Here is a 54,438-nt window from a genome sequence, read left to right as displayed (position 1 = left end):
TGGGTATACTCTGATTTGGCAAACATTTTCCCTAACAGCCTGCACAACGAAGGAAAGGCACCCTGTGTGAAAATTCCTGTTTTTCTGTTATTTTTATTTTTCCTATATATTTTTCAGATTTGCATTCTCAAAATCAAACGTTTTGTTTTATAGAAAAACAATAAAAATGGCATGTTCTAAGTCCACAACAATGCTTAAACTACATCAGGAGACCATTTTGGAGGCCTGGGAAAAGGAGTATTTTTGTAATAATAATGTATTCTTTTTTTGTTTTTGCTCAATCTGATTGGGTGGTCCTGGCTCCTCAGAGGGTGGGCAAATGGGGAATGATGACTGAATTGTGCATCACAAATAACTAACCAAGACTTCGGACTAAACTTTTTCAATACCTGGTTTGCATACCCATTGTTGCCTTAGTTAGCATTTACTGGTAGATATCATAAGTTGAAACGCCTTTCCTACATACCTGATAATTATGGGTGTTTTACTCTGCTTGTCTCGGCTGGTCTCTGGAAGAAATTACGTGTCCTCACTGTCCGAGACCAAGTCAAGGCCGAATACAAATGTATCCGACACAAGACCGAGACACTCAAAATGTGGTCTCGATACAAGACTCCTACAACAGTGGTAACTACAATGTAGGTAGATCAGCTTCCATCAATGTAATTGTCTGCATCATTTCCAATCCCCCATATATTTTAGTAAATATATAAAATATATACAGTACTAGTTAAAAGTTTGGATACACCCACACATTCCAGGGTTTTTCTTTATTTGTACTATTTTCTACATGGTAGAATAATAGTGAAGACATCAACACTATGAAATAACACAAATGGAATCATGTAGTAACCAAAAAAGTGTTAAACAAATCAAAATATATTTTATATTGGAGATTCTTCAAAGTAGTCACCCTTTGCCTTGATGACAGCTTTGCATACTCTTGACATTCTCTCAACCAGCTTCATGAGGTAGTCATCTGGAATACATTTCAATTAACAGGTGTGCCTTGTTAAAAGTTAATTTGTGGAATTTCTTTCCTTCTTAATGTATTTGAGCCAATCAGTTGTGTTGTGACAAAGTAGGAGTGGTTTACAGAAGATAGCCTTATTTGGTAAAAGCCCAAGTCCATATTGTGGCAAAAAGAGCTCAAATAAGCAAAGAGAAATTACAGTCCATCATTACTTTAAGACATGAAGGTCAGTCAATAAAGAACATTTCAAGAACTTTGAAAGTTTCTTCAAATGCAGTCGAAAAACCATCAAGCGTTATAATGAAACTGGCTCTCATGAGGACTGCTACAGGAAAGGAAGACCCAGAGTTACCTCTACTGCAGAGGATAAGTTCATTAGAGTTACCAACCTCAGAAAATGCAGCACAAATAAATACTTCACAGAGTTCAAGTGACAGACACATCTCAACATCAACTGTTCAAAGGAGACTATGTGAATCAGGCAAAGAAACCACTACTAAAGGACACCAATAAAAAGAAGAGACTTGCTTAGGTCAAGAAACATGAACAATGGACATTAGACTAGTGGAAATCTGTCCTTTGGTCTGATGAGTCCAAATTTGCGATTTTTTGTTCCAACCGCTGTGTCTTTGTGAGACACAGATTAGGTCAAGATGATCTCCGCATGTGTGGTTCCCACCATAAAGCATGGATGAGGAGGTGTGATGTTGTAGGGGTGCTTTGCTGGTGACACTGTCTGTGATTTATTTAGAATTCATAGCACACTTAACCAGCATGGCTACCACAGAATTCTGCAGAGATACGCCATCCCATCTGGTTTGCGCTTAGTGGGACTATCATTTGTTTTCAACAGGACAATGACCCAACACAACTCCAGCTATTTGATCTAGAAGGAGAGTGATGGAGTGCTGCATCAGATGACCTGGCCTCCACAATCCCCCGACTTCAACCCAATTGAGATGGTTTGGGATGAGTTGGACCACAGAGAGAAGGAAAAGCAGCCAACAAGGGGTCAGCATATGTGGGAACACCTTCAAGACTGTTAGAAAAGCATTCCAGGAGAAGCTGGTTGAGAGAATGTGTGCAAAGCTGTCATCCAAGCCAATTTCTACTCCTGAACTTTTTAGCCTTAACATAAAAGGGGTTGAATACTTATTGACTCAAGACATTTGAGCTTTTCATTTTTAATTAATTTGTACAAAAAAAATCTACATTTAATACGTTTTAAATTCAGGCTGTAACACAACAGGATGTGGAAAAAGGGATGTTAACACTTTCTGAAGGCACTGTATATGTAAACATATGTGTTTATATACATCATTGGGTGAGACAGTGAATTCATATATCGTGTAAATATGGTTCATGAGAGCACTACAGAAAAGTTTGTTAAAGTCTGTAAGAGATTAAATGAAGTAATAATGGTTCATTCAACATTAAATGGAAATTTTAAGGAATGTCCACATGATAGTTAGAGGGGAAAGGAGTATTAGCATGTTGTACTGTTAATAAATGTATCCGGCCATAATCTGCTGTGTGTAACATGTACGCTGGGAGTCGGGAAGCAAGTACAGAGAGTGAATCATTTAATAAATAAACGAAACATGGAACAAAACAAGAAACACGAAAAACACACAGACAAGAAACAGAATCAATAACGACCGAGGAAAGAACCAAGGGGAGTGACAGATATAGGGGAGGTAATCAGGAAGGTGATGGAGTCCAGGTGAATCTCATGAGACCCAGGTGCGTGTAACGATGGTGGCAGGTGTGCGTAATAATCTGCCGACGTCAAGAGCCGGAGAGGGGGAGTGGGAGTACACGTGACACTGTGTTAGCATTCAGTAACATTCAGGCTACTGGCTTTGAGCTGAAGAAAGCAATAACAGTATGCAATTAAGTTCTCATCTGTTGGGGGAGGGGGTGTAAATAACATTCATTTAACTTTGTGAAGTCATACCATGAATTACCATTTACCTAGCAAATAATGCTAAAGTTCTCATCTATGGCGAAGCAATTGACATGCATTTCACTTTGTGTGGGTCTGGTGTTTGAGTTAGGCCTACAGACATGTTACTGTCTCACAGATCCAGAAGAACGAATTGCTGCATGTTTCATCATTCTAGCTCTGTAAGGGATCATTGAAGGTAGCAGGGTACAGTCCTCAGTTCCATGCATGTTATGTTATTAGGCTCTCCAAGCATCTAAAAACCGAAAAGCACACAATACAATCAGATTGTCAATGTTGCAACAATTCTGTAAAAGACACAAAAATAATTTTCTTACCTTATGGTCAGTGGTGTGCCGTCCACCCATGTCATGGTCGATTCCATTTCTATGTCAGACAGACCAATCCAGTACCTCATCTTTTGGAATCCATGGATAAATTCCTAGCATATTGGCAGAAAAAAATATATTGGCATACTGGCATCAACAGTCCCACACTAGTTTCCCTCCTTTCTTTCTCTCACCTGTTCCTCTGCTGTTTATGATCACCAGGTCTGCTCCTCTCCCCTTGCAGTCCTTTCTACTCTCCTCCCAGGATTTAGTTTCAGTAGAGATGTAATACCAACTGGAGCCTAAAAACCTCCATCCCCATCTTAACATCCCTGTTGAAAATCAGCATAGTAGAGCAGTAGAAAAGTAGCACCCATGTCCATATTGACACAAAAACCTCTTAGTGAATTATCCATTTATATATATATAAATATTATGGTTGTTTAAGGATTCCAAGATGGTGAATCAATGACTGTTTACTCTCTCGCTCTCCTTTTTCAGATAAAGTACAACTCACCTAGCACACAGTTGAAACTGATCTCTCACTTTAGTCATGGTATCATAATTTGTCTTCATCAGGTCTATAGCTTTAATTAACTGGTCTCTCTCGTTAGACATGGCAGTGAAAGTGGTCTCTAGTTGGTTTCTCTCTTTTAAAGTGACATTGAAAAGGGTCCGTAGCTGGTCAGTCTCTTCAGTTAGGTTATTGTAACTGGTCTGTAACCAGTGTATCAGTGCAGAGTTGGCTCTAAGAAGAGAAGCTAGGGTTTAGATGGCAGAAATAGCCTATGATTCATGAGCTGTTTGTTATTTTCAGCATTATATGTACAACTCCTTTATCTTTGAAAAACATGCAGTTTAAGATTCAGTTACAAGCATGTCATTACTGTAGTTTGTATAATTTTCCTGATTTTGCTGTCTAACTATATTTCAAAGCTATTTTGTCAGAAATAATTTCACTCACAGAAGAGGTGCAGGGAGACATTGAGTGTTAATTGTACAACGCACAGCAGACCAAAGCTCACAGCGACCAGTCTGTAGACTCTTCTCCCTGGCCCTGTATTCTCAGCTCCTGAGACGGTTAGGAAACAGCAGAGGAAGGCACTGAATAACGCCTGCCTACTTCTTGACAATGACATTGACTGCACAACTAGCAAGGTAGTAACCTAGTTTGTGTGGTCCCTAAAAACAAAACGCATCCTCATCATGACACATTATAACAGGTTATAACATCCATTTGTCCATGGAAGAGGAATTTAGCCTGACAGGATGTTAGGATGTTGGTTTGAATCCAACATCCTAACATTTGTACTCTGCATTTAACAGAGTACAATGCAATTTGGATAAGCTCTCTTACACGTTTTTGCTGCCTCCTCTGAATCATTTGCCGCAGTCTTCATGTGTATATCCTTTGTATCCTCAGAAAGGTTTCCATAGTTCACATTGATTTCAGAATTTCCTGCTCTGACAATGTCTTCCATCTCTCGTGATGAAGTATGCGTGGTGACAGTGTGGTTCTCCACAATGGACAAGCTCTGTGATTGAGGAACTTATTTAAGCCAATTGAAAACAGGAAGCTGGTATATCAGGGACAACACTTAAATGTTTTTCTTATCATTATTCTTCCTCCTATATATTGCCCTACCTTTCAGGTCTCAACTTTTGTCAAAGTTTTCATGTGGTTTTGGCACAGAGGAAAAGATAGACAGTGACCTTGTTCGTATTGTTATTGATTGATATCCTGGAAAAGTGGTTGCCTCTCCATTGATGTTGTACTTTATTGGTACCATTGCTTCCCAGCATGATCATTATAAGTGTCAAAAAACCTGTCATTCAAAGTAGTAGTAGACAGGAATAGAAAAATGATGTTGGGCTACTACAGTGTTAAATTGTTTTAAATCCATGAGTGATGATTCATTGGAAGATGGTATTTACAAAATTAAACCCTTTACACCAAAAGCTGTCACAAGTGCTTTAGTAGGACCTAACCTGGCCTGGACTCCAAAAGTACAAGCGGAAACACAGTGGCAAGGAAAACTCCCTAGAAGGAAGAAACCTCAAGAGGACCCATAATCAAACATACAGTGCATTCTGAAAAAAGTCAGACCCCTTCCCTTTTTCACATTTTGTTACATTACAGCCTTATTCTAAAATAGATTAAATAAAAACATCCTCATCGGTCTACACACAATACCCCATAATGACAAAGCAAAAACAGGTTTAGATTTTTTTGGGGGAAAAAATAATAATTCTGAAATACCTTATTTACATAAGTATTCAGACCCTTTGCTATTAGACTCGAAATTGAGCTCAGGTGCATCTTGCTTCCATTGATTATCTTTGAGCTGTTTCTACAACTTCATTGGAGTCCACCTGTGGTAAAATTAAATTGATTGGACATGATTTGGAAAGGCACACACCTGTCTATATAAGATCCCACAGTGGCATCCATCATTTTTAAATGGAAGAAGTTTGGAACCACCAAGACTCTTCCTAGAGCTAGCCGCCTGGCCAAACTGAGCAATCGGGGGAGAAGGGCTTGGTCATGAATGTGAAAAAATAGCACATTTTTCACCTCCCACAATCCCGTGGCATAAGTGGAAACATGAATAATTGATGATGTGGACGATAAAAATGTATGCAACTTCTGTTAAGCACTTAAGCACTACCACTTTTGCACATTTTAAGGCCAGGATCAGCAGTAACCCACGTTAACCGATAAACACATAGCTTATCATTGCTTTTGTTTAGGCAGTGTCGGAGATGTAACTGAGTTGGAGCTGTCAAATCGGGGATCATCTGCTTTTATGGTCATTGTCACTGAAACCACACCCATCCTAATATCCCACCCCATTAGAAGTTCAAAACGAGAAAGTGTAGGCTATATATACACTGAACAAAAATAAATGTAAAATGTTGGTCCCATGTTTCATGAGCTGAAATAAGATCCCAGAAATTTTCCAAACTCATAAAGCTTATTTTTCTCAAATTTGGGGAACAAATCTGTTTACATCCCTGTTAGTGAGCATTTCTCCTTTGCCAAGATAATCCATCCACCTGATAGGTGTGGCATATCAAGAAGCTGATTAAACAGCATGGTCATTACACAGGTGCACCTTGTGCTGGGGACAATAAAAGGCCTGTGGTAATGAACACAACAAAATCCACATTTTTAACACACAGGGTATCTTTTGTCTGGCAGCAAACATTTACTACAGGCTGTGGTGTATCCACTACCATATCTTCAAGAGCATCACTTGTTTTCTCAATTATTTTAATCACCTCCTTATAGGAGATTCGATTGACCGCTCTAACATTTGCCACCTCAATTTCCTTCACCCTTACCGTTCTTCAGTATACCGTTCTTCAGTATACTCTGTTCGTCTGCACACACTTGAAACATGGCCAAATCCTTTACAATTCTTACACTGCAGTGGTTTGGGGACGAAAAGCTCTTACGGCGTATCTTACATAACCAAACTTCACATGCGTAGGTATTTGCTCTTTATCAAAAAACAACAGGACCGACAGACTTTCTTTTTTCTCTCCATTCACCCAGCTGGTCAGTCGCCGGGCCCCAACCACACCAGGAATTATCTTCAGGTATTCAACCTGAACATCCGTTGTCACCCCTGAGATGACTCCTTTGACGGGTGCTCTACTGCGAAGTTCAGAACACACAAGTTCTGTTGTCCAGATTATTTTGAGGCCACTGCAATCTTCCTCTGATCTTCAGAAATACAATGAATCAAAATAAGGCCACTCCGGGTCACTCTGACAGACCACTTTTCCAAGTGCATACTTCACCATTTTTGACACCTCAAACGGGTTTCCCAAATATGCATCCTTACTCAACAAACACATCCCAACAAGAAGCGATTCATTATCATTTACACATGTATCCTCCACTAAAAGGTTTGACAATTTCCTTTTTGTTCCAGTTTTTGATACTACTGTTGTCCATTCAGAACATTCGTCTTCACCAAATTTACTCGATGCGCTGCTTAATTCAAACTCAGCATCCACTTCCGCCATCTTTCAGGGACCTGCGATGTCCACTTCCCACCCCTCCCTCAAAACTTGAGAAATCTGTGGCATTTTGTTGTGTGACAAAACAACACATTTTAGAATGGCCTTTTATTGTCCCCAGCACAAGATACACCTGTGTAATGATCACGCTGTTTAATAATTTTCTTAATATGTCACATCTGTTAAGTGGATTGATTATCTTGGCAAAGGAGAAATGCTCACTAACAGGGATGTAAACAACTTTGTGTACAACATTTTTGAGAAATATGCTTTTTGTGCAGATGGAAAATGCCTGTGATCTTATATTTCAACTCATGAAACATGGGACCAACACTTGCATTTCTATTTTTTTAGTATATGTTGGTCTACTACAGTGTTTAATTGTATGAAATCCATGAGTGATGATTCACTGGAAAATTGTCTTTACAAAACCCTTTACACAAATAGTTGTCACAGGTGCTTCCGTAGGGCCTAACCCCAAAAGAGCAAGCAGATGACACAACTTTTAGCCGCCCCAGACACCACACTACACCTCCCACAATCCCTTAGGTTGGAGTTTGCGCATTACACAAGTTACGGGGCAGGGTTTGGTTTGTTGTTGCAGGAAAAAAGAGGTGAAGAGATTATTTAAGTGGAGCTGTCGTATGAGGTAGGCCATATTGACTAAATAATCGATTATCTGGCTTGTTTTTGATCCAATTAGCTAAATCATCTAAAGTCGTTGTTAGCTAGCGAGCCAGTTGCCGGTCATGTTAGCTTGCACCGTTTGAATTTGGACGATTTGCCTAGGTAGCTATAATTATATGTTTGTTTTGACACCTAATGTAGCTAGCTAATGTTACTACTGAACGTCTGTTATATTATACAACGTTGGTTGTATAATGTTCTTGTAGCTAGCTAACGTTTCAGTGTTGTCTGTCCCAAGACGCAGGGACCCTTGGGGTTCCTAGAATTGAGGCAAAACAACGTTTCAATCATAACTGGCTAACAACAGATGGCTAGTTAGCTAGATAACGGTGTCTCTAACATCACTTGATCATGTAACTGGCTATTCAACATAAGAATGCCATGCACATACATTTATACTGACTCTACACACACTCACATACATGTTGAGGCTACCCTGTTTATCTTATATCCTGTTGTTTAGTCAACTTACCCCTATACATATCTACCTCCATCACTCCAGTATCCCTGCACATTGTAAATATGGTATTGGAACTGACCCTGTATATAGTATGCTTGCTTAATTCTTATTTGTTTTTTTCTAGTATTACATTGTTGGGTTTTGAGTTTGCAAGAAAGGCATTTCACTGTAGGTGTGTTACATTAACCGGAAACCTTTAACAGCCAATGTGAACAAGGGATTTGCAGACACTAAGTCCCTCGATCTAGGCCTACACATGAGGTGTCCACATGCTCAAATGTGGCATGGATTTGGTGCTTGCATATAGATGTTGTTAGCTGCAAAGTGAGAGTGATAGATCTATACTTGTTCAGAAATATGCTATAACCATTTTAGAAAATTGTTTGAATAATAGTATAGGCCATATACAATGACATGCTCTTTCTAACATTAATGTTATAAGCAAAGCAAACCTGATGCTCTCTAAATCAGGGCTCTCCAACCCTGTTCTTGGAGAGCTACTGTCCAGTAGTTTTTCACTCCAACCCTATTTTATATAGTGCACCTGATTCTAATAATTAGCTGGTTGATAAACTGACTCAGGTTAGTTACAACTGGGATTGGATTGGAAATGTACAGGAGGGTAGCTCCAGGAACAGGGTTGGATAACTAGCAGATTGTAACAGGCTAACGTGATGCTCCATTTGCCATAAACAGCCAGTAGCAGCAGTGTAAAAATAAATAGGGGGGGGTGGTGTCAATGTAAATAGTCCGGGTGGCCATGTGATGAATTGATCAGCAGTCTTATGGCTTGGGGGTAGAAGCTGTTAAGGAGCCTTTTGGTCCTAGACTTGGCACTCCAGTACCACTTGCTGTGTGGTAGCAGAGAGAACTGTCTATGACTTGGATGACTGGAGTCTTTGACAATTTTTGGGGCTTTCTTCTGACACCGCATAGTATATAGGTCCTGGACGGCAGGAAGCTTGGCCCCAGTGATGGGCCGTACACGCTACCCTCTGTAGCGCCTTACGATCAGATACCGAGCAGTTACTATGCCAGGCGGTGATGCCAACCGGTCAGGATGCTCTCAATGGTGCAGCTGTATAACTTTTTGAGGATCTGGGGACCCATGCCAAATCTTTTCAGTCTCCTGAGGGGGAAAAGGTGTTGTCGTGCCCTCTTCACGACTGTCTTGGTGTGTTTGGACCATGATAGTTCGTTGGTGATGTGGACACCAAGGAACTTGAAACTCTTGACCCGCTCCACTACAGCTCCGTCGATGTTAATTGGGGCCTGTTCGGACCGCCTTTTCCTGTAGTCCACGATCAGCTCCATTGTCTTGCTCACTTTGAAGGTGGGCTTGATGTCCTGGCACCACACTGCCAGGTCTCTGACCTCCCTATAGGGCCTATAGTATAGGCTCTCTCTTTGTTGTCGGTAATCAGCCCTACCACTGTTGTCGTCAGAAAACTTAATGATGGTGTTGGAGTCGTTTGGCCATGCAGTCATGGGTGAACAGGGAGTACAGGAAGGCACTAAGCACGCACCCCTGAGGGGTCCCAGTGTTGAGGATCAGAGTGGCAGACGTGTTGTAGCCTACCCTTACCACCTTGGGGTGGCCCGTTAGGATGTCCAGGATCCAGTTGCAGAGGGAGGTGATTAGTCCCAGGGTCCTTAGCTTAGTGATGAGCTTCGTGGGCACTGTGGTGTTGAACGCTGGGCTGTAGTCAATGAACAGCATTCTCACATAGGTGTGCCTTTTGTCCAGGTTGGAAAGGTCAGTGTGGAGTGCGAATGAGATTGCATCATCTGTGGATCTGTTTGGTCGGTATGTAAATTGGAGTGGGTCTAGGATATCCGGTATGATGCTGTTGATGTGAGCCATGGCCAGCCTTAAAAAGCACTTCATGGCTGCTGACGTGGGGGCTACGGGTAATCATTTAGGCAGGTTACATTCGCTTCCTTGGGCACAGGGACTATGGTGGTCTGCTTGAAACATGTAGGCATTACAGACTCGGCCAGGGAGAGGTTGAAAATGTCAGTGAAGACACTTGCCCGGTTGGTCCGTGCATGCTTTGCGTACACGTCCTGATAATCCGACTGGCCCCGCTGCTTTGTGAATGTTGACCTGTTTAAAGGTCTTGCTCAAATCGGCTACCGAGAGCATTATCACACAGTCATCCAGAACAGCTGGTGCTCTCATGCATGCTTCAGTGTTGCTTGCCTCGAAGCGAGCATAAAAGACATTTAGCTCATCTGGTAGGTTCGTGTCACTGGGCAGCTCGTGGCTGGGTTTCCCTTTGTAGTCCGTAATAGTTTTCAAGCCATGCCACATCCAACGAGCGTCTGAATCCTACTACACGGGCTCTATCTTAATTGATGAAGCTGGTGACAGGTGGTATACTCCTCAATGCCATTGGATGATTACCGGAACATATTCCAGTCTGTGCTAGCAAAACAGTTCTGTAGTGTAGCATCTGCGACATCTGACCACTTCTGTATTGAGCGAGTCACTGGTACTTCCTGCTTTAGTTTTTGCTTGTAAGCAGGAATCAGGAGGATAGAATTATGGCCAGGTTTGCCAAATGGAGGGTGAGGGAGAGCTTTGTATGCATCTCTGTGTGTGGAGTAAAGGTGGTCTGGAGTTTGTATTCTCTCTGGTTGCAAATGTGACATGCTGGTAGAAATTAGGTTAAACAGATTTAAGTTTGCCTCTATTAAAGTCCCCGGACACTAGGAGCGCCGCTTCTGGATGAGCATTTTCTTGTTTGCTTTTGGCCTTATACAGCTTGTTGAGTGCGATGTTAGTGCCAGCATCGGTTTGTGGTGGTAAATAGACGGCTACGAATAATATAGATGAGAACTCTCTTGGTGGATTGTGTGGTCTACAGCTTATCATAAAGTACTCTACCTCAGGTGAGCAATACCTCGAGACTTCTTTAATACTAGATATCGCATAGCTGTTAGTGACAAATAGACACACACACCCGCACCTCGTCTTACCAGACGTAGCTTCTCTGTCCTGCCGATGCATGGGAAATCTCGCCAGCTCTATATTATCCGTGTCGTCGTTCAGCCACGACTCGGTGAAACATAAGATATTCGTTTTTAATGACACATTGGTAGGATAGTCTTGATCGTTTATCATCCATTTTGTTTTCCAATGATTGCACGTTTGTCAATAGAACAGATGGTAGTGGAGTTTCTCACTCGCCTACGAATTCTCAGAAGGCAGCTCGGCCTCCACCCCCTTTTTCTCAGTTTTTTCTTCACGCAAATGACAGGGATTTGGGCGCGTTCCTGAGAAAGCAGTATAGCCTTCGCGGCGGACTCGTTAACCTCTACGGGATCGGTGTGTCCCCCGCGGGACGGTTGCGTTAACGTGCGCTAATGTGATTAGCATGACGTAAGTTAGAAGATTTCCCAGGACTTAGACATGTCTTTATATGGGCAGAAAGCTTAAATTCTTCTTAATCTAGCTGGACTGTCCAATTTACAGTAGCTATAACAGTGAACAAATACCATGCTATTGTTTGAGAGTGCACAACAAGAAACGTATCATGGCAACTGGTTTGATACATTCACCTCTGAAGTTAAATAATGTACTTACATTCAGTAATCTTGCTCTGATTTGTCATCCTGAGGGTCCCAGAGATAAAATGTAGCATAGTTCTGTTTGATAAAATACATTTCTATATTCACATGTGGGGAACTGGTTTCTTCAGTTTGAACCCCTGCTTTGTCTGGACAAAAAAAACGAAAAAATAGGTCAAATCATGACTGCGGTGATCTTCAAGTCAGAAAGTAGGAGCTCTAGAAAGATGCCTGAGTTTCTTAGTTGAATAACCGTTCAAAACCATTTTCCTCCATCGAAGTTCATTTTTTCCCGCCTGAGTTCCCAGTTGTCTTCTAGGAACATACATCTCTGTATGTTCCTAGGTTGTCTTGAACGCACTGAAGTCGGAAGTCCGAGATTTCCGAGTTCCCAGTTGTCTAGAACGCAGCATAGGGGTTGGAGAGCCCTTTTCTAAATATTTAACTGTGTGATGTGACTGGTGATGTCACTGGTTGCTTGGTCTGCTCCTCTTTGCCATGAATAATAACTTCCCTAAATAGAGGCTGTATAACGTGCTCTTTAACATGAGACTTGGAGCAAAGTGCCCCTGCTGCTCTCTGTAACTGTTCTCCTGTGTGGTGTGATGTCACAGGTTGCTAGGTGTACCCCTCCCTGCGATGAGAGTTGACCAGGTCCTCAGCACACCCTCCTGCAGTTGATGGATCTGCAGCTGGTCTGGAGATGACAGACAGTGTCAGGGCCTTCCTCCGTAATGTTGCGACGGTCAGACAGCAACCCAACACACCCCGTCTGTTCACACACAAGTGATAGGCCGACACATGGGGTTAAAGGAGGGTACAGCTATCATGAGTCTGAATCATGAGCTAGCAAGCTCTGTTTAGATCCATTGGGAATTATGTTCTAGTTCAATTGATGCCATCCACTCGGCCCATTAGACATTTCGTCTAATAAGTTAGTATGTTTTTACACTAGACAAATTAAACATGTTAATAAAGTTTAAGCTTTTTCTTTTGTGTTTTTTCCTGTTTGCTTTAGAGCAAACGTTGCTTTCAGGCAAAACCATAGTGGCCTACATTTAATGGCTTAACCAAATGTTTACCCTTGTGTTGTTTACCTTGAACCTCATCACCTTACTTCCAGATGATGATTTCCTCAACAAAAGCAGCACAAAGATTAGCCTTGTTTTTTTGGTTTAGTTCAGGTGTTTTTATTTCAACTGCTACTAGGTAAGCAAGTGAATTTAAGCACAAGTTACCTGACTTCAATGATATTAAGATACATTTTGTGTTTGCAACACTGCTTTGATTTAAAAGGAACTTTTCCACCCATGTACGTATACACATACCAAGTCTAACATACAGTGTAGTGTACAACATTAGAAGAATGTGCTGTGTTGATTTACTTTAAAAGGCGTTTACCCCAGTCTCACTTTGAATTTTCTGTGTGTCCTACAGGGGATTAAGGACTCCATTTTGGGGATCGGAACTATCTCCAAGCTGGATGCCCGCATCCAGCAGAAAAGGGAGGAGCAGCGAAAGAGGAGAGCCAGCGGGGCCCTGGCTCAGAGACGGACCCAGAGTGAGGAACGCAAACAGGAGAGGTAGACACTGGCAATTACGACTTTAATACCCTATTCACACTGCCAAGCTGGACTGGTTTTAAAACCCCAAATTTTTGGAACCGTGCTGGAAAGGTTGGTGTGGAAGAAAAAATTCAGAGACAGCACACTTCTGTTTTGGTTGGCACGATATTGTGGGTATAAAAAGGGTATATGTGTTTTCTCCCTCAGCCCGAGGAGCTATTTGATACATATCATAAAAGGGTATTATTAACATTCCTCCGTATCTAACCTGATATGTTCTTTCTAGTTGTTACAGGTTCATATTAAAAAACTTTAATATGGATCGTTGTGTGCTGTCCAGTGTTAACAGTAGGCTTAGGCCTATACCTTTTTTGTGCTTATTAATGACAATGGTGGGTGATAATGTGTAGTCATACTCTCTCTTTCAGTGAACCCAAATTAGCCAGTAGGATTTTTCAGTGCTGTGCGTGGAATGGGGGAGTGTTCTGGGTAAGAAACATACTTTTCTATATTTTAAAACTGTTTGAAAAATGCATATCATGCAAATACTGATTTTTCTATGAGAGGGGCAGAGAAGTAATACTACAACGACATTGTTCATGTTAGTAATCCCTCCAAATATTTTTGCAGCTCAGTCTGTTCCTCTTCTATCGGGTGTTTATTCCACTGCTGCAGACTCTGACAGCAAGAATTATCGGTATGCCTGCCTGGAACTGTGGGGCGGGTTCACTCCATTATCACATGCTTCATAGTGATTTGTTAATAACAGTGGTAAATCCTGTCACTCAAAGAGCCATTTCCTGACAGGTGACCCCTCACTCCATGGTAACGTGTGGTCCTGGCTGGAGTTCATATTGACCTCCGTGTTCAGTGCTCTCTGGGTGCTCCCTCTGTTTGTGCTCAGCAAGATAGTCAACGCCATTTGGTTCCAGGTGAGGCCTCTGTTAGTACACAGGTGATGACGTAGATGTTTTGTGGTTGTCGTTGTAACAAGGGTGGGATATAGCTGGTCAAGGACAACTGTTGCTCAGTTGGCACCGGAGAGCACTAGTCGTACAGTGGCTTGCGAAAGTATTCACCCCCTTTGGCATTTTTCCTATTTTGTTGCCTTACAACCTGGAATTAAAATGGATTTCTTTGGGGTTTGTATAATTTGATGTACACAACATGCCTACCAATTTAAAGATGCAAAATATTTGTTGTGAAACAAACAAGAAATAAGACAAAAAAGAACTTGAACTTGAGCGTGCATAACAATTACCCCAAGAGACTTGCAGCTGTATGTCTCAAAAGCTTGGCACACCTAGCCACTGGGATTTTTGCCAATTCTTCAAGGCAAAACTGCTCCAGCTCCTTCAAGTTGACATTTAAATGTTTCCCCTTAAACCACTCGAGTGTTGCTTTAGCAGTATGCTTAGGGTCATTGTCCTGCTGGAAGGTGAACCTCTGTCCCAGTCTCAAATCTCTGGAAGACTGAAACAGGTTTCCCTCAAGAATTTCCCTGTATTTAGCGCCATCCATCATTCCTTCAATTCTGACCAGTTTCCCAGTCCCTGTCGATGAAACACATCCCCACAGCATGATGCTGCCACCACCATGCTTCAGTGTAGGAATGATGTTCTCGGGGTGTTGGGTTTGCGCCATAGCGTTTTCCTTGATGGCCAAAAAGCTCAATTTTAGTCACATCTGACCAGAGTACCTTATTCCATGTGTTTGGGGAGTCTCCCACATGCCTTTTGGCGAATACCAAACGTGTTTGCTTATTTTTTTCTTTAAGCAATGGCTTTTTTCTGGCCACTCTTCCGTAAAGCCCAGCTGTGTGAAGTGTACGGTTTAAAGTGGTCCTATGGACAGATACTCCCATCTCCGCTGTGGAGCTTTGCAACTCCTTCAGGGTTATCTTTGGTCTCATTGTTGCCTCTCTGATTAATGCCCTCCTTGACTGGTCCGTGAGTTTTGGTGGGCGGCCCTCTCTTGGCAGGTTTGTTGCGCTGCCATATTCTTTATATTTTTTAATAATGGATTTAATGGTGCTCCGTGGGATGTTCAAAGTTTCGGATATTTTTTTATAACCCAACGCTTATCTGTACTTCTCCACAACTTTGTCCCTGACCTGTTTGGAGAGCTCCTTGGTCTTCATGGTGCCGCTTGCTTGGTGGTGCCCCTTGCTTAGTGGTGTTGCAGACTCTGGGGCCTTTCAGAACAGGTGTATATATATACTGAGATCAAGTGACAGACAATGTGACACATAGATTGCACATAATTAATTATGTGACTTCTAAAGGTAATTGGTTGCACCAGATCTTATTTAGGGGCTTCATAGCAAAGGGGGTGAATACATATGTATGCACCAATTTTCCATGTTTTATTTTCTATAATTTTTTCACTTCACCAATTTGGACTATTTTGTGTATTTCCATTATATGAAATCCAAATAAAAATATTTTTAAATTATAGGTTGTAATGCAACAAAATAGGAAAAACTCCAAGGGGGATGAATACTTTTGCAAGGCACTGTATATACATAGTTTTATCATAAACCAATTACGGTCTCTATTGACAATGTTTATAGCTTTCCAGCAATGTTCAGGCGATGGAGTAGTGGCTTTAATACAGTTGAATGAATGCTTGGCTATGCTTTCCTTTTGTCTCGCAGCAGTAACGGATTTCCAATGTGTTATTGCTATGCTATCTATATTCCCTTCCAGTGTTTTTACACCGTTATTGCCCGAGGATCTTTTGAGATGATAACATATGTCACACAGTGAAACAGGAGGTTAACATGCCCTCTGGTTGTCTACTGTAGGACATAGCTGACTTGGCGTTTGAGGTGTCTGGTCGGAAAGCCCAGCCCTTCCCCAGCGTCAGTAAGATTATCGCTGACATGCTCTTCAACCTCCTCCTCCAGGCCCTCTTCCTCATTCAGGTAGTACAGCAATCGACGTTCCCATGTGTCTTCAAGTTCACAAAGAAGGGTTCACTAAGGTTATGTTGGAATGAAAACATACAGGGATCTTTGGGATCAACGCTGAGAGCTCTAATTCATTACATCCATTGGTTGAAGTTAATAGTCAATCTATCAGCTCATCATCTTGTCTTTGTTGTGGTCCACTAGGGTATGGTTGTGAGTCTCTTCCCCATCGATGCCATTGGACAGATGGTCAGCCTTCTTCACATGTCTTTGCTCTACTCCCTCTACTGCTTTGAGTATCGCTGGTTCAACCATGGTGTGCCTCCTTTCTACTCAGATGTATTTCTTCTCAAAGTATTTTGCTCATTTTAGGTAATAGGAACTGAGCAGAATCTCAACCCATTTGTAACCGTTTCATCCAAGGCATTGAGATGCACCAACGGCTATCCAACATTGAGAGGAACTGGCCCTACTACTTTGGCTTTGGTCTCCCCATGGCTCTATTGACTGCCCTCCCCTCTTCATATATTATAAGGTAACGCCACTTGTATCCCCTCTTTCAATCCAAGCACGAGACTCTTCCAATATGCAGACTTTCAGTTCTACTGATATACCAAATCATTTGAATGATCCACTCAAATGATATATCTTTCTGCTTTAGTGGCTGTCTGTTCTCCATCCTCTTCCCTCTGTTCATCATCAGCGCTAACGAGGCCAAGACCCCAACAAAGTTATAGTGAGTATGGTGCACTGCAAGCCCTAACAATGACCAGTGATCAAACAGATTCACTTGTGTAAAAAGAACCAGTGAAATCCTCTTCCCTGCTCACTCACTCTCTTTCCCCCCGTGTCTTTTCCACACAGTCACTTCCAGCTGCGCCTCTTCTCTCTGGTTGTGCTGATTAGCAACAAGCTGTTCCACAAAACGGTCCACCTACAGTCGTCCTTGACTTTGTCCACCTCCACCGAGAAGCTGCCCCCCTCTCCCCACGCCTCACCTGGCCGCCAGAGACCCCTACCCTCCCAGTGATGGCCACCAGGGGGCGACAAAGGAGCAGCTCAGCAACTGCTTAATAAACAAATAGAGGAGCAGTTGATTCTTTCTGTGGACAGGAAGAGGAATGATGTTTGTTTGGTTAAAGGTTTTTATGTGATTTTAATGATTCTACCAATAGCCCTTCATATTATTTTGGAGCACCTGCAAGGTGTGTTTTTAATGTGAATGACGAATGAGATTTGACTGCCCTGTCCCTCACACTCAAACACACAGGTTATTATATATTTTTCTCATTTATTTTGTTTAATAGTTTTAGTTTTTTTTATGTATGATGTGCCATTTGAGAGCTTTAAATACAGCACCAGCTGTCATATACATTTTGTTTTCTGCTCTTTTCAATTCCAACTCCAATGTTTGCTATCTATCTATTGTTTAATCTGTTTATCACCCAGTGACTGATCCCATACTGATTTGTATAAAACACTGGATGTGGAAGAGAAAAAGGAAGAGGTTACATTTTTGTCAGGACTGATGTTATCAATAATTGACTTCTATTGAAATACGTGCCGTGCCTGTGTTCATTTTGGGTGACGGTACTGTTTTGGTCCAGGAGCTCCACAATACTTATGAGATAATATTTTATAAGAGAAACAGGAGTAGAAAATTTGTGTGACCCAAAGAAGCCTGTTCTGCTTTTCCATTGAAGGGGGTGACATGTTTGCGATGTTCAAAAGTAAAGCACAAGTGTAATTTTTTTCTGTGTTGCAAGTGACATTCCTTTCACCCTGATAGGTTGCTGTCTTGTTCATGAATAGCTGTTTCGCTATAAACCCAGGGTGACACTGCTACTCCTCTGGCCCAGGAATAAGCTTGTGTTGTGAAAACAAAGGGACACTTTATTTATTCCTATAAGGGCTTTATTTAGAGGAATCTTAATTTTTACGCTTTCAGTATAGGAGCTGGGCCTGTATCCATGTAGGCTGCAAAATACCAATTAGTGGAAAAAAGATCAGAATTGGGTTGCCTGTGTAAACAAAGTGTCGCTGATCTAGGATCTGTCCATACAATCTTATATTCATTATGATCTAAAAGTCCAAACTGATGCTAGATCAGCACTCCTGTTCTGCAACGCTTTGTGGATACAGGCCCTGATCTAAACATCACACTACCAAGGAAGAGTATCCTTACCTAAAAAATCTAAATATGAAATCACTGGTTGTTGTGTGGTGATAAGTGAAGTTAGCTGTTTTAAGGAAGTGGTTTTCTATAGGGGTATATTAGGCTACGTTTACACAGGCAGCCCAATTCTGATATTTTTTTCACTAATTGGTATTTTGACCATCTCTGAAAAAGAGTTGATGTGATTGGTCAAAAGACCAATTAGTGGGGAAAAGATCAGAATTGGGCTGCCTGTGTAAATGCAGCATTAGACAGACAGGTGAAGCTGTCTGTCTGCTGCTGGGTCAGATCAGATGAAACTGCCAAACTTCTTTACTACTCTGTTTGACTCATTTCTGCTTCGAATCAATTGCACACCAAGGACTGTAGTGTAGGAACTAGGAATATGTCACTGAGCTGAACTTCTGACAGATTTTCTCTTGGAGTTACAGACAGGGGAGAAACCCTCTGTGTTTATGTTCCCCCTTGAGTAGTGGCAAATACAAACAGCCTTTAGGGGCTTCTTGTTTTACATGATGTCACTTGGCTCTAATGTTCAACCAAAACCTCACCAAGGGGATTACCATCATCTAGCTTTCACCTAGTCATTAATCTCATGGGTTGCGGGGGAAGGGGAAGTGTTTTTGAAACGGTATGTAGTAATTGTAAGAAGTGCATAGTGTTTATGTATGCAGATTGATATTTGTGAGGTTGGAGTAAAAGTATTGCCTAAATAAAATTGGTCAGTATACACTACATCTACTTGGAAGTAATCTTGATTGACCCCAATTTATTTTGTCTCAAATGTTATTCTATGGTTAGCTGCTTCGTTGCTCAATGTTTCCCACCCAGGGCCAGCTCCAGTCATAATTGAAAAAAGTGGTTGCTTAGGGGGCCTGACCAAAACCAAGAAGAAAAAAAAAGTTGTATTTACATTTTTTAGGAACTCCGTTGTGGTCTCAACTTACTATTGAGAGTAAAAATAGTAGAATACACCAGTTGCAATATAGAAATTTGGTTGGGCATTAGCAGTTTTTCTCATGTCAGTCACTCAGACATGTCAGCTAACAATTTTTAGATTGGTAGTTTGTCTAGCCAGCCATCTAAACTTGTAGTAATCATGGCCGAATACCGACCGGGCACACAGGGCACATGCCAAAAGGCCCTGACCTCCAGGGGTTCCCTATTGATGTTGTTAGTCATTCTCACTCAGATATCATATTAACATGTCATTACAAAATGTGTAGAATTGCAGGAAATTTACTTTAACTTTACCACCTGGATATTTAATAAAAAAATCTCAACATTTGTAAGAGAATTCACCAAAAATATTCTGGTGTTTTATACGTCCCAATGTGGGTGATAAGTTAGAGATAACAGCTTCGCTGTTCATACTTCCAAACTTTATTTTTATCAAGCTCTTTTTTTAAATGTTTTAATAAAAATATGTATTACAATAACAAAAAAAACAGGACATCACTACACGTATATTTTCTCTAAAGAAACATAAAATAAACAGAAACAAGAAATAAAAATCACTACACATGACATGTGTTCTTATTTTATTCTCAGCAGTAAGGACACGTCACTGGAATGAACAGCGACTGCGCGGCCTGTTTGAATGATAGCTGATGAACGAATCAGAAATGAGAGTTTACTGAGGGCAGGTGCAAGGCCAATAAACACGTTGCATAGTGTGGTTGGGCGGGAACACAAGGTTGTGAGTATATGTGTAACAGCAACCGAGTGGTAAGTGCCGCTCAAAATAGCTGCAACCTCAACGAGAAATATAATTGAACTGCTCTATGACTCTGTTTGTATGACTATTCTGAAATTAATCACGAGGTGTAACTTTGAGAATAAATGAAAGCAGATCTTCTGTTCATTCATACAGCTAAAGTTAGCTAGCAAGTTAGCATGTAAAAAGAAGGCTCAGCCCTCGTTGAGTTTAATGGAATCTGTACTGTCTATTTACAGGAACGGAAAACCCATCAGATAACTGCCTATTGCGTTTAGCTAGGTCAATACATACATGCAGACTATTTTCTAACACATTAAGCTACATTAACTAGCTAGTTAACTTTACCTATTTAACAAAGGCTGGCTGTCAGATTTGACACTTATGTTGCTATTTCTTGGTCATTTGTACATACAACACGAATGTCTTAATAATTTGGTTGGTCAAGGCAGAGAAAGAACCAATGATGTGTTGGAAAGAACTGTATGAATAACAAGGAATGTTTGCAGTATAGACGGAGTTGCATCCATTTCCTGGTTTGATTCTTCGCCACATCAAACTAGAAGTGCGCATGTCCTTATCAGGGGCGATTCATTACACAGATTCTGTTGCAAAACGTCTCAAACGGGGAGGAACCTACCTAAATTGTCCAATATAAACGTTAATTTGAGTTGCAATGCTTGGACTAATGCTTACATACCTAGTTGGAACAGACTGAAGCACGTCTTTTAAACCCAGTCAGTGATTTCATCAGGCAAATAATGTTGGTGTAAGACAAGTTGTTAATAGATCGCGGTTTTGTGTTTAACATTGCTCAAGTGAGTTTTCCAATAGAATTGGGGTTTAGTTTGTAGACTGAAGCTCCATGTTTTTAAACCCTGATTTACTAAATAAATAATTTATGGAATAGATTTGCCTCATGGCCAATCTACTGACCAAGCTAGTAAAAACTGACTGGTTGGGAGTGTACTTTTTGTGCTGCTCTGATTATTGCACAAGCAATGCAAGTGTGGAAGTTTGGAATGGAGCTTGCTGCCTCGCACCTTCACTGCTAATGTAGATTGTCTTTCCAATAGGGATAAGCCAAGTTATCACTCCCCGTGTGAAGATGACGAAGTTAGGCTTCCTGCGGCTGTCCTATGAAAAACAGGACACGTTGCTGAAGCTGCTCATCCTGTCTATGGCTGCAATCCTCTGTAAGAACACATACACTTTACATCCCTTTCTGTTACTCTACACTTATATTCCATACTATTATTATTAGGGCCATTGTCGCGGACTGATGATGCAACATGTAGAGATGGTTTAGACTTGTTCTTTCTCCCCCTTCTTGTTAGCCTTTTCCACCAGGCTTTTCTCTGTGTTAAGGTTCGAGAGTGTCATCCATGAGTTTGATCCGTAAGTCCACTGCCTTGGTTCCTTAATACTCAGATTCATGGTAGTTTACAAATGTTTTTCTCAATGTTGTTTAAAACCAGAAATGGAGCATGACCTTGAATGCTTTTCTGCTTCATCCTTAGATACTTTAACTACAGAACAACCCGCTTCTTGGTAGAAGAGGGGTTCTACAACTTTCATAACTGGTTTGATGACCGGGCATGGTACCCTCTGGGGAGAATCATCGGTGGCACTATTTACCCAGGTAGGAATGGGATGACCTGTTCAACACAATACTGTACAGTACTTTACATTATAGGGTGATTATCTAGACATTAAAATGTTCAGCTAAAAAAAGTCCTGTTAAGGTGGCTTTGGGTAATAAAGTCCTTCTGTCACCATTTTTTTCCATCTTATATATATCTTTTCTGTGATTTTGTTTTGGCCTAAACCACACATTTTTTGGCAACAGCAAGCTGACACGGCTAGTAGCTAAAATACTTGCCCTTCGTTAACTCTTTCTGTTCTGCCCTGTTCCCCCAGGCCTGATGATCACCTCTGCTGCTCTGTACCACGTCCTGAACTTCTTCCACATCACCATCGACATCCGTAACGTTTGTGTCTTTCTGGCTCCCCTCTTCTCCTCCTTCACTGCAATCGTCACCTACCACTTCACCAAGGAGCTCAAGGTAGGTTGCAGCACACCTGGGTCCTGTTCAGGGGGTAGAAAACATAAAGAAATGGAGGGAAGCGGGGAGGTAGTCTACAACCTGAAAATGCTCAAGAGCTCTGAAATGTACTTGTTTCCATGGCTTTCATATCTACAGTCTATTTCTTGTAGGATGCAGGTGCTGGGCTCTTGGCTGCTGCCATGATAGCAGTGGTACCTGGCTACATTTCCCGTTCTGTCGCAGGCTCCTATGACAATGAAGGTACAGAAATTGCCTCATCCCCATGAACATGCCAGTTTAAAGGACTTGGCCCATGTTGTGGTCTTTAATATAATTTATTGTTTTTCTGTCCAGGTATTGCCATCTTTTGCATGCTGCTGACGTACTACATGTGGATCAAGGCAGTCAATACAGGCTCCATATACTGGTCCGCCATGTGTGCCCTGGCCTACTTCTACATGGTGAGACAAACGCCTCTAAATAAAGAAATGATGAGGAACTTTAACAATCGAGAGAACTTACAAACTGAAAGGTACAGTAACTTAGTCTGTGCTAAAGGTTGTGACACTCCTCTCATGGTGCTTTCTTTCACTGCGTTCAAGATGAAGAAAAAATATAAAGCGGTGTGCATCGTTATCATAGGATGGCGCCGGAGAAGATAGCAGACGTTTTACGTGCCCCAAACCGATTGTGGGTTTTTTGTTCGTTTATTTGCGTTGTTTGTAACTTATTTTTAAACGTATTTTGTACATAATGTTGCCGCTGCAGTCTCTTATGACCAAAAATAACTTCTGAATATCAGGACTGCGATTACTCACCACGGACTAGCAGAATCCTTTTTTTCTTTTAACAAGTCTGACGAGCCCGACGCGAACGATATACTGCTTTCTCGGGAACAGGCCCAGATCCCCGTGATTTGCATGAAGAGGAGGTGGAGAAAAATGGACCGGAGGTCAGGCTGCCTTCTGAGAATTCGTAGGCGATTGAATAAACCCCCACTTCCTTCCATTCTGCTAGCAAACGTGCAATCTTTGGACATTAAAATAGATGACCTACGTGGAAGATTAAACTACCAACAGGACATTCAAAACTGTAATATCTTATGCTTCACGGAGTCGTGGCTGAATGATGACACTATCAACATACAGCTGGCTGGTTATACGCTGCACCGGCAGGATAGAACAGCAGCGTCTGTTAAGAAAAGGGGCGGTGGACAATGTATTTTTGTAAATAACAGCTGGTGCACGATATCTAAGGAAGTCTCGAGTTATTGCTCGCCTGAGGTAGAGTATCTCATGATAAACTGTAGACCACACTACCTACCTAGAGAGTTTCTGTATTTTTCGTAGCTGTTTACATACCACCCCAGTCAGAGGCTGGCACTAAGACAGCATTGAATGAACTGTATTCCACCATAAGCAAACAGGAAAACGCTCACTCAGAGGTGGCACTCCTAGTAGCCGGGGACTTTAATGCAGGGAAACTTAAATCTGTTTTACCAAATTTCTATCAGCATGTTAAATGTGTAACAAGAGAGGGGGGGGGGACTCTGGACCACCTTTACTCCACCCACAGAGATGCATACAAAGCTCTCCCTCGCCCTCCATTTGGCAAACCTGGCCATAATTCTATCCTCCGGATTCCTGCTTACAAGCAAAAACTAAAGCAGGAAGCACCATTGACTAGATACATTTAAAAAAAGTGGTCAGATGAAGCAGATGCTAAGCTGCAGGACTGTTTTGCTAGCACAGACTGAAATATGTTCCGGGGTTCTTCTGATGGCATTGAGGAGTACACCACATCAGTCATTGGTGTCATCAATAAGTGCATCGATGACATCAATAAGTGCATCGATGACGTCGTCCCCACAGTGACTGTACGTACATACCAGAAGCCATGGATTACAAGCAACATCCGCACTGAGCTAAAGGCTAGAGCTGCCGCTTTCAAGGAGCGGGACTCTAACCCGGAAGCTTATAAGAAATCCCACTCTTCCCCCCGACAAAGCGTCAATACAGGACTAAGATTGACTCGTACTACACCGGCTCTGACACTCGTCAGATGTGGCAGGGCTTGCAAACCATTAGACTACAAAGGGAAGCACAGCCGAGAGCTGCCCAGTGACACGAGCCTACCAGATGAGCTAAACTACTTCTATGCTCGCTTTGAGGCAAATAACACTGAAACATGCATGAGTGCACCAGCTGTTCTGGAAGACTGTGATTACGCTCTCCGCAGCCAATGTAAGACCTTTTAACCTCTCTGGGATTTGTGGGACGCTGGTGGCACTCTTGGGAGTGCCACCAGCGTCTAAATTAATCACGATTAAATTAATCACTAACATTTGATCTTCATCTGGTGGCACTCCCAGGACTCCATGTTACACAATAAATGTTTGTTTTGTTCAATAAAGTCCCTCTTTATGTATGTCCAAATACCTCCGTTTTGTTCGCGCGTTTAGTTCAGTAATCCAAAGGCATAAAACGCGCTCCAGACGAAAAGTAAAGAAAGTTCCATTAAAGTTCGTGGAAACATGTCAAACCATGTATATAATCAATCCTTTGGATCTTTTTATCATAAATATTCAATATTTCAACCAGACAATACCGTTTTCATTAGAAAGCAAAGAGAACGAACGGCGCGCCACAAGCGGACACGCGATTAAACAACTCATGGCTTTCAGCTGAGCCACTTACTCTGAGTGGTCTTATTTTCTCACCTTTCACAATAGAAGCCTGAAACAACTTCTAAAGACTGTTGACATCTACTGGAAGCCTTAGGAAGTGCAATCTGACCCCACAGACACTGGATACTGGATAGGCATTCACTTAAAAAACTACAATCCTCAAAATTCCCACTTCCTGGTTGGATTTTTCTCAGGATTCGCCTGCCATATGAGTTATGTTATACTCACAGACATTATTTTAACAGTTTTGGAAACTTTTGAGTTTTCTATCCAAATATGCATATCCTAGCTTCTGGGCCTAAGAAACAGGCAATTTACTCTGGGCACGCTTTTGCTCCAAACTTCCCAATGCTGCCCCCTATCCCAATGAAGTTAAACAGGTCAGCATTCACAAGGCCGCAGGGCCAGACGGATTACCAGGACGTGTACTGCGAGCATGCGCTAACCAACTGGCAAGTGTCTATACTGACATTTTCAACCACTCCCTGTCTGAGTCTGTAATACCAACATGTTTTAAGCAGACCACCATAGTGCCTGTGCCCAAGAACTCTAAGGTAACCTGCCTAAATGACTTCCGACCCGTAGCACTCACATCTGTAGCCATGAAGTGCTTCGAAAGGCTGGTCATGGCTCACATCAACACCATAATCCCAGAAACCCTAGACCCACTCCAATTTGTATACCGCCCCAACAGATCCACAAATGATGCAATCTCAATTGCACTCCACACTGCCCTTTCCCACCTGGACAAAAGGAACACCTATGTGAGAATGCTGTTCATTGCTACAGCTCAGCGTTCAACACCATAGTGCCCTCAAAGCTCATCATTAACCTGAGGACTATGAGACTAAACACCTCCCTCTGCAACTGGATCCTGGACTTCCAGACGCGCCCCCAGGTGGTAAGGGTAGATAACACATCCGCCACGCTGATCCTCAACACAGGGGACCCTCAGGGGTGCGTGCTCAGTCCCCTCCTGTACTCCCTGTTCACTCATGACTGCACGGCCAGGCACGACTCCAACACCATCATTAAGTTTGCCGATGACACCAGTGGTAGGCCTGATCAATGACAATACAGCCTATAGGGAGGACAGAGACCTGACCGTGTGGCGCGAGGACAACAACCTCTCCTTCAATGTGATCAAGACCAAGGAGATGATTGTGGACTACAGGAAAAGAGGACCGAGCACTCCCCTATTCTCATCGATGGGGCTGCAGTGGAGCAGGTTGAGAGCTTCAAGTTCCTTGGCACCCACATCACCAACAAACTAACGTGGTCCAAGCACACCAAGACAGTCGTGAAGAGGGCACGACAAAACCTATTCCCCCTCAGGAGACTGAAAGAATTTGGCATGGGTCCTCAGATCCTACAGCTGCACCATCGAGAGCATCCTGACTGGTTGCATCACTGCCTGCTATGGCAACTGCTCGGCCTCCGACCGCAAGGCACTACAGAGGGTAGTGCGAACGACCCAGTACATCACTGGGGCCAAACTTCCTGCCATCCAGGACTTCTATACCAGGCGGTGTCAGAGGAAGGCTGTAAAAATTGTCAGACTCCAGCCACCGTAGTCATAGACTGTTCTTTCTGCTACGGCAAGCGGTACCGAAGCGCCGAGTCTAGGTCCAAGAGGCTTCTAAACAGCTTCTACCCCCAAGCCATAAGAGTCCTGAACACCTAATCAAATGGCTACCTAGACTATTTGCGTTGCCCCCCATTCTTTTACACCGCTGCTACTCTCTGTTGTTATCATCTATGCGTAGTCACTTTATTAATAACTCTACCTACATGTACATATTACCTCAACTAACCGGTGCCCCCGCACATTGGCTCTGTACCGGTACCCCCCCCGTATATAGTCTCGCTATGTTATTTTACTGCTGCTCTTGAATTACTTGTTACTTTTATTTCTTATTCTTAACTGTATGTTTTATTTTAACTGCATTGTTGGTTAGGGCCTCGTAAGTAAGCATTTCATTGTAATACAACACTTGTTGTATTTGGCGCAAGTGACTAATCAAATTTGATTTAATATGAGGAAAAATGTTAAACCAACTGAACACACCCCTTATGTCTTTGTCTGTAGGTGTCCTCCTGGGGTGGCTATGTGTTCCTGATCAACCTCATCCCCCTCCACGTGCTGGTCCTCATGCTCACCGGCCGCTTCTCCCACCGTATCTACGTGGCCTACTGCACCGTCTACTGCCTGGGAACCATCCTCTCCATGCAGATCTCTTTTGTCGGCTTCCAGGTAAAAAAAACAACGTATTCTTTCCCTTCCTTCGCATAGACACAGCAGCTGCCCAGACGTTGCTCCAACTGGAGCAGTCTGTTGTAAGACTGCATGTCCATTGCATGTTATCTTGTGAAGACAACATGGGTCCATGAATATGATGGCCCAATATGATTATTTACAATGATTAAGCCATTATATATTGTATGATCAGTCATTTTTGCTGGTGGAGAGATTTTGGGAAAACACACACACAGTTCAATCAACTCCTTGTCTCCCTCTCATTACCAATTGAAGCCAGTGCAGTCGTCTGAGCACATGGCAGCATTCGGGGTGTTTGGCCTATGTCAGATTCATGCCTTTGTGGACTACCTGCGCAGCAAGCTAAACACCCAGCAGTTTGAGGTCCTCTTCAAGAGCGTCATCTCCCTGGTGGGCTTCGTACTGCTCTCTGTGGGCACCGTGCTCATGCTAACCGGTAAGAGGCTCGCCAAGGATCCACTCAGTAAAATACGCTCATTCAAGTCCAGTTAAAATATTTGAATGAAAACCAATACTGCTGTATTTGAATTCAGGTCTGCCACTCAGACAGGCCTGGGCAATGCCTCTACTCTACTCAGTAATGTAGGCTTCTATTTACAGGCCTGTATGGTCGTTCAAAGCTTGTTTGTTGTTGTTGAACCTGTAATTACATTTCTCTATCAACACAATTCCTCTATAAATTTGAGATTCTCCAGATTTAAAATGCCTTTTTTAGGAACATACTGACATGGTTAAGATTAAGAAAATGCAAAACAGTATACCCATTAAGTATCAGGACTACAGTAAGTGATTTGGTAGTGCCTTTTTATTTGACATGACTTGACTGTGTTGTGATTGTTGCATTTCTCAGGGAAGATCTCCCCCTGGACGGGTCGTTTCTACTCACTGCTAGACCCATCTTACGCCAAGAACAACATCCCCATCATCGCCTCTGTGTCTGAGCACCAGCCCACCACCTGGTCCTCCTACTACTTTGACCTGCAGCTGCTCGTCTTCATGTTCCCAGGTACATAGATTATTCTCAATCAGTCTCGAATGTCAGAATCTTGCTGGTGAAATTATTTTTAGATGAATGGATAGATCAGAATACCTTTGGGACAAAGGTACAAAAATCACTTGTGAAGAAAAACATTGTGCTGCTTTAATGAACCTGCGTTGCTTCCTCCTAACAGTGGGTCTGTATTACTGCTTCAATAACCTGTCTGATGCAAGGATCTTCATCATCATGTATGGAGTCACCAGCATGTACTTCTCAGCTGTCATGGTAAGTCAGCTAGCAGATTAGCTCTAGAATGAGAGGAATATTTGATACCATACATTTAAAATATTCCAATATTTCTGCTGTTGTGAGTAGTACTTGCACATGGTACCTAACTGTCAGAGCTCTAGGGTTGCCATGATACCATAATTCAATACTGATACCAGGTTTAGTTGCAAAATACTCAACCAAAATTATACTCGATGTCGAAATGATACCACACCAAGAAAAATAAAGCTTATTGGCTAAAGTCACTGAATAACCGACTGTCCTTTATTTTTTTAAACATTGAACAATATGTTGATAATGGTTAGAACTACTGAAATAACAGATATTCTATTTTATATTCAATTTCTTTCAAAAATTAAACCAAATTAAATAACAGAAGAATATCTTAAAATGTCCTTATGCAAAACTGAGACTCGGCGCATATAAAATAATTTTACAATGGCCATTAATATTGGATCAAATTACATTAATTTGACCTATGATTCATTACAAATAAATAATTGTATGTATTAATTGAATAGTTTGGTTCCAAAACAACGCACTTTGAAACTCGTTTTAAGTTTACACAATGGATTTTATACAGCATACTACCATTCCGAGTGCATTTCAACTCCCAGGGTGCAATGCTCCGCCCAGGGCTGCTGGCTGGCTAGTGGCTACTGCTAGCAAGCCCAGACAAACAAAGTCGTTTAATTTAAATATATTGCTGTCATAGCTAAATGAGTGCATTTCACATTACTTTTGGGTTGTGAGAATTATAATACGATTACATGAATGTCATGCTGAATATACTGTATGTTTATGTCATTGCCACTCAAAAATAATTAGAATTTAGTTGCTAGTAGAATAACATTACAATGCAAAATGTCATGTTTAGAATCGTTTGTCATTTTGCAACTAAACATCCCTTGCGCTGCTTTATAATACCTTTTGCATAGTGGTTTCTGTGTGCTGGCCCTCATCTGCTCTGTAAGCAAAATATTTTCAGTTCCCCACGATTACATCGGGGAGGGGACTGTGGATCGTTCGCAGTCCTTTCGTTAGGCACACGCGATATCTCAGACAGCACTGGCCTGATTTTGATGAAACTTGGGTGAATGAATTGTCTTGCCATAGAGATCCGGATTTACAAAATTACACCGATTGGCCCAAGGCGGGAGCTATAGTTATTAACTGAAATTTGTGTCACACCAGAGGAAGAGGCGACGCTAGAGTGGGAACTGGGCCCAAAATCTGTCTTCTCCAGCAGGTGGTGATTTCTTTGGCACATCACATGGAGTACAGGGAGTGGATTAGGTAAAAAAAGACTGGTACCCAGTGGTGTGAAGTACTTAAGTAAAAATACTTAAGTCAGTTTTTTATTTGTACTTTACTAATTATATTTGACTACTTTTACTTCACTACATACCTAAAGAAAATAATGTAATTTTTATTCCATACATCTTCCTTGACATGAAAAAGTTATTTCCAATGCTTAGCAGGACAGGAAAATTGTCCAATTCACGCACTTGTCAAGAGAACATCCCTGGTCATACTGCCTCTGATCTGAAGGACTTACGGATCACAAATGCTTACACCGTACCCAAACCGGCCGCAAATTGATTTTGTCCCCCCACACCAAACGCGATCACGACATGCAGGTTGAAATATCAAAACAAACTCTGAATTTGTCCTGGGATATAAATGTTGAATTGTCATTTTAACTGAAATGCTTAAGGTTCTCTACTCTGACAAGTAATCCACACAAAACGGTCAACCGACTCGTTTCTAGTCATCTCTCCTCCTCCCAGGCTTTTTCTTCTTTGGACTTTATATGGAAATTGGCATCTAACTTTCATAGTTACCACGACGACCGACCGAACTCAGTTCATCTTTCAATCACCCATGTGGGTATAACCAATGAGGGGATGGCATGTGGTTATCTGCTTCTATAAACCAATGAGGAGATGGGAGAGGCAGGATTTGCACCACATTCAACGTCACAAATAGAACTGACTTCTATTTTAGTGAAGCATTCTTTTTTAAACAATTTTTTGCCGGATTTAAATCATTTTGGTTTGGCTATTTGCTAGTCAGCTTGTCTATAATTAGATACATGCAGCTTCTCTTCTGTCATTATATGTTGGCCGAGAAGACTGAATAAACCCTTGCTCACCAGAATGTCATAAATCAGTAGAATGAATGCCTCCATCTAGTTGACATGGGTAAAGTTCTCTTTCAGCTCTGCTTCTTTCATGGAGCAAAGCCATTTAGGGGCTTGGTATAAAATGCAATAACAAAAAAAATATGAAAAGGTGTTTTGTGCAAAATTTCCAAATGACATCAGTTTGACCGGTTGTAAGGTAATTCTCACAGCTTTCTATTTCCTAACATGTTTTTGATAAGATTTTAATTTCAGCTTGGACATATTTTGTGCTTTTATGATACTAATAAAGATGGATACCATCTGTAGTGGTGCTAACTGTGCATTTGAATTATCTCAAGATACTGAAATAAATCCTCTTTCCCAACTCCTGTTCCAGGGTCAAACTTTAGCCTACATTTGGTGTATCATTTTACTGTAAGAAATGCTTACTTCTGCAGGAGTTATATTAAGGCTATGTGAGAGGTTATAGACCTGTAGTCAGTGTCCAGATATCAGTTTCCAATTAACCCATCTGAACAATAGGCTACAGTTCCCTTGATGTGCCATAGGCCTATTTGAAGTCCCCGTCTTGTGACTCTCAAATTTGTATAGCGCCTCATAATCACAATTAACATGCTATCATCCTATTTTACCACTTCGACAAATATTTCCCCAAACATTACTTTTCTGGCCCTCCCTTTATTTTCACCTCTCAAAAAAACTCAATGTAGCCTATAGCTATCAATTGCAATGTGAGATTAGGCTTCCCCTATTGCCTGTTGTGCAAGCAGATGAGCTCCCAGAAAGAGACTACGGAGCAGGTGTGTTTAACTGATCCAGCTGCTTCTCTCCTCAGGTGCGTCTGATGCTGGTCCTGGCCCCAGTCATGTGCATCCTGTCAGGCATTGGTGTGTCCCAGGTCCTCACAACTTACATAAAGAACCTAGATATCAGCCGGCCAGACAAGAAGAGCAAGAAGCAGCAGGACGCCACCTACCCCTTCAAGAACGAGGTAAGAGAGGAAGGATACTTCAAATTGTATTTGTCACATGCGCCGAATATAACAACCATGCTATCTACAAGGGTTACCGGTACCAAGTCAATGTGCAAGGGTATGGGGTAGCTGAGGTAATATGTACATGTAGGTAGGGGTAAAGGTACTATGCATTGATAATAAACGGAGTAGCAGCAGTGTGTGTGAATGTTTGTTCATAACACTGAAATGCAGCGCTGAGAATGTATCCATTGCTACTGGATGTCATTCCAACTTTTGATAAGGGCTGATAAGGGATCTCTAGTGAGATCTAGGCCCAGTCCAGTAACAACCGTTAAACCCTAGACACTTGTATAGATCTGAAAGTCTTTCTAGTATTTGTTCCACTGATATCCTGTACCATTTTGTCCTCCAGGTGGCCAGTGGGATGATTCTGGTCATGACCTTCTTCCTCATCACCTACACTTTTCACTCCACCTGGGTGACCAGCGAGGCCTACTCCTCCCCCTCTATTGTCCTGTCAGCCCGCGGTGGAGACGGCAGCCGCATCATCTTTGACGACTTCAGAGAGGCCTACTACTGGCTCCGCCACAACACCCCAGTAGATGCTAAAGTGATGTCATGGTGGGATTACGGCTATCAGATAACGGCTATGGCCAATCGAACAATTCTAGTGGACAACAACACGTGGAACAACACACACATCTCCAGAGTGGGCCAGGTGAGGTGTTTTTTGTATTGATGACTTAACATGGCACTGATAAGTGGGAAAATCCTATCATCTGTTAATGGCTGCTTGGTACCTGTGACTGCTGAACTTCAATTAAACTTTCTGTTGACCGGTAGGCCATGGCGTCCACTGAGGAGAAGGCCTATGAGATCATGCGGGAGCTGGATGTCAGCTACGTCCTGGTGATCTTTGGTGGACTAACGGGGTACTCCTCAGACGGTATGTTTACAAAGCCAGTGGAAACTATCAATGCCCATCACCCTATGGATAATCACTTTATTGAATTATTACAGCATTTTAACATATTTCAGATTACATTATTTAACTCATGATCATTAGTTGTCAATGCCTAATACATACATTAGATGGAGCACTTTTTGCATGTCCATAAATAAACTTGAATGTCACTCATGCTTTAGGTCTGCTAACACTTCCTCTGTCCTCTGTGCAGACATTAACAAGTTCCTATGGATGGTGCGTATAGGTGGTAGCACAGACACAGGGAAGCACATCAAGGAGCACGACTACTACACCCCCACTGGAGAGTTCCGTGTGGACCGCGAGGGCTCCCCCGTCCTGCTCAACTGCCTCATGTACAAGATGTGCTACTACCGCTTCGGGCAGGTCTACACAGAGGCCAGTGAGTAACCCTGCATGATTATAATCGATATGGCAGGTCTGCTCTGAAACTATCTAGTATCAGGTATGCTTGTCTGACATCATCCTCTATCCCTTCAAACTAATATCCTGTTTCTCCTGATTTTTCAATGATTTCTTGAAGTATCAGAGTGGTATTATACCTCATAACATGTCTCCACAGAGGACTGTGTGTGAAAATATTATATTCCTCTTCATCTTGGCCCTAGTCCTGATTTTCTAACCCTTGTTCCAGAGCGCCCCCCTGGCTATGACCGAGTACGAAACGCTGAGATCGGCAACAAGGACTTTGAGCTGGATGTGCTGGAGGAGGCCTACACTACAGAGCACTGGCTGGTCAGGATATACAAGGTAAACTTTCTTTCTGTGACTACTGTCTTACTCTCCTCTATATTTATTCAATCCCGTCCATAGAGTATCAGGCCATTCCAGGGGGTTATTTATATGAAATGTCTCTAGTCGAATGTGTTTTCACCTTATCGGCTCAGGTATTCGAGCCAGCGACGTTTCCGTTACTGGCCCAACACTCTAACTACTAGGCTACCTGCCATTACATGTAAACCCCTCAAACTCCACTTTGGACCTCGAAGCCAGTCACTCTGCATTTTTTTCATTGTTCCTCCCTTAATCAGGGACTGATTTAGACCTGGAACACCAGGTGGGTGTAATTAATTATGAGGTAGAACAGAAAACCAGCAGGCTACGGACCTCTTAGGGTAAGAGTTGAATACCCCCTGATGTAGACACTTATTTTAAACAACACATTATTAACACTGTCCTGTGTTTACCCCCTTGAGGTGAAAGATCTGGATAACCGAGGGCTCTCACGGACGTAAAGCCCTCCAACCCGTCATCGTTCATGCACCTCTTTTAGCACACAGCACTGAAAAGCCTTCCCCTGTGGTCTAACTTTTTCATTTTGTTTGTAGATTATTATTTTTTTTTGTACTTACCAATGTGGAGTCTCTCGTCTGGGAATAGGAGGTGGTGTTTCATAATGTCCAATCAAATATCAAGGAGTGATTTCTGCAATCAGTGGCCAAAAGAACGAGCTTTGAATTTTTACAATTTGCTCAATTAAAGAGGCATAAATGTGACAAAATGTTATGTTGTCTGTTATTTTTTTTGAATTTGCTTTGCACAGTACAATGCAATCTTTGGCAGATTCATTTTTCCCAAGAGCTTTATAGGAGTCAAGATTTGCCAACCTTTTCAACACAGTTTTAATGATTTTGCTTACTGAATACCAAGACGACGGTATGATTTGAACTGTGGGGGAAAAGTACTATATATGCAGTGGTAACTGTGGTCACATTTCACAGAAAAGGAACACAAAGGTTTTTCTAAATGGGTCACCTACACTGTATATAGCTGCAGTTACTCAAGGTTCAAAAGCCTTGTTCACATTGGCAGTTTAAGTGACACTTTTTAAAGAAATGCATATCCAATTCTAATCTGTTCTTTTTCCTGCAGTCTGATCAGCCAAAAAGCACATGACATCTGATATTTCAAGCCACAGATGGTTAATTAGTATAGACTGTTATTTGGCACATCTTGTTGCTTGCTCGCTACTCTGAAAGTTTGACAAAAACATGTGGTAGCTAACTAGCTTATTAATTGTTTACAAACAAATTAGTGAATGTTAAAGCTTAACAGATAGCCACAGCAGTCAACTAGCTAGCTATCCAAAAAATGACTATTTTTGAAAGTTGGTTAATCTTATCTTTTTATGCTTTAAATGTTCTTACACTATGATTTTAACATTCAAAGCAACTGGGAAATGCCCATGGCAGGCATTGTCACCTTAGCTTGCTACATAACTTCTGAGTGATGGTAAGCACGGAGCACTACAACCAATCAACATACTGTATGCCATTGCACACACATACGTCGTTACTATGACAACTAGCGTAGCCAAGTCAGCAAATGACTGCTGTCTGAACACACAAACATCTGATTTGGTCACTTGTAACTCTGTTTGGACAGTCAGTATTCCAAAACGGATTTGAGCAATAAGGCCTGCATTGTGAAAAACGCTTAAACTAGAACTGACTGCATTGTAGCAACATGAACTCTTATTAAAATCTTTTCATATGTACCCCTGACAAGTGAGCACTTAGATATGGTCGTTTAAATAAATCCATAGAATGTTGGAATTGCGTATAGTAAGACATGTCAAAATTCTATAGCGATATAGTGGGAAAGCGGCCGTGCGTTTGGACAATTAATAGAAACTGCAGTAAATAAAACCTAATAAACATCTGTCTTGTCCGAAATTGGAGTCTATGCAGACCGGTGCGCCAATCAGAACCACGGTAAGCATATATGCAAATAAGCCATTTACCAAACGGGTCTGCCATCATTCACTTTGAACTGGACTCCTTGTTATCAGGCAGTAGCATCATTAGAACACGTTCGCCAAAAAACACAAAATACACCTGAATGGATTTCTGTAAACCACGCAGGGTTGAACAGAGAACTGTGGAATGTACTCAAATAGCAGTTCTTATACTATGACAGCTTTAGTTCCAACTCGTCCGTTGGCCTATCATAGTAGAGGCTGAGTGCGGTTTAAACTTTGCTCCGCCTTTGCTGGCACTCGGACTTGTCCAAGTCCCTTAGTGCTCTCCTCTGTCCACATCTGGTTGTTGGGTAGATTAGATCCATCTTGTGTCTCCCCCATTCTACAGTCCCTTATTTGGTATTGATCAGTGCTCTAGCCACCCTGGTTGGCCTAGAGATATGCACCCCTCCCCTCTCCAGATTGACCACAGTCTGTATAGCCTGTCACTCTATGTAGGTCAGTCTTTACACACCTACACACACATCTGTATTGTTTGTGTGTGTGTGTGTAACAAAACAATATTAATCTTCATACAATATGGTAGCAGGCTATAGTGCATAAACATAAACCCTAACATAATGTTAGGCTACTTATTTTTAGCTGGCTAAATACATAACTAGCTACATAAATAGATAAGCTAGCCTAGGGGTGTCAAAGTCAATCAGCGCACGGGCCATATAAAAAAAAACACAAGGAATTATAGGGCCAGACATAGCATATTTGCTTTCCCCAAAAAATTGGGCATTGATTTAATTAGAAAAATATGTCCCTTTTATAATGTCCACTTATGTACGTAGGATGCTCTATATAGCATTTTAACATATTAAAACAAAATAAGAGATTTTTTTTTGTCCAGCCTTTGCTGTTATGCTTTCAGACCCTAATCAAAAAGTATTTAACAACTCCAAATAACATGTTTTTTTTTTATGTACACTGCATGAATCACTGGTGCGGTTGAATGCAGCATTGCTGTATGGTGCACTCAAAATGTATTGTATTTGAGTAGCCAGCTTAGGCTACTGCTCAAATGTTGCTGTAATATGCCTACATGTTTCTCCTTTGCATGGTGTTTTGGTGCAGGTTTAGTTTTTTGGTTATTCATTGTCAAATTTTAAAAACCGAAGCCAACCTGCAACATTTTAGTAGCCTAGCCATACTGTGGCATGTCTGTAAACGGGACACACGAAAGCAGTGCAATTGAAGTTTAATTCACCGACTCATTTATACTCGCTTGTTTGCCCTATTCAGCCCGCGGACCTTGTGTTTGACGCATGTGCGCTAGCCTGTTCTAGGGTGACCAGACGTCCCCGTTTTTAGTGGCCTGTCCCCGTTTTTAACTGTGCGTTAAAAACAGACTGCAAAGTGAAATTATATTTTACGTGGCAAGAAAGACCGGGCAGCAGAGTCTACCGGTTGACGTCTCAATCGCGTTGTGCTTGTTTTGTCCAGCAGAGGGGGCTGCTAGCTATATCAGCTTCATTCACTCTTCTTCTTCTAACTACTTGCTCGCGCTAGTTTTAGAGAAAACTGCTGTGGAAAACGGGGCCAGAAGCTAGCAAGTGTCAAGTGAATCCATAGCATCACCACAGACGTCTTTTCAAGCCAGGTAAGTTACACTCATTTGAGATACTGGCTAATGATGTTATGTCACAACTTATTATATAGATAGATGCTCTGCTTTATAAGGTTTTAAATAGGTTATGCTAGCTAACATTTGCTATGTCGACTAAGTTATCTAGCTAGGTTAGCCAGCTACTGTCATGGTAACTAGGTTAAAAAAACGTTCACATGTAAACATGCAGTGGACGGGCTATTTTGAAAATATGATTATATAAAATTAATGCACAATTATGAGAATATTTATTTGTAAATTACAATGTTAATGGTTTGGCATTATAAGTAGTGTGAAAATATATTTTGAAATTTTCATGGATAACATTAGCATAATGTTTTCTGTTAAAGAGTAGGGAGGAGGAAGACTGGATGGTAAGAAGAGTGAAAGAGATAGGAGGAAAGGTAAAGATATGATTACAGAGCCTGCCAATTTATTATTCCAAACAATGTTTTTGAGATAAAATACAAAAATGAGGCAAGCAATGGGAATCTATTAACCAAAGTATTTGATCTAATAGTGTACTATTTATTGTTAAAGATTGGAGAAGAAGAAGGAAACATTAAGGGAGTAAAAAGAGTGAAGCGAGGAGAGTGTGGAAGAGTGAGGTGGAAAGGAAGAAAGATCAGGAAGATGATTGGAGGAGAAGAAAAAGTTGAGAGTAAGAAGAGTGACACAAGGAGAGTGAAGAAGAGCAGACAGAGAAGCAGACACAATGGCTATTTCCAAGAAACGGAAATGCCATTTTAATGACAACATGATGAGAGAATTTCCATTTATACGCTCAGGTCAAGGCGATAGAATGGTTAACTGCACCCTTTGTAATTCCTCTTTTTCAATTGGCAGTGGGGGAAGAACGGCAGTGGTAGAACATCAACAGACAAAAAACATAAAGCCTCTCTGATTGCCCGTGTTGGTATGCCCTCTGTCACCACATTCTTCAAGAAGGTAGAGCCTTCCCAAGAAGAATATGATTTAGCTGTGCAGGAGGGAAAGCTTTATGAGCCGAAGTTTACATGTGCTAGGACAAAATGTGACGCCACAGTAAGTAACGTGTTAGCACCATGGGCAACTACTTTGGTAACACAGGACCTAGACCAGGTTGAATTTGTGTCCCTGGCCATTGATGCGTCCAATCATGGACATGTAAAGCTGCTGCCAATAGCAGTCAGATATTGTAAGATATATGGTGGCAACACATCTGTGGAAACAAAACTGCTTGATTTTGTTGATTTGAAAGCAGAAACAGCAGAGGAGATTGCAGCTGAGGTCCTGGTGGTCATCCAAAAATGTAACCTGCAAAACAAAGTCGTGGCATTCTCTGCCGACAACACAAATACCAACTTTGGAGAACTGAATAGGCTGGGGAGGGTCAATGTCCATACCAAAGTTAAAAATGCTCTGCAGAGGTAGGTGATTGGCTTAGGTTGTCCTGCCCACATCATAACACGGCCAGAACAGCTTTGGATATGATTCCCCTTGATGTTGAGTACCTGCTCACAAAGATATTTTCACCGTCAGAGTAGAAAGACTGAAGAGCTTTTGTGAGTTTGTTGGCCAGGAGTACCATAACATTTTAGGACACAGCAATGTTCGCTGGCTGTCCATGCTCCCTGCTCTAGAAAGAGTGCTAAAAAGGTATGTGCCATTGAAATCCTTTTTTCTTTCTGAAGACAAATGCCCTGTTGTCCTGCAAACAATGTTTGAAGATCCACTGACTGAACTTTGGCTGGACTTTGTCCATGATCCACGATCAAGATGCTTGAAGGGCTGGGCCACTGTGCTGTGGAGTCAGCTGCAATTCTGAGAAACATTGAGGCAAAATTGACTGCAAGACGTGATGACAACCAGTTTTGGTCAGATGACTTCTGAGAGCGCTAGAGGGAAATGGTGCAATGTCCAAATAGAGATTTATCAAAACTGCAAGAGTTCCTAAACTGGGGGATCGCTTGAAGAATGGAAAACATCGGAGACACCGCTTAGTCAGAGATGGAGCACGGTGGTTACCCACTTCAAAGAGAACGACATCCCACACACTAAACTGGGTAGATTAGCGTCTGTTGTCATGTGCTTACCTGGAAGTAATGCACCAGTCAAGAGAGTGTTCTCCCAAATGACTGATATATGGACAACAGCAAGAAATATGTTCACTGTTCCTACCATCAAGGCCATGCTTATTGTGAAGACAAAATTCAACCTCCCCTGCCAGGAGTTCATGTAGAAGCTGACCAAAGACAGAGCAATCCTGAAGAAGATACATTATTCTGAGAAATATACAGATTAGGTTGGTATAAGTATATTATGTATTTACCAATCTCATCATCGTCTTATTTATTATGTTAAGTATTTCACATATACTATTGTCTGTTTTTTACATTTTGCTCATGTTCTCTTCTGCTCTTATTCTACCCAGACTACCAGGACCACTGAATGGCTGTTCAGATCAGACAGTTCTGTCTTGTCTGTAGTGTTTCTGTAATATAGTTGTTTTCTCTATCACAGTGTGCCTGTTAGACATAATACATGAAACCGAAATTGTCCCCCTTTTTTATTTCATAGATAATAACATTGGATATTTTAATAATATATTGACCGCCGAACTGGAAATGTCCCTGGTTTTCATTTCAGAAATCTGGTCACCTTAGCCTATTCGCCACGTCATGACTGAGTTGTGATCATTGCCCTTGCTAGTTTAATTGTATTGACATTCCCAGCCTTAGTCGTCCGTTTTTGTTCAAAATATTGAGTCATTGAATCTGAAACAGAGCATCCCGAATGGGTAGACGCAGCAAATAATCTACTAGCAAATAATCTACTAGGCCAGCTGTGATTTACAACCTGAGCAATATTTATTCTACAAAACTTAGTCCACTCTGTTTGTAACAGATTCTACTTTTGAGAACAGAACACTGTATTCAGAGCAAATGTTTCATCAATGAGAAAATGTGCAGAATGTTGGCCAAAATCCATCTTGGTCCATCTTCTCCCACTGCCTGCCACTGGGCTTCCTCTCAACATATTTGGGGATGAATGGGGATGCCAACCGGTTGCTTTAGATTTATACATCTGATGAAACATCTGACTCATTGTTCTATCTGTGTATGCAGTCTCTGAACTAAATGTCAAACCACAGCTCCACCCCAAGGAAAATGACTGACTGCAGTAACACAACCAACCATGTGGTTAAACGGCAGTAAGATTTACAGTTCCCCTGACCCTAACCTTTTAACGTAACTCCTACATGTAACCTTAACCCTAAACCCTAACCTAGCTAACGTTAGCCAGCTAGCTAACATTAGCCACCTAGCTAGAATTCGTAACATGTCATATGTTTTACAAATTCATAACCTATTGTTAGTTTTGAAAATTTGTAACATATTGTACATTTTTAAAACTCATAACATATTGTTGTTCGTAACATATAATACAAAATTGGTGATTAAATTCATGCATAACATAAGAAACATAACATAATAAATGGATTGTCTCGGATTTACATACATATAATACAAAATGCTCTGAGACCAGGTTGACCACTCACCAGCTTGGTTAAACTAGACTGAACTTTTCACTCTTCTTCACAAAACACAATTTATAGACATTAGACACATTTATTGTGTTTAGAATTCCATCGTAATGATGACTATTGAATCCTGCAGATGAATAATCAGCTGTGCCTTTTGGGAAAGAAAAAAAACTTTATGAATCTTTATTTTTTAAAGTATGGAAAAGAGTGAAATAAGAAAACTAGCAAGTATAATTCAAGGAGAGATGTTTGATGACATGATCTTTCAATAATGACACTTGATGTGGTATACACATTCCCCACCCAATAAATATTTGACCAGTGGTGTAAAGTACTTATGTAGTTTTTTGGGGTATCTGTGCTTTACTATTTATATTTCTAACAACTATTACTTTTACTTCACACATTTTCTCTGACACCCAAAAGTACTCGTTACAATTGTAATCAAATCAAATTTTATTTGTCATATGAGCCGAACACAACAGGTGTAGTAGACCTTACCGTGAAATGCTTGCTTAGAAGCCCTTAAGCAAGAATGCAGTTTTAAGAAAATAGAATTAAGAAAATATTTACTAAATAAACTATATTTACTAAATATCCGGGTGGCCATTTGATTAATTGTTCAGCAGTCTTATGGCCTGGGGGAAGAAGCTGTTAAGGAGCCTTTTGGACCTAGACTTGGCGCTCGGGTAATGCTTAGCAGGACAGAAAATGGTCCAATTCACGCACTTATAAAGATAACATCCCTGGGCATCCCTACTGCCTCTGATCTGGCAAACTCACGAAACACAAATGCTTCATTTTCAAATGATGTCTGAGTGTTGGAGTGAGCCCCCGGCTATCTGTAAAACATTTTTTTTAAAGACAATTGGGACTTCTGCTTTGCTTAATTTAAGGAATTTGAAATTATTCATACTTTTGATACTTAAGTATATTTTAGCAATTGCATTTACTTTTGATACTTAAGTATATTTAAAACCAAATACTTTAAAATGTTTACTCAAGTAGTATTTTACTGGGTGACTCACTTTTGCTTAAGTCATTTTCTATTAAGGATCTTTACTCAAGTATGACAATTGGGTACTTTTTCCACCACTATGTTTGACAATATCAGAATTTTTCAAAATGCACATACAGAATATGGTTATTTGTTGCAAGGGTTCAATTGTTTACTTAGGTTGTTGGTGATAATTTCTCTGAAACAAAGTGAATTCTTACCTACGTAGTTATGGCTTGTGCTCTGTCACAAATGTGGTCGACAGGTGGGTAGGATGCCTTGGTGGAGGTGTACCTTTTTATTAAGAAGGTTTTACTTAGTATAATTGGTAAGAGATGGGCTGTATTAAGCATTCATCTTTAGAGCCTGTTGAGGTGTGTCAAACACCTCTGTAACTGACATGCCACCCCAAGATGATGTTGAGTCGCAAAGGCAAAGAGGAGCCTTCCAATATGTCAACACTGAAGAGCCATCAGTGCCAGACTACTACTGCTGGTCCATCCTGAATATGATCTTTTCCTGCTTGCTGTTTGGATCAATTGCGTGCAATCAAATTATATGTTAAACATGTATCTTTATCAAAGTTTTATGATGAGTATTTCTGTATTTCACGTGGCTATCTGTAAATACTCTCGCTATTTTGGAGACATTTCTGAACATGGCGCCAATGTAAAACCACGATTTCTGGCTATAAATATGCACATTATCGAACAAAACATAAATGTATTGTATAACATGATGTCATATGACTGTCATCTGATGAAGTTGTTCAAAGGTTAGTGATTAATTTTATCTCTATTTGTGGGTTTTGTGAAAGCTATCTTTGCTGTGAAAAAATGGCGGTGTGTTTTTGGATATGGTGGTGAGCTAACATAAATATATGTTGTGTTTTCGCTGTAAAACATTTTAAAAATCGGACATGTTGGCTGGATTCACAAGATGTTTATCTTTCATTTGCTGTATTGGACTTGTGATTTCATGAAATTATATTATATTATATCCCTGTGGCGCTAGGCTTGGCTATGCTAGTCAGCGTTTCTGATGACAATGATCCCGGATCCGGGATGGGTGGTTCAGAGAGGTTTTTTAACTAACTCATCAATATGCTCACACCCCCATTCCTAGTGCCTGCATTATTGTTTGCCACTTGGTCTTAAATTGTACCAATTAGTTTTTTTCAGTTGCCCATGCTATTTCAATAATAAATCATTTGATTTTTCCATTGTGCCAATGATGGCTAATTGATGGACTTCCAAGTCCGTCAATTAGCCATCACTGATACAATGGCATGACTCTGTCATTATGTTGTAGAATTTGTGACTTTTGTTTCTTGTATAATAAACTCTATACATTAGTTTATACTGTATCAAGCATACATTTTTGTTACCTGTATTTCCCTCCATCTTGTGCCAACATCAGTTCTTTTAGATCTTGGTTCCAATAGTTTATATATTTTTTAAAGAGATTGTTAGTTGGAAATGCCTTCTGCAAGGTTTTGTAGACCTTCCCTATCATATGAACATCCTTTTCTGACTCAAAAAAGATTATCTCAAGGTTGCTCTGATGTCCAAAAGATTTCAAATTGAAATCAAATCCAATTTTATTGGTGACATACACATGATTAGCAGATGTTATTGCAAGTGTAGCGAAATGCTTGTGATTCTAGTTCCGACAGTGCAGTAATATAACAAGTAATCTAACAATTCCACAACAACTACCTAAAATATAAGCAAAGGGATGTGTTCTGGGTAATATGTACATATAAATATATGGATGAGCAATGACCGACCAGCATAGGCAAGATGGTATAAAATACAGCTGAAGTCGGAAGTTTACATACACCTTAGCCAAATAAATTTATACTCAGTTTTTCACAAATCCAGACATTTAATCCTAGTAAAAATTCTCTGTCTTAGGTCAGTTAGGATCACCACTTTATTTTAAGAATGTGAAATGTCAGAATGATAGTAGAGAGAATGATTTATTTCAGCTTTTATTTCTATCATCACATTCCCAGTGGGTCAGAAGTTTACATACACTCAATTAGTATTTGGTAGCATTGCCTTTAAATTGTTTAACTTGGGTCAAATGTTTCAACTAGCCTTCCACAAGCTTCCCACAATAAGTTGGGTAAATTTTGTCCCATTCCTCCTGACAGAGCTGGTGTAACTGAGTCAGGTTTGTAGGCCTCCTTGCTCGACACGCTTTTTCAGTTCTGCCCACAAAGTTTCTATGAGATTGAGGTCAGGGCTTTATGATGGCCACTCCAATACCTTGACTTTGTTGTCTATAAGCCATTTTTCCACAACTTTGGAAGTATGTCCATTTGCGACCAAGCTTTAACTTCCTGACTGATGTCTTGAGATGTTGCTTCAATATATCCAAATCGTTTTCTTCCTCATGATGCCATCTATTTTGTGAAGTGCACCAGTCCCTCTTGCAGCAAAGCACCCCCACAACATGCTGCCACCCCCGTGCTTCACAGTTGGGATGGTGTTTCTTCAGCTTGCAAGTCACTCTTTTTCCTCCAAACATAACATCATTATGGCCAAACAGTTCTATTTTTGTTTCATCAGACCACAGGACAATTCTCCAAAAAGTACAATCTTTGTCCCCATGTGTAGTTGCAAACCATGGTCTGGCTTTTTAATGGCAGTTTTGGAGCAGTGGCATTTCAGGTTATGTCGATATAGGACTTGTTTTACTGTGGATATAGATACTTTTGTACCTGTTTCCTCCAGCATCTTCACAAGGTCCTTTGCTGTTGTTCTGGGATGGATTTGCACTTTTCGCACCAAAGTACGGTCATCTCTAGGAGACAGAACGCGTCTTCTTCCTGAGCGCTATGACGGCTGCGTGGTCCCATGGTGTTTATACTTGGGTACTATTGTTTGTACAGATGAACGTGGTACCTTCAGGCGTTTGGAAATTGCGCCCAAGGATGAAGCAGACTTGTGGTCTACAATCTGTTTTCTGTGGTCTTGGCTGATTTCTTTTGATTTTCCCATGATGTCAAGCAAAGAGGCATTAAGTTTGAAGGTAGGCCTTGAAATACATCCACAGGTACACCTCCAATTGACTCAAATGATGTCAATTAGCCTATCAGAAGCTTCTAAAGCCATGACATCATTTTCTGAAATGTTCCAAGCTGTTTAAAGGCACAGTCAACTTAGTGTATGTAAACTTCTGACCCACTGGAATTGTGACACAATAAGTGAAATAATCTGTCTGTAAACAATTGTTGGAAAAATGACTTGTGTCATGCACAAAGTAGATGTCCTAACCGACTTGCCAAAGCTATAGTTTGTTAACAAGACATTTTTGGAGTGGTTGAAAAAGTAGTTTTCTTGACTCCAACCTAAGTGTATGTAAACTTCCGACTTCAACTGTACATATGGGATGAGTAATGCTCCTGAGTGGAGTAGGGGTCTATGGCACTGCATCTCAGTGCAAGAGGCATCACTACAGTCCCTGGTTTGAATCCAGGTTGTATCACATCCGGACGTGATTGGGAGTCCCATAGGGCGGCGCGCAATTGGCCCAGCGTCACCCGGGTTTGGCCAGGGTAGGCCATCGTTGTAAATAATAATTTGTTCTTAAAACCTCTTAGAACTAGGGGGCGCAGTTTTCGCTTTTGTCTAAAAAGGCATACCCATTTGAAACTGCCTATTTCTCAGCCCCCGAAACTAGAATATGCATATAATAGTCAGATTAGGATAGAAAACACTCTGAAGTTTCCAAAACTGTAAAAGTTTTGTCTGTGAGTTAAACAGAACTGATTTTGCAGGCAAAAACCTGAGGAAAATCCAGGAAGTGGCCCTGTTTTTGAGACCTCTCTATTCCCATGCATTCCTATTGCCCATATAAAGGTATATCAATAAGACTTCTTTTTCTATGTCTTCCCTAAGGTGTCAACAGCCTTTAGACATAGTTTCAGGCTTTTATTTTGAAGGATGAGCGTGAACGACCACATTGCGTAAGTGGATAGGTGGGGGCTCTCCGAGTGATTTTTGCGCAAAGTGAAAGGCAGCCATTGTTCCTCTCGGTTCTAGTGAAAAGCCAACTGTCCCGGTTGATATATTATCGAATAGATATTTGAAAAACACCCTGAAGATGGATTATAAACAACGTTTGACATGTTTCTGTGGACATTATGGATATAATTTGGAATTTTTTCCGGCGTTGTCGCGAACGCTATTTCCGGTGGATTCCTGGGCATAACGCAGCAAACAAACGGAGGTATTTGGATATAAAAAATATCTTTATGGAACAAAAGGAACATTTGCTGTCTAACTGGGAGTCTCGTGAGTGAAACCATCCGAAGATCATCAAAGGTAAACGATTAAATTGATTGCTTTTCTGATTTTCGTGACCAAGTTACCTGACGCTAGGTGTTCTTATTGTTTTGTCGAGCGATCGATACATTTACACAAATGCAAGTATTGCTTGCGCTGTAAAGCATCATTTCAAAATCTGAGACGACAGATGGATTAGCAAAAGGCTAAGCTGTGTTTTGCAATATTGCACTTGTGATTTCATGAAATTATATTTTATTATATACCGTTCGCGCTAGGCTAAGCTATGCTAGTTAGCGTTTCTGATGACAATTATCCCGGATCCGGGATGGGTGGTTCAGAAAGGTTAACTGACTAGCCTAGTTAAATAAAATAAAAATGCAAGATATGGAAACATTATTATTAAAGTGGCATTAATAAAGTGACTAGTGATCCATTTGTTAGTGGCCAATGATTTCAAGTCTGTATGTAGGCAGCAGCCTCTCTGTGTTAGTGATGGCTGTTTAACATTTTGATGGCCTTGAGATAGAAGCTATTTTTCAGTCTCTGGGTCTCTTGTGATATAATTTCGTGATATGTAACTTTTAAGTGGCATGTACTTGAAACTATCTACATTGGTCAGTCCAAAATTACTTTTCATTTCTGTCATGGAAATACATGTATTTCCCGTTACCAAGTCTTTTATGGTTTCTATGGCTTTAGTTTACCATGTGGGCCAATTTATCAGTGAGTTCTGAAAAGCTATCCAAGGATTATTCCATAGGGTTGTGTTTCTACAGAGGGATATTGGTTCTTGTAAAATACTGTACGTTTCATTTTCTTCCATATCGTTATAGTGTTCTTAAATTTGAAGTTGTTAATGTTCTTAGCTTTTCCTTTGAAAATAGTCACCTAAAAATATCTTGGGGATTGGCATTCAATATGTACCCATTGTTCCTCTTTAGTGCATTCAACTATATGTCGCAAGTTAAAGCCTTTGGTAGCATGTTGATACATTTCCAAGTCTGGAAGGTTAAAACCACCATTATTCTATGAATTTTATTTGCCCATATAACCGGTGGGGTAATTGGTATTATGGGTATTATTGAAAATAGATACAAAAACTGTGGCAGCCATGCCATTCTAAAGAGGTTTATTCTACCTGTAATATTTATGGGAAGATTATTCCATTTGTTTAGATCTCTTTTCATATTATTCAGTAATGGAATAAAGTTATATTCAAATATTTGTTGTTTGTTGTCACTTACTAAGCATCCTAAGTATTTAATATTTTTTTGTTCCACTTAAAAGATTGCTGTACATCATATATTTCCTATCGCCATTATTTATTTTTTTCCTAGTTCATTTTATAAGCTGATATTTTTGAATATTCTGAAAATATTTTAAGTAAAGGGGGCACTGTTTTCAGTATTGGTTAGGTATATCAGGAGATCATCTGCAAATACGTTCAGTTTATATTCATGTTTACTAACACTGATACCTGTTACATTTAAGTCCTGTCTAATTATTTTTGCAAGCGGTTCAATTGCCAGTGCAAACAGGAGAGGAGAGAGAGGATATCCCTGCCTTGTTCCCCTTTATAAAGCAATTTCATCAGATAATGTATTGTTTGAATATATTTTTGCTTTAAGATATTTATACAATATTTGTATTACATGTATTATTTCAGCTGGAAAATTGAAAGCTTCCACAGTTTTGAATAGAAAAGTCAGTTCAAGACCATCTAAAGCCTTTTCGGCATCAACAGCCATTATTGATTAATCTATATCTTGTTTTTTTGCGTAATGTATTAAACTGAAACATGTTCTTGTATTTGTTCGTAAGTGTCTATTTTTAGTGAACAATGTTTGGTCAACATGTATAAAGTCTGGTAAGAATTTTGCCATTCTATTGCTTATAAGCTTTGTTTTATTCTATTATCAGAAGTTATTAAACGTATGGGTCTATAATCAGGAGGGTACTCTCTAGATTTTCCTGGTTTTAATAGAACTGAAATAGGTGTTTGATACATGGAACTAGGAAGTATTGAATTAAGTGATGTATAAATGTGTAATTCATCGCATTGTTATTTCTAATTGCCGCTTTTGTATCTTTATCTTTTAAAACTTGTATGCATGTATTCATTTTGTGAGCGCAGTGAGATATTTACCAGGTTTATTTGCTGTTAAATATGTTTCATTTGAGTTTAACCTATAGTTGTTGGCTCTCTTCAAAAGTTAAAGATAATATTGCTGCTTATGTTCAGAAAAGTGATTTTTTTTCTTCACCATATAAAGATTATTATGGACATTTTCTAAAATAGTGATTTATTTAAATTTCTAAATCAGATTTAAATTGAGCAGAATATGATATTATCATTCCCCTAATCAATATGCTTTTTAAAAGACAGCTTTTCATCTATCCAGATGCCCAGATATTTGTAAGGGACACGATCAATATGGACACCATCCAAAGTACATATGCTTAAATCATCAGTTCTTTTTATGCACTCTGGAGATCAACATATACTTAGTTTTACCTACATTCAACACTAATTTCAGGTCAAGTTTTTCTGTAATACAATGAAGGCAGACTAGTTCAGATAGAGCCTGGTCAACCATGGGGGCAATAACATACACAACAGTATCATTGGCATACAAGTGCAGGTTACAATTGTTTTTACAGACAAGTCGATATTGTTAATGTAAACAGTAAAAAGTACAGGACATAGAATCGACCCCTGCGGGATACCTTTTGTAATATTCCGGAAACCTGATTTAACACCGTCAGTAGATACACATTGAGTTTTCTCTGTTTAAGTAATTATTAAACCAGTTGCATGCAGCTTGGTCTAGGCTAATTGAGGAAAGCCTCTGAATTAGCAGTGAGTGATCAACAGTATTGAAAGCCTGTGACAGGTCAATGAAGAGGGCAGCACAATATAGCCTTTTATCCATACAGTCAAACACATAATTTATAACTAGGGATGGTCTAAAACCTGACTGACATACATTTAGAATACATTGCAAAGATGAGGAAGATCTTAGCTTATAATTAGTCAAGCATTCTAATATTTTAGCTAGGCAAGAAAGTTTAGAAATAGGACGATAATTATTTAGGTCACAAGGGTCACCAAATTTGTGAAGGGGGAGTGCATGGGCCGCCTTCCAAACCTTGGGGATAGTAGCAGATACAGTGGGGAGAACAAGTATTTGATACACTGCCGATTTTTCAGGTTTTCCTGCTTACAAAGCATGTAGAGGTCTGTAATTTTGATCATAGGTACACTTCAACTGTGAGAGACGGAATCTAAAACAAAAATCCAGAAAATCACATTGTATGATTTTTAAGTAATTAATTTGCATTTTATTGCATGACATAAGTATTTGATACATCAGAAAAGCAGAACTTAATATTTGGTACAGAAACCTTTGTTTGCAATTACAGAGATCATACGTTTCCTGTAGTTCTTGACCAGGTTTGCACACACTGCAGCAGGGATTTTGGCCTACTCCTCCATACAGACCTTCTCCAGATCCTTCAGGTTTCGGGGCTGTCGCTGGGCAATATGGACTTTCAGCTCCCTCCAAAGATTTTCTATTGGGTTCAGGTCTGGAGACTGGCTAAGCCACTCCAGGACCTTGAGATGCTTCTTACGGAGCTACTCCTTAGTTGCCCTGGCTGTGTGTTTCGGGTCGTTGTCATGCTGGAAGACCCAGCCACGACCCATCTTCAATGCTCTTACTGAGGGAAGGAGGTTGTTGGCCAAGATCTCGCGATACATGGCCCCATCCATCCTCCCCTCAATACGGTGCAGTCGTCCTGTCCCCTTTGCAGAAAAGCATCCCCAAAGAATGATGTTTCCACCTCCATGCTTCACAGTTGGGATGGTGTTCTTGGGGTTGTACTCATCCTTCTTCTTCCTCCAAACACGGCGAGTGGAGTTTAGACCAAAAAGCTCTATTTTTGTCTCATCAGACCACATGACCTTCTCCCATTCCTCCTCTGGATCATCCAGATGGTCATTGGCAAACTTCAGACGGGCCTGGACATGCGCTGGCTTGAGCAGGGGGACCTTGCGTGCGCTGCAGGATTTTAATCCATGACGGCGTAGTGTGTTACTAATGGTTTTCTTTGAGACTGTGGTCCCAGCTCTCTTCAGGTCATTGACCAGGTCCTGCCGTGTAGTTCTGGGCTGATCCCTCACCTTCCTCATGATCATTGATGCCCCACGAGGTGAGATCTTGCGTGGAGCCCCAGACCGAGGGTGATTGACTGTCATCTTTAACTTCTTCCATTTTCTAATAATTGCGCCAACAGTTGTTGCCTTCTCACCAAGCTGCTTGCCTATTGTTCTGTAGCCCATCCTAGCCTTGTGCAGGTCTACAATTTTATCCCTGATGTCCTTACACAGCTCTCTGGTCTTGGCCATTGTGGAGAGGTTGAAGTCTGTTTGATTGAGTGTGTGGACAGGTGTCTTTTATACAGGTAATGAGTTCAAACAGGTGCAGTTAATACAGGTAATGAGTGGAGAACAGGAGGGCTTCTTAAAGAAAAACTAACAGGTCTGTGTGAGCCGGAATTCTTACTGGTTGGTAGGTGATCAAATACTTATGTCATGCAATAAAATGCAAATTAATTACTTAAAAATCATACAATGTGATTTTCTGGATTTTTGTTTTAGATTCCGTCTCTCACAGTTGAAGTGTACCTATGATAAACATTACAGACCTCTACATGCTTTGTAAGTAGGAAAACCTGCAAAATCGGCAGTGTATCAAATACTTGTTCTCCCCACTGTATAATCGTCAGGTAAAAAACTACGGAGGGGTTGTGTGTCTAACTGATCCAACTGCTTCTTTCCTCAGGTGCGTCTGATGCTGGTCCTGGTCGCAGTTATATGAACCCTGTCAGGCATCGGTGTGTCCCAGGTCCTCACCACCTACATAAAGAACCTGGTCATCAGCCGGCCAGACAAGAAGAGCAAGAAGCAGCAGGACGCCACCTACCCCATCAAGAACGAGGTAAGCGAGGAAGGATCCTTCAGGGCATGATGATGCTGCTAACTTGACCCCCAGATGGCACTGTACAATAAATGTTTGTTCATAACACCGAAATGCAGCGCTGAGAATGTATCCATTGCCACTGGATGTCATTCCAACTTTTGATAAGGGCTGATAAGGGATCTCTAGTGAGATCTAGGCCCGGTCCAGTAACAACCCCTAACCCCTAGACTCTTGTATAGATCTGAAAGTCTTCTTAGCATTCGGCACCATGACATCCTGTACCATTTTGTCCTCCAGGTGGCCAACGGGATGATTCTGGTCATGACCTCCTTCCTCATGTAACGGATGTGAAATGGCTAGCTAGTTAGCGGTGGTGCGCGCTAATAGCGTTTCAATCGGTTACGTCACTCGCTTTGAGACCTTTAAGTAGTGGTTCCCCTTGCTCTGCAAGGGCCGTGTCATTTGTGGAGCGATGGGTAACGATGCTTCATGGGTGTCAGTTGTTGATGTGTGCAGAGGGTCCCTGGTTCACGCCCGGGTCGGGGCGAGGGGACGGACTAAAGTTAAGCTGTTACACTCATCACCTACACTTTTCACTCCACCTGGGTGACCAGCTACGCATACCCCTCCCCTGCTATCGTCCTGTCAGCCCACGGCAGAGATGGCAGCCAAATCATCTTTGATGACTTTAGAGAGGACTACTACTGGCTCCGCCACAACACCCCAGTAGATGCTAAAGTGATGTCATGGTGGGATTACGGCTATCAGATAACGGCTATGGCCAATCGAACAATTCTAGTGGACAACAACACGTGGAACAACACACACATCTCCAGAGTGGGCCAGGTGAGGTGTTTTTATTTTCTGTATTGATGACTAAACATGGGACTGATAAGTGTGATTTTTCCTAATTATTCAGGAATTCCTGCTTGTCTGACATCATCCTCTATCCCTTCAAACGAATATAATATTTCTCCTGATTTTCATAAGTCTCCATAGAGGACTGTGGGTGGCAAAATATTATATTCCTCTTCATCATTTTGGCTCTAGTCCTGATGTTATAACCCTTTTTCCAGAGCGCCCCCCCTTGCTATGACTAAGTGAGAAAAGTTGAGATAGGCAACAAGGACTTTGAGCTGGACGAGACCTACGCTACAGAGCACTGGCTGGTCAGGATATTCAAGGTAAACAACCCCCTTTTCTCTCTGTGACTACTGTCTTATCAAATGTCTCTAGTCAAATGTGTTGTTGTCTTCACCTTGTCTGCTAGGGTATTCAAACCAGAGACCTTTCGGTTACAGGCCCAGCACTCTAACCGCTAGGCTACCTGCAATTACATGTAGAACCCTCAAACTCTGGACCTCAAAGCCAGTCCCACTGCATTTTTTCATTGTCCCCCCCCCAATCAGGAACTGATTTAGACCTGGGACACTAGGTGGGTATAATTAATGGTCAGGTAGAACAGAAACCCAGAAAGCCTTGGACCTTGTAGGGTAAGAGTTGAATAACCTTGCCAATTATATTTCCTCATTATTTATACCAAGGAGTCAAAATACATCTTTGGAATTTATTTTTAAACAACACATTATTAACACTGTCCTGTGTAAAAGACCTGGATAACCAAGGGCTCTGACGGACTTAAAGCCCTCTGACCCGTCAGCGTCATACACCCCTTTTAGCATACAGCACTGAAAAGCTTTCCCCTGTTGTCTACGGATGAGTGTGAAATTAAACTTTTTTATACTTTTGTTTGGAAATGCTGTTTGTGGATGATTCTTTTTTTAGTACTTACCAATGTGGCATCTCCCTCGTTTGGGAATGAATGCGGAATGGAAGGTGTTTCATAACATCCAATCAAAGGTCAAGGAGTGATTTCTGCAATCAATGGCCAAAATAATGATATTGTCAGTCAGTGAGCTTTGAATTTTTACAATGTGGTCAATTAAAGAGGCATAAATGTGACAAAATGGCATTTTATCAGTCTTCCTGTTTTGAATTTGCTTTGTATTTAAAATATAACATCATGTAACCTTGGCCAGATTAATTTTCCCCAAGAGATTTATAGAAGTCAACATTGGACAACCTTTCAGTTCAGAATTATTTAGATGGTTTTGCTTACTGAATACCAAGACGACGGTATTATACTGAACAGAAATATAAATGCAACATGCAACAATTTCAATGATTTTACTGAGTTACAGTTCATATAAGGAAATCAGTCAATTGAAATACATTCATATGCCCTATTCTATGGATTTCACATGACTTGGCAGGTGCATAGACATGGGTGGGCCTTGGAGGGCCCACCCACTTGGGAGCCAGGCCCACCTACTGGGGAGCCAGGCCCAGCCAATCAGAAAGAGTTTTAACCAAGAAAAGGGCTTTATTACGGACAGAATTGCTCCTCTGTTTCATCAACTGTCTGGGTGGCTGGTCTCATGATCCCGCAGGTGAAGAAGCCGGAATTTGGAGGTCCTGGGCTGACGTGGTTACAAGTGGTCTGCGATTGCAAGACCGGTTGGACGTACTAACAAATTCTCTAAAATGACATTGGAGGCAGCTTATGGTAGAGAAATTAACATTCAATTCTCTGGCAACAGCTCTGGTGGACATTTCTGCAGTCAGCATGTCAATTGCACACTCCCTCAAAATTTGAAATGTCTGTGGTATTGTGTTGTGTTGTGTAATGATCATGCTGTTTAATCAGCTTCTTGATATGCCACATCTGTCAGGTGTATGGATTTTCTTTTGAAACAAGAAATTCTCACTAACAGAGATGTAAACAAATTTGTACACAACATTTTAGAGAAATAATATTTTGTGCGTATGGACATTTTCTGGGATCTTTTATTTCAGCTCATGAAACATGGAACCAATACTTTGCATGTTGCGTTTACATATGTTTTCAGTATATTTTAACTGTGGGGAAAATGTACTATATAGGCAGTGGTACTTGTGGTCAGGTTTTTCTAAATGGGTATTTTATTAGGATCCCCATTAGCTGTTGCGAAAGTAGCAGTTACACTTTCTGGGGTTCTCACACATCATAAAACATGTCATAATACAGAACATTAATAGACAAGATCCGCTCAAGGACGGAACTAAATGAACTCAGCAAAAAAAGAAACGTCCCCTTTTCAGGACCCTGTCTTTCAAAGATAATTTGTAAAAATCCAAATAACTTCACAGATCTTCATTGTAAAGGGTTTAAACACTGTTTCCCATGCTTGTTCAATGAACCATAAACAATGAATTAACATGCACCTGTGGAACGGTCGTTAAGACACTAATAGCTTACAGACGGTAGGCAATTAAGGTCACAGTTATGAAAACATAGGACACTAAATAGGCCTTTCTACTGACTCTGAAAAACACCAAAAGAAAGATGCCCAAGGTCCCTGCTCATCTGTGTGAACGTGCCTTAGGCATGCAGCAAGGAGGCATGAGGACTGCAGATGTGGCCAGGGCAATAAATTGCAATGTCCGTACTGTGAGACGCCTAAGACAGCGCTACAGGGAGACAGGACGG

At 41.0% G+C, this 54,438-nt stretch overlaps 2 protein-coding genes and 1 long non-coding RNA gene across 6 annotated transcripts; all 3 read left to right on the top strand.

The window, feature by feature from the left end:
* Positions 1–7,802: 7,802 nt before the first annotated feature.
* LOC139532676 (etoposide-induced protein 2.4 homolog) lies at positions 7,803–19,385 on the top strand. Of its 2 annotated transcripts, none has more exons than XM_071330597.1 (11): positions 7,803–7,925; positions 12,611–12,741; positions 13,434–13,579; positions 13,990–14,050; positions 14,192–14,258; positions 14,369–14,493; positions 16,368–16,487; positions 16,677–16,788; positions 16,896–17,007; positions 17,134–17,208; positions 17,337–19,385. In XM_071330597.1, the coding sequence occupies exons 2-11, from the start codon at positions 12,700–12,702 to the stop codon at positions 17,500–17,502; spliced, it is 1,026 nt and encodes a 341-aa protein (XP_071186698.1). In that variant the 5' UTR covers positions 7,803–7,925; positions 12,611–12,699; the 3' UTR covers positions 17,503–19,385. The 2 variants fall into 2 exon arrangements, with proteins under 2 accessions (XP_071186698.1, XP_071186708.1); XM_071330607.1 differs by lacking the exon at positions 7,803–7,925 and adding an exon at positions 7,966–8,065.
* A 901-nt stretch (positions 19,386–20,286) lies between these two features.
* On the top strand, positions 20,287–34,252 carry LOC139532660 (dolichyl-diphosphooligosaccharide--protein glycosyltransferase subunit STT3A-like). Of its 3 annotated transcripts, XM_071330585.1 has the most exons (17): positions 20,287–20,376; positions 21,442–21,561; positions 21,703–21,763; positions 21,886–22,007; positions 22,286–22,431; positions 22,584–22,674; positions 22,768–22,874; positions 27,189–27,353; positions 27,633–27,813; positions 28,228–28,383; positions 28,550–28,641; positions 31,626–31,781; positions 32,179–32,484; positions 32,610–32,712; positions 32,945–33,133; positions 33,386–33,501; positions 33,948–34,252. In XM_071330585.1, the coding sequence occupies exons 2-17, from the start codon at positions 21,474–21,476 to the stop codon at positions 33,984–33,986; spliced, it is 2,118 nt and encodes a 705-aa protein (XP_071186686.1). In that variant the 5' UTR covers positions 20,287–20,376; positions 21,442–21,473; the 3' UTR covers positions 33,987–34,252. The 3 variants fall into 3 exon arrangements, with proteins under 3 accessions (XP_071186686.1, XP_071186668.1, XP_071186677.1); XM_071330567.1 differs by lacking the exon at positions 33,948–34,252 and having other exon boundaries at positions 20,295–20,376; positions 33,386–33,687; XM_071330576.1 differs by lacking the exons at positions 20,287–20,376; positions 33,948–34,252 and adding an exon at positions 21,015–21,183 and having other exon boundaries at positions 33,386–33,687.
* Positions 34,253–36,890: 2,638 nt separating this feature from the next.
* On the top strand, positions 36,891–47,494 carry LOC139532654 (uncharacterized). The gene is made up of 4 exons (XR_011666631.1): positions 36,891–37,100; positions 37,457–37,510; positions 37,647–39,390; positions 39,520–47,494. It is a non-coding gene; the product is annotated as an uncharacterized lncRNA (long non-coding RNA).
* The last annotated feature ends 6,944 nt before the right edge of the window (positions 47,495–54,438 follow it).

The sequence above is a fragment of the Salvelinus alpinus genome, chromosome 1 (genome assembly GCF_045679555.1).
Source record: "Salvelinus alpinus chromosome 1, SLU_Salpinus.1, whole genome shotgun sequence".
Classification (NCBI taxonomy): Eukaryota; Metazoa; Chordata; class Actinopteri; order Salmoniformes; family Salmonidae; genus Salvelinus; species Salvelinus alpinus.
Note: the sequence above shows the minus strand (reverse complement) of the source record. Positions and strands in the feature narration are given on the sequence as shown.

Coding starts and splice junctions, on each gene's coding strand:
- LOC139532676 (XM_071330597.1), top strand. CDS start 12,700: ATGACAGACAGTGTCAGGGCCTTCCTCCGTAATGTTGCGACG. Junction 13,580..13,989: donor GAGGAACGCAAACAGGAGAG/GTAGACACTGGC, acceptor TCTCTCTTTCAG/TGAACCCAAATTAGCCAGTA. Junction 17,008..17,133: donor CCCTCTTCATATATTATAAG/GTAACGCCACTT, acceptor TTTCTGCTTTAG/TGGCTGTCTGTTCTCCATCC.
- LOC139532660 (XM_071330567.1), top strand. CDS start 21,474: ATGACGAAGTTAGGCTTCCTGCGGCTGTCCTATGAAAAACAGGACACG. Junction 32,713..32,944: donor AACGGGGTACTCCTCAGACG/GTATGTTTACAA, acceptor TCCTCTGTGCAG/ACATTAACAAGTTCCTATGG. Junction 33,134..33,385: donor GCAGGTCTACACAGAGGCCA/GTGAGTAACCCT, acceptor CCCTTGTTCCAG/AGCGCCCCCCTGGCTATGAC.